Here is a 72,089-nt window from a genome sequence, read left to right as displayed (position 1 = left end):
AAAAAGAAAAAACAGAACAAGCACAGTTTTCAGGGAGGAAGATAATGCATAATGTTCATCACTATAATAATGTAATCGGTGATATTCACTGGCTAAAATGGATATTTATTGTCTTTCATCCAGGCCCACTCGAGGTTGCGTATAAAAAAAAAATACTGCAACAAGTATGAGTTGGAACTTTGCACCAAAATAAAATTGCATTATTTCTCAAAGTATGTAAGGCTTCAAGCTAAGAAGACACATAACATGGTGGCACTGTACTAGCTGTGAAAACTGAAGAACTCATCAGAGAGCATTTTTTTACTGGCCATTAAAACGATGCCTCCAGGGATTCCTCCATCTTGGATTGTTACATCGCATGGTCAAGGTCAATGACATACATTTGATATCAGGATGACGCCATTTTGAAGGGGTGCAGCATGTGATAGCAAGATACGGTACTCATCTGTGTGGATATTGTCTTGAATCTAAGTGTTTTGCTTGTTAGTACATGTCTTGACTTTCTGAGCAATCGCTTTTGCTTGTTGGAACCAGTTGCCAGAAGTAGTTTCAGCATGCTTAGTCAGCGATGGGCGATGCAAATTTTTAGAATTTCCTGTAATTATATACGATATATGGGGCAATTTGCTGTAACATATGGATGTATGGGCACAATTTGTCACAATTTTTGCTATACCAAAACAGTTTGTTACTATTTTATTGTAATATGTCGATGTATGATTCAGTTTGGTATATTTTTGCTGTAACAGTGAGGTCAGTTTGCTACAATTTTGGTGTAACAGAGGTACTTTGTTAAAATTTTGTTGTAACATGGCGAAGTGCATAGCAACTTTTTTGATATTTTACTGTCACATGAAAGACAATTTGTTATATTTTGTTGTAACATGGGGAATTTGTGACAACTTTGTGTAGTATTGGAGAGAATGGTTTTGCTGTGACATGAGTCAGTTTTTTGCAGATTTGCTTAAACATGAAGATGTGACTTGTCAGAATTAGCTGGAACTAATCAACAATATTGACAGCTACAGTAAACTATTTGGAACTATTTGGAAATTGCTAAGTGACATGAGAAAGGCCATGCTAAGATGTGTGTATGCTTGTCCAAATTAATGAATGTGACATCATATATAGGCTATCATTGTCCCACCCTGTAAAAGATCATCATTGATGCTCAACTTTTTATATTTTTGTTCAAGATAATGGCAGTCACTCACTGCACATAGAATTAGTGATGTCACAATACAGTTTTAAGATCAAGTAGTTGACATCCCCCGTAGTCGACATCCCCAGCATCTGACACCCCAGCAGCTGACACCACCAGTATCCGACACAACTCAGTAGCTGACACCAACAGTAGATGAACACCCAGCTGCTGACACTCCCAGTAACTGACACCCCCAGTAGCTGACACTCCCACTATCTGACACCCTAACAGGTGATACCACCCAGTACCTGACATCCCTAGTACCTGACATTCTCAGTAGTTGGCGCCCCTAGTCTCTGACATCCCCAGTGCCTGACACCCCAAGTAGCTGACACCCATCTGTGGCTGACACTCCCAATAGCTGACTACACTAGTAGCTGTGTTGTAATATGTAGCAATTTCCTACTACTTTTGCTGTAACATAGCACATTTTGTTTCAATAATTGCTGTAACATATGGAAACTTTTTACAATTGATGATGATAGTTACATCATTTATATCTACCCCAGAGATAATGGTGGTCGTCTTGTAATCTGAATATCATTGCCACATTGTTTAAAAGTGGCGATCTCATACATTAACCATCATTACCCCAACTTGTAAAATAGTCTTCATTGCCTTCCCAGGTGTAGTAGTAGCCACCTGATACATTAACCATCACTACCTTATCTGACAAACAGACAATCATGACCATCCCTCCACCCCCAGTCATCCTGTAAGCTCTCCTCATTGCCCCCCCCCCTCAAGGGTAATGCTTGTCATCCTATAAATGACCATTATTGCCAAAAGGTTAAGGGTGATCACCGTGTAAACTAACCACCCTCTTGTAATAATGTCAGTAGCCCTGTAAACACCACCTCAGCGATAATGGTGACCACCTTCTCAAATAACCATCATACCACATCTTGTTAAGCGACTGTCATGCCTCCCAGAAGCAACAGTGGTCACCCTGTGAACTTATCATCATTGCCAAAAGTTAATGGTGGTCATCTTGTAAACTGACAACCATTATCACATTGGGGTAATGGTGGTCAGTATTTAGCACTACCACACCTGGTAAAATGATCATCATTACCCTCAAGGAGCAATGGTGGTCACCCTACAAAGCTGAAGCCCATTGCACCAGGGGTAATGAGGAACACCCTGGAAACTGATTGTAACTGTACCCTTGGGGTAATGGTGGTCTGGATTAATGATGGTCATCTGTAAGTTTACCATTAGTGTCCCCCAGGAGTAATGGCGATAACACTGTAAATTGACCATCATTGCCCAACAGAAATGGTTCACTCCTTGTAATTGATTATCACTGCTTCCAGTTGTAATACTGGTCACCGAGTGAACTAACAATCCTTGCTCCCCTCCCCTGGAGTAATGATGCTCGTCCTATAAACTAATATCATTGTCCCAGGTGTATGAGTGGTCATCCTGTACACTGACCATAATTGTTCCAGTGTAAAATGATGTATGGGGTAATTTGTTACAGTTTTGCTGTATAATAGTGTAATTTGTTACATTTTTACTAAAACATAGGTATATTTGTTATATATTTGCTGTAAATTGGTGACATAATACACAATTCATTACAATTTTGCTGTAACATGTTGATCTACAAGACAATTTGTTAGAATTAAGCTGTTGTAAAGCAATGCACAGAGCCCTTCTTTACTTTTTGATGCAACATGACTATGTATGAGGCAATTTCATTCATTTGGCTATAAAATATTGTTCTATGAAGCAATTTGTTACATTTTTGCTGTACCATGGAGTATTTTATTACAATTTTGCTGTGAAAGGGTAATGCATGGGACAATTTTTTAAAATTTTGCCATACCATGGTTATAGTTGTTATCAATAAGTGCAGTTTAAACTGAAATTTAGATCACCAGTATTGTACTTGTTATTTTATAACATTAAGGAACGTATTTTTATTTTTCATTATCTTTTGCATTATATAAATATCGACTTATGCGGCTGTTAACCTATAATTTATTTCAGTAGTTCCAACAAGTGAGACATGTTTATTTCGATAAGTAATACAGGCGATTTAGGTGTGAAAACAGTTGATTTGAGAGTCTATTGCACTTGCAGAGTGTGGTACAGATATCAAACTTTGATCATCAACAAGTGCTGCTTAATCTGTAAGCTTTATCAGTAGTGGCAATATGCAGCCCACATACATTTTTTAATCTTACAGAACAATTAAGTTATGTTGAGAGTGTCATGTGTTTTATGTTAGAAATCTTACATTCTTTAAGAAATAACACTATTTTATTTTGGTGCAAAACTCTCACTTTTTCCTCAGTCAGAGATCTATAATGGTACTTGAGTATTCCGAAAAGCAACCTGTGTGTGCGTGTGCGTGTGTTTATGTGTGTGTGTGTGTGTGTGTGTGTGTGTGTGTGTGTGTGTGTCTGTATGTGTGTTCTCAGAATCTATACTTTTTTCACAAGTAAATATATTTTTGGTGCAGTGATTGAATTTTGAAGATATTAACCGTTCATCTCTATCTTGCCCCATCATTGTCTTTAGCCATGTTTTATCTCTGACATTCTCCGCCATAGTCGTTGACCACGTTCTGGAGTTATATATGCATATTACGAAAATATGCAGTTTAAGTATTAAAACACAACAAAGATCCATAGCGAAATTTTCACTCTGCAGCGGAGCGTGCGCTGATATGAAACATCCTGACAGATTAAAACTGGGTGCCGGACCGACACTCGAACTCGGGACCTTTGCCTTTCGTGGGCAAGCGCTCTGCCAACTGAGCTACCCAAGCACGACCCACGCCCCCTCCCCCTCCCCCCCCCCCCCCCACAGCTTCAATTCTGCCAGTATCTCGTCTCCTACCTTCCAAACTTCACAGAAGCACTTCTGTGAACCTTGCAGAACTAGCACTCGCGCGTGAGTAGTGCCTGGGTAGCTCTGTTGGTAGAGCACTTGCCCGCGAAAGGCACAGGTCTGGGGTTCGAGTCTCGGTCCCGCACACGGTTTTAATATGTCAGGAAGTTTCATATCAGTGCACACTCCGCTGCAGAGTGAAAATTTCATTCTGGAAACATCCCCCAGGCTGTGGTTAAGCCATGTCTCATCAATATCCTTTCCTCCAGAAGTGCTAGCTCTGCAAGGTTCTGCAGAAGAGCTTCTATGAAGTTTGGAGGGTAGGAGACGAGATACTGGAAGAACTGAAGCTGTGAGGGCAGGGGGTGAATCATGCTTGGGTAGCTCAGTTGGTAGAGCACTTGCCCGCGAAAGGCAAAGGTCGCGAGTTCGAGTCTCAGTCCGGCAAACAGTTTTAATCTCGCAGGAAGTTTCACACCAAAGATCTTGTAAGAAGACCTTCCCATCGTAAAACAGTGTTTGTTCAGTTCGTTTGTGTTTGACTGTATTGTGTATTTACATCAGTTTTTTTTTTGTACCACTGTGATTGCATCTTGGTATTATTTAGTAGTTCATTACGGAAATACGGTTGATAACCGTCTTATAAGAGTGATGGCAGCGTAGTTCTGGTCGGTAAATGTTGCAGCTTTTGTCGGAAGTTTGTTCTTGTGCATAACCTCGTGTAGGTTTCAAATGGCTCTGAGCACTATGTGACTTAACTTCTGAGGTCATCAGTTGCCTAGAACGTAGAACTACTTAAACCTAACTAACCTAAGGACATCACAAACATCCATGCCCGAGGCAGAATTCGAACCTGCGACCGTAGCGGTCGCTCGGTTCCAGACTGTAGTGCCTAGAACCGCACGGCCACTCCGGCCGGCTAACTTCGTGTAGGCCTAGATGGTACGTCATACAAAGAAATTTTAGCAAGTGATTATCATCAATTATATTCTTCTAGTGCTGAACATGACGCATTATTTTTTTGGTCATAAAAATGTATTTGTTCAAGTTTGGGTTTGTTCATATCCTCATGTAATTCTAGGATTACAATAATTGATTTCTTCCAGAAGCTGCCAGTAATCGAGACAGGCTGTTTCTTTGTGTGCTTGATGATTCAGCATGGTATTTTAGCCAATACGAGTTTTGTGCAGTTATAGACTTGGGTCAAGTACTTTGTTGTACATCACCTCGTTTAGGCCTAAAATGGAATGTCAGTCACCTGCTTAAAATGCTATTTTTTAGCTACATGTGTCTTTGAAACAATCTGGACAATAGATTTTGAGCTGTTAACGCGGTAGTCCACAGTCGTGTTTCAGTTGAAAGTTTGGACAGGTTTGTGTGCATGTGTGTGGAAATAACAATTTGATGCTTGACATTAACTTGCGTTTTTTTGTGTGGCTGACGTATTTTTGGAGACAAACCTGTTACCAATCGCTTAATGTAATTTGAATCCTCCTTCATACTTCTACCCGTTTATTTTGGTAATGGTCTTGCACACAAAAACAACTCAAGAATCGTGCAGTTGAGTATTTTCATTCATTACAGGAATTAGTCTTCTTAGTATGCTTCCAATGTTTCTCTGTGTGATACATGCCATATGGATGCACAAAGGTACTTGATGGGTGTGACAGGCTAATGATTGTTCGAATAAGCCATTAACAAGTAACATAAAGTCTTTTTACTTATTTATGAACATATCATTACACTTTTTATATTGAGGATCCTCTGTTACTATTTTCAAGGTGTTTGTCCATTTTTAAGTTTTCCTTCATTTCATAGGAAACACGTGACAGTATCTTTTCGTCTTCAGGAGAATACAGTGACTGCTAAAAAGAGAACTGTAGTTGCTGGCCGCTGTGGCCGAGCGGTTCTAGGCGCTTCAGTCCGGAACCGCGCCGCTGCTACGGTCGCAGATTCGAATCCTGCCTCGGGCATAGATGTGTGTGATGTCCTTAGGTCAGTTATGTTTAAGTAGTTCTAAGTCTAGGGGACTGATGACCTGAGATGTTAAGTCCTATAGTGCTTAGAGCCATTTGAGCCATTTGAGTACTGTAGTTACCACAACATCGACAAAATTTTACGCTGCTATTTAAACACATAAAAATTTATTGCTGATGACAACGTTCCGTAAAAAAGAACTTGTTACGAAACGTCAAGAAAAAGCCTCGGAGGAAAATACAAACAAGCAATATAGAAAACGAACAATGACTTACGATTTGGAAAGTGGAACATTAGGACTTCGGCACTACCTGGAGCTCTCAACATTCTGTCAGAAGAACTCGACCGATATGAAATGGATCTTGTGCACTGCAAGAAGTTAGATATCCAGGAACAGGAAAACTGGAAACGGACAGGCCCATTCTATGCTACACTGGATCAGAAGATGGAAAGTTCCAGAAGGGAGTAGGTTGTATGGTCAGCGAAAGTTTAGCAACGGCAGGAATTGATTTCCAACCGATCGACGATAACAATAGCTGTCATGAGAGTAAAAGGTAGACTCACAAATACAACAATAGTTATACTATTTGCTCCGACCGAGGAAGAGTAGGACGGAAAGAAAAACAATTTTTATGAAATTCTCGAAGTGGTAATTATTAAGACACCGGAACGTGATATGAAACACATTGTGGGAGATGCCAATGCTAAAGTTGGAAGGGAGATCATCTGGAAAGGAATAGCTGGGACTGAAAGCCTACATGTTGAAAGTAATGATAATTGAGTAAGGCTACTAAGCTGTGGAAGTGCAGCCAACCTAAGGGTTATGAGTGCACACTTTCCTCGGAAGGACATTCACAAGGTAACTTAGGTACCACCAGATGTAAGAACAAAAAACCTGGCAGGTCAAAGACGTAAAAGCAGTATAATGTATGTGAAAACCATTAGGGGAACCGAGGCAGTCACAGACCATTATCTAGTCGTAGCTGAGGTACGCCAAGGAATAGCCATAGATAACCCAAGTGGGGGGGGGGGGAAGCATAAAAAAACCATAACATTAACATAGATTGAAGGATAATGGCAAAGCACAAGAATGTGTCACTGAGCTGCAAAACAAATTTGATGTTCTAACAATGGAAGACAACCTTAATATTGATGACCACTGGGAAAGAATAAAAGCAAATGTGGAAGCAGCGGCGCTAGAAGTATGCGTAAAAAGAAAAAGAAGGAAGAAAAATCCATGGTTTTCAGAAGAAAGTGCGCGAAAGTGAAAGAAAGAAGAGCAGCGAAAGAAAAACACCTACACGAGGATTCCAAAAAAACAAAGAAGCATATGAAAATGTTAACAGAGAAACTAAAAATCTTCTGGAAAAAGAGAAAATATGTGGATAGTCTAATCAGAAGAGCAGAGGAGGGTAAAAGTGCAGGGAATGCAAGAGACTTTTATAGATCAGTCAGATTTTTCAGAAAAAGATATGTAATGCAGATGTATAGCATTACAGATAAACGTTGCAATACAGTTCTGGAGAGATCCAAAGGTATGGAAATTTGGAGGGCATATTTTGAGGGGCTTCTAAATGTTGAAGACATAAGTGCAGAAATGGAGCAACACATGACTACCAGAGTGAAGATCCCTTCGGGGAACCGCCGACAATGAAAAAGAATAGACTCAATCAAAATACTAAAAAACAACAAAGCTCCAGGGAGAGATGGCTTAACAATTGAATTGTTTAATAAGGGAGGAATAAAAATTGCAAAACAAATACACATACTTGTTACAAACATCTCGAACGAAGCAAGACTGTCGGAGGGGTGGACAGAAGCGATAATAACACCAATTCATAAAAAGGGCGACAAACAGCAACGCAGGAACTGCAGAGGCATCTCATTAATTAGCACCGACTGTAAGGTGTACTCCAACATACTCCAGAAAAATTAGAACCATATTTAAAAGAGATAATAAATGAGAAACAAGAGGGATTTATGAAGAATATTTCAATCTCTGACCAGATATTCATACAGAAAGAAGCCATATCCAAATATTGAGAGTATAACAAAACAATGGCAATACTATTTGCTGATTTTAAGAAAGCCTATGACAGTATATACAGAGATAAGTTGTGGGAGAAAATGCAGAAATTCGGAATACCGTAGAAGATTATAAATCTTATGAAAATGAGACTGAAAGGCTCGAAAGGGCTGTGAAAGTGGATGGAGAATATTCTAATGCGTTTGACATAAAAACAGGAGTTAGGCAAGTAGATGGAATATCACCGCTCTTGTTCAACATTGTAATACAGGAAGTGCTAGACGCAGCAAGTGAAGCAGAAGATGGAATTAATATAGGAACAAAAATAAATATACTGGCCTTTGCAGATGACATAGCACTAATCGCTGAAAATTGGAATGAATTTAAAATACTGGCAAAGAAACTCTTTCAAAAAGCAAAAGAACTTGTATTAGAAGAAAAAGATGGTAAAACAAAATCCGCGAGGGTAGAAATAAATTACAGAACAAAAAGACAGGAAACAACGCAAATCGATAACCACATGTTTGGAGAAGTAGATAAGTTTAAATATCTGGGGTTAGTAGTAAACAACAAAAACAATCGCATTCTTCCATCCTTCCGGCAAATTCTTTGTTCTCCAGATCTGGTGGATTATGGTGGTCATATTGTCTATAGCTTTGTTGCTTCCCCGCTTTATCATCTCGGCTGCTTTACCATCTTCTCCAGTTGCCTTATTATTCTTTAGATCGCTTATGACACGTGCGACTTCATCCCTGATTGGAGAGCGTGGCTCTCTCTCTTCTGTGTCAGTCCCCAGTTCCAGGTCGTCTTCAGGAAGTTCACAGTTCAGCTGGTCGTGAAAGTACTCTGCAAAAATCTGACGGTTCTCCTTCGCACTAACAGCAAGATCCCCTTTCTTATCTCTTATCAACCGTTCTTTACTGTTGTTTTTCCTGAAGTTGGTCTCAATCTCGTCCAGTTCCTGATTCATCTTCTGTCTTCTGGTCTACCTTATTGTTCGGACCGCTTCCTTTCTCGCTGCTAAGAAAACTTCCAATTTTTTCTGGTCCTTCTTGCTGCTCCAGGCTTTCCTGCGAGCCTCTACCAATTCCTCACATTCCTTGTTCAACCACTAGTCCTTCCGTTTCTTTTCTTCCTCTCCCCATAATTCAGCCTGTTTCACCATATTTCCAGGAGGTCAACTCATCACATTTATGCTGTTTTTGTAACCGCGGACAACGCCTCTACGAGGTAAATTATTTTGTTGATTTTGTCGAAAGTAAACATGATTTATTGTCAAGGGGAGTTATTACTGATATCTCTACTTCTTTCAGCTATGGCTAAAACAGTTCTGTGTTCGAAATGCCTACAGTTCTTCTATTTTATTCTGTCTTGCTCTGGACTCTTCGTTTCCAAGGAGAGTTTGGGCACGGAGTACTTTCGTGGGCCAAGTGAGAAAGAAAGCTGGACACCCTTTAGAATGATGGGTGTAGGGTGAGGGGACAAAGCATGTAGCAGTAGTGCTCAATATTAAGTTCAATGAAAAACACAATAACACACAACAGTGCCTGCTCGGCGGAAGACTCGCTGCGACAGGAGACCCGACTTGGCAGTGCGAGCCTCGACTGGCGGCACGTGCTGGGACGAGAAACACACGAGCGGAACGGAGCGGGCTGGGCGAGGGCAGCGGCGAGAGGCTCCTCGAGCCGGCTTTAATCAGCGCCAAATCAGAGAAAAGACACTTTCATTAGGTGCACGTGGCCCCCTCCGATCAAGTAAATGAAGTAGAATATCGCCGGGAGAGGGGTGGGGGGGCGGAGGGAGTGGGCCAGCCGGAAGGGCGGGGCCGCTGCCACATTTCATTAGCAGCCGCGGCGGGCCCGCAATTACAGCCACTGATTCACCTGCCAGCCTCACCGCGGCGCTGCTCACTACGCAGCCCTCCGCCCCGCCGCGCCTGTTTGCTCCTATGTCACCTGGCGGAGTGTTGACAACCGACCAGCGACATTCTTTCCTTTATTAATACTGTGACACATCATTTCATAACCTTACGGTGCAGGAACTAGCTTTACTGACAATCAGTTGTTCCATCTTTATTTCTTTTTAACAAGTGATTTTAGGTACACTGCTAGCATCAACACCTTGCGTGCTAAGACGTAAAGAGTAAAGTTAATCCATTTCAGACTAGTACACTACTGGCCATTAAAGTTGATACACCAAGAAGAAATGCAGATGATAAACTGGTATTCATTGGACAGATATATTATAGTAGAACTGACATGTGATTACATTTTCACGCAATTTGGGTGCATAGATCCTGAGAAATCAGTACCCAGAACAACCACCTCTCGCCGTAATAATGGCCTTGATACGCCTGGGCATTGAGTCAGAGCTTGGATGGTGTGTACAGGTAAAGCTGCCCATGCAGCTTCGACACGATACCACAGTTCATCGAGAGTAGTGACTGGCGTATTGTGACGAGCCAATTGCTCGGCCACCATTGACCAGACGTTTTCAGTTGGTGAGACATCTGGAGAATATGCGGCCAGAGCAGCAGTCGAACATTTTCTGTATCCAAAAAGGCCCGTACAGGACTGCAACATGCGGTCGTGCATTATCCTGCTGAAATGTAGGGTTTCCCAGGGATCGAATGAAGGGTAGAGCCACGGGTCGTAACTCATCTGAAATGTAGCGTCCACTGTTCAAAGTGCGTCAATGCGAAGAAGAGGTGACCGTGACGTGTAACCAATGGCTCCCCATACCCTCACGCCGGGTGATGCGCCAGTACGGCGATGATGAATACACGCTTCCAATGTGCGTTCACCGCGATGTCGCCAAACACGGAGTGACCATCATGATGCTGTAAACAGAACCTGGATTCATCCGAAAAAATGACGTTTTGCCATTCGTGCACCCAGATTCTTCGTTGAGTACACCATCGCAGGCGCTCCTGTCTGTGATGCAGCGCCAAGGGTAACCGCAGCCATGGTCTCCGAGCTGATAGTCCATGCTGCTGCAAACGTCATCGAACTGTTCGTGCAGATGGTTGTTGTCTTGCAAACGTCCCCATCTGTTGACTCAGGGATCGAGACGTGGGTGCAGGATCCGTTACAGCCATGCGGATAAGATGCCTGTCATCTCGACTGCTAGTGATACGAGGCTGTTGGGATCCAGCACGGCGTTCCATATTACTCTCCTGAACCCACCAATTCCATATTCTGCTAACAGTCATTGGATCTCGACGAACGCGAGCACCAATGTAGCGATACGATAAACCGCAGTCGCGATAGGCTACAATCCGACCTTTATCAAAGTCGGAAACGTGATGGTACGCATTTCTCCTCCTTACACGAGGCATCACAACAGTTTACCAGGCAACGCCGGTCAACTGCTGTTTGTGTATGAGAAATCGGTTGGAAACTTTCCACATGTCAGCATGTTGTAGGTGTCGCCACCGGTGCCAATCTTGTGTGAATGCTCTGAAAAGCTAATCATTTGCACATCGCAGCATCTTCTTCCTGTCGGTTAAATTTCGCGTCTGTAGCACGTCATCTTCGTGGTGTAGCAATTTTAATGGCCTTTAGTGTATATAATGGTGTTAAAAGCAAAATTATTGACGATCTACACTCTTATAAGCTTTCAAATGCATTATCAACTGCAAAACTGTCGAAAATCAATCTCATCGTTTCAGATATAGTGTTAACAGCAAAATTATTGAAAATCTGTACTTTCTCGTTTCAAGCAATACGGGGGGCGTTCAGATGCCACACATTTATTCTTCTCAAGGGTCTTTATGGAATCCAAAAATTAACTTTAACATTAGACACACGAATAAAAGCCGCACTACGCTCAAGCGACGTGTAACAAGTTGGATGTGGCAGCTGTAGCAACTGAGTTGGTGCTAAGAGAAGAATTAGCCCTTTACTTAACATCGTTAGTGGTGGTAGCAGTGTAAGAAGCAGTACCAGTCTGCAGTCAATGGCAACAACCTGCAGGAACTCTGACAGACCAGAAATGGGGCAGCAATTGACAAACTGTCGCTCTTATTGAAGACAGTCCTCCTGCAGCAGTTGACAGTGTTGGCGCTCTCTAATCCTTCCTTTCTCGTCGACAGTGGCACTACATTCGGGTGGGTAGCTCAAGCCTCTTGCTTCAACGCCGGTAGGTGTGGCCAAGCGGTTCTAGGCGCTTCAGTCTGGAACCACGGGACCGCTACGGTCGCAGGTTTGAATCCTGCCTCGGGCATGGATGTGTGTGATGTCCTTAGGTTAGTTAGGTTTAAGTAGTTCTAAGTTCTAGGGAACAGATGACCTCAGATGTTAAGTACCATAGTGCTCAGAGCCATTTGAACAATTTTTGATCTTGCTTCAACAGCAGTGGTCCTGGGTGGTCTCATGACGTCAAGGGCCATCCTCTATTACCTGTTGGCTGCAGGCGAGGAACCGTGCTGATGCTTTCAGCCACAGTGCGTGGGACTTCTTTCACCAGCCCCACCAGCCATGTTGCGATATGGATGCCTGCCCTGCACCATGCCACGTCCAGCCACGGTCTGCTTCTTGATGACCGTTTGGAGCGCCATAGTCCTCAGCACATTCCTTAGTACATGCTTTTCTGCTGTGGTTTACAAAAACACTTACACAGAAAATTGTAACAAAAATATGATCTGTTTGTAGTTGATTGGTTGGTTGGTTGGTTTGGGGAAGGAGACCAGACAGCGTGGTCATCGGTCTCATCGGATTAGGGAAGGTTGGGGAAGGAAGTCGGCCGTGCCCTTTCAGAGGAACCATCCCGGCATTTGCCTGGAGTGATTTAGGGAAATCACGGAAAACCTAAATCAGGATGGCCGGACGCGGGATTGAACCGTCGTCCTCCCGAATGCGAGTCCAGTGTCTAACCACTGCGCCACCCCGCTCGGTCTTTGTAGTTGAATCATTATAATATGATTAATGGAAAAATCGGCCCCAGTGCTTTGTTTCAGTGAAACAACGTCACTATTGAGAATTCCTTATAAAAAAGATTGCACTATCATCGCTAATTATTCGTTCACCTGAAAGACATAGACTACTCATTTTCTAGTTGTGAAGCCATGTTGCTGTTGTGTGTGTCAGTGTTTTGTAAGTTTCCCAACACAACTCCTGCACCCCAATGGGATAAGCCAGCACAGCCTGCACAGTCATACTTCAAGCACTCCCAGACCATGCAACACATACTTCTAATTATTCTACCCATTACGAAATCTAGCTTCCTCTAACTCTTTCTACTTTACGCTAATCTGGACTTTGATACTTCCCCTAATGCCAAATTATTGGATGGTAACGCTGATGCGGATGTCTGGCGCAGAATCTGGGTCGGATACCGCTCATCGCCATCTGCCCACTCTTCTTTGTGCTGTCAGGGAAGAACTCAACTTTCCCTCTGAAACTGACCAATAACTTTCAAAAATCGACGTACATGTATCATCAAATAATAGCTGCTGCGAAGACTTGTAATACGAGTTTCCTTATAGTTTGTAGTGCAATAAGCATTTTTGATTATCTTCCCTTTTCGTACCGCGGCTGTTAAGGTCGCAGGTTCGAATCCTGCCTCGGATATGGATGTGTGTCATGTCCTTAGGTTAGTTAGGTTTAAGTAGTTCTAAGTCTAGGGGACTGATGACCTCAGATGTTAAGTCCTATAATGCTTAGAGCCATTTGAACCATCTCTTTTTGTATCTGGTCCCATTCGCCATTTCCTTCTTGCTCATCTAAAAACGTACTACCGTGTTTTGCACTCCACATGTTCACGACACGTAGTACAAAACTTTGCTGATGACGCACCTCTTCGGCTGGCGATCCATGATCGAAATACCACAAGGCAAACATCATCGCACTGCTGGCTATAATTCATAAGCAATAACCACAGACGAAAAAGGACCACGAGCGAAAAATATCGCATCATAGCTGATTATCTGTAATTTTAACCACACTCGAAAACCACCAATGAAAAGACATCGCTGTATAGTTAATAATCTTAATCGAACCACAACGAGAAAAAAATAAAATAAAGAAAAACACACACACACTCGAACGTCAACACGGCTCTGGCGTGGACAAACCATGTCCATATCACAAGATACCCCCATACTCCCGTCGGTATCGGTGGAATGATCCAGATCACGCCAAGATCCACTATCGAACCACATATCAACTTCTGTGGCAACACTATCACCTCTTCTTTCCGAATGGTGCAACAGACCGTGCATGCGCCCCACCGACAAAGCACACAATATCAATGGAAGATACCAAACCACTACTACATTCCAAGTTGAATTCTGAGAAGAATAGTGTCTCCAAGACTATTATTATATTATTCTGAATTACATTATTATTTCTGAACAAAAAATACAATTTTCACGTTGTTCCATTACACACCTTTGCTGCGTCCTGAGAAGCTACTAACACAGCAATGAACCAGTTTTATCATAAACCCAAGAGGTTTCCGCCGAGAAATCGGCACATTCCTATCCACGAAATAAATTTCTGTCTGTGAGAGGATAGCAGTACGTCTCAAATTTGCGGCATGTGGAAATGATGGACAGAGAACTACAAACGCCAGACCCATAAATCAGATGCCACATCCTCTAATTATAAAAATAAATGATCCAAAAACGTGTAAGAGTAAACAAATAAAGAACGATACAGTAAGTGACTACATAAATGAAATGAAAACAAATGATTCTTAACACTAATTTAATGGTAAACGAGACCTCAGCGGCCGGCTGTCAATTCCTAAGCGGACTTCTGCTGCGTTTTCTGTTTGAAGGGTTTGGTGGTCTGATTTCCATTACGTCATTCTCGTTATCACGTTGCGGACTTCGCCTACCAGTCCCTTCATTATTCCTTATTTGACCTGAGTTCCAGATCGGGAAAATGAATTGATTTTGCATTTCCCTCCTGATGCATTTCTGTTTTCGTGGAAGTTACCACCGTTCGTTCCCCATCTGCTTCTATCACTCCACTGAGGCTCGTTGCTAAACCTTTGGCCTCGATGTTGGTGTCTTGTCGCTCTATTTCTGTTTGTGTTTAGCCCGTCATTATTTTTTCCCGATGCACCTTGCGAATTTCGTTCATTATGCCTCATTCGGTCCCTAGCGTTCCGTAGTTTCTTGACAAAATCTAACTCTCGTAGAGCACTTTTGAATAACTCTATTGTGATGATGATGATGATGTTTGGTTTGTGGGGCGCTCAACAGCGTGGTTATCAGCGCCCGTACAATTACCCAATCTTTGCTCAGTCCAATTGCGCCACTTTCCTGGATGATGATGAAATGATGAGGACAACACAAACACCCAGTCATCTCGAGGCAGGTGAAAATCCCTGACCCCGCCGGGAATCGAACCCGGGAACCCGAGCTCGGGAAGCGAGAACGCTACCGCGAGACCACGAGCGGCGGACGAATAACTCTATTGTGTCATTATATTTCCCAATGAACATTTCCTAGTTACCTCAATGGCAGTTTCATGTAGCAGTGTCGCATTCTCCCATTATCGCTATACGGTTGGTCCAGGTAACGCTTCTTGTTGACAAACGTCTCGAAAAACTTTGCTGGACTGAGGCACCCCGACGCATCGTACTCCTTCCTTAACATAATCCCCTGTTTAATACTTTCTTGATTGTCTTCTGTCTTGAGGAAAACCTTTCTGAATTCAATGTAGCTGCGGCAGTTTGCTGCAACGTTACGCATGTGCTCTACTACAGGACCTTCCAGGTATCCACAGACAAATTCCAATTTGAATACTACTGCTCATGACTCGGTTAGTACGCTATCATACTGGGAAATCCATGACTCGTAGTGTAATGAATTTTGGTTCTCTTTGTACACCTGAAAATGTTGTCTTGAGAGAAAATGTTTTAAGTTGAAAATGTTTTAAGTCGAAAGGCCCTTGGCCTTTCTCTAAATTCTAGCGCGCGTGCGCCCAAGATTTCATGGCCGACCAATCCCTGAATGCTTTTGTACCTTCGTCTCGTTTCACCAGAGTCATGAAGTAATATTACCGTACGTCTGAGTCACGCGCAGTTGGGGTCCGGCTCGATGCTTTGTGTACTATGTGCCACTGGCTGCGTGCTGTTGGCCAAGCGTCGTAACCCTTTAAGAGGTCACTCCTGCCGTATTGGCCTGTGCCGGGGATGTGGCTCCAGGCTGGGTTTCACTATTTTGTCTTTGATCTTCCTGGCGACCAACGAACCCTCGGTGACGACTCTTGATTTTGGCTGAATTTCTACACGAGCGACCCGTTCGCAAATTTGTCGCATCTCATCCGCCAGCTCATTCTGCTGGGTAGTGGAGACGTAATTGCTAGTCTTTGATTTCTAGCATTTATTTCTGTATCTTTTCAGCTACTACTTTCTGCCCCTGTTTTTTGTGTGCAGAGATAGTCTTCTAGGTTATGCTTGCTTCGACATATGCCAACGCTATCAGACCTCGCGTAATCTGGACTTTTTTTGCACATCTGATATATTGGTGCAGGATACGCAACTGCCCTCAGACACAAAGTTTCCAATGTCTGCACCACCACTCATCAAACAGTGGTTAAGCAGATTTTGTTCATTGTTGTTCACCACTACTTATCAGTAGACTGCAAGGGGATACGAATGTGTGAATACAGGCATAGCACCAGATACTGAGTTCAAAATAATAACAGAAATCAATGTGGAGCTAAAGTGTTGTTTAATGGGATGAAGTGGGAGCATGTATGTAGCAGGATGGATTACGTCGAGTGTAGATGACAACAGAATATGACCTTCTCATCCTCTTCCAGACCTACATCTTTACCAAGAAGATATCCATCATTAACATGTACAGAGCTACAACACTGAAGCTGAGAGACACTTCACCATTTTGGAACCTGCACCACGCAAGTAACTAGCAGCCCTTAGTGTCTCGCCATCACAGTTTTCTTTATCTTAAGTATCTTTGTGACTAATGCCATTTTGGCATATTTATTATTTTATAAATTACATATAAGTAATGCCAGTATTTTACGATGATTCCGTACTTATAACCTATCATACGATTTTAGTCATAATTCTGTGACATTGTTATAGAATATAGACCATTCTTTGATTTGAATTCTGAGGAAGAAACTCCTAGCAGTGTTGAAACCAAGTTAATTTGTTAAAAATAGTGACCAAGGGCTGTTTTTCTTTCAGTTGTTATATCAGACGTCTCAGAGCTTCGAGAAAGACACATTATTGAATAATTAGAAGTGAGTAGTTCAAGAAAGCCACAAACCTGGACACAAAACATTTCTGCACAGGTGCATTGTGATTTAAGGTCCGGATGATTTATAGCACAAATCTTGTAGATGTCATATAATTTTAAGATAAGTGAAAGTAGCAAAAATATTTCATTGGTATTAATATGTAATCAAAATTTCTGTGGGCTTTACCTGTCTAAACAAAGATGAGGAAGCAAGCTGTAGAGATGTTTGAACAATTGCTGCAGATGTCATGCATATCTTCATACATGCTGATGATTTTTGTAATAAATATTTGAATCTGGGAATGGAGCAAAATTGAATACGCCACAACTCAGAATTCACCCAGATGAAGGGAAGTGTCGTGGAATGATTGTACAGAATCACAAAAACCCATATGTGGATGCATTTCAATCTTCATAGGTCATAAAAACGGATGTATATCCTTCCACAGATAACTATGCAGTACAAGTGAACTGTACATTGGGCAATAAAAGTGAAACCAATTGATGTTCGTGATAATGAGCTACTAATACAGCATACAATCGTATTAAATTGGTGCATCCACACAAGCAGAAATTTAATGTAGGTGATTTTGTATGTCCTCCAAAATAGAACACTGCACTCAAGATATCATACCTACCAAACTGGTCAACAGAGATTTTTACAGTTTACAAAGTGCAACAAACTAGCCCTAGCTCTTAAATCTGAAAGAACAAAGTGCAACAAACTAGCCCTAGCTCTTAAATCTGAAAGAACAAGGATAGTAGTGAACAGCTAGTTGTTTTTACATAAAAGGATTACAGGAAAGCAAAGCACCAGACATGTCTCTCACACAGCATATCATAAGTCAATGGGGGTATAAAGTCTTGACTAAATGACTTGGCTTCTCTTCATTTCACGACAGCTCAGTGAATCTCAAAAACATGGAGTATAATAAGGTATGCAAACCCTCCAATCATGCAGTAATATAATGCACCTGGTAGGGTGCACATTGTATTTGGTAGTGACGGTATTCTTAAAGAATTACACGTTCCCTCATATAACTAATCCAGGCCAGGAAAAAAGCTGGAAAAGCCGTTAGCATGTAGCGATAAAGGAAAACCAAACATGTGCAAGAATGGTCTTGCTTTAGGACAGCATACTGCAGCATTTGCAGCTGATGAAGTAATGTGCACATAATTTGAGTACAGGGATACATTTCTGACAGTAATGAGCACTATTTGTCACCTTAAGAAAAAGAAGAAAACCAAATAATGATTAAAGAAATTGCCTTTTACCATCTGTATCAGCAACTAAAAGTATCCTGAAGCCGAAATAAGTAAGAAGAAAACTCATTAAATGATTTCAAGTTCCACCACTACCTAAGACTTCAGACTGAATTTTCCTGTTCCAAATTCGAGCACTGGTAGGACTTCCAACTACTGGATCATTAGCTGGAGGAACATCAGCCCTAGCCTGAGCAATGAGAAATGTACAGAGCTCTCAAGAACAACTTGATAAGGCGAAAATATACAGTAGGATGATGGAATCTGTTACTGTGAGGAAAGCACAATATTTAAAACCACACAGGAAGGGACTTCGACAGTTCATAAAAAGAAGCTCGTAGCTATACTACCCAACAAACCACGTACAAACATCGATCTGCTTAAATTTGTCATAAAATTCTCATTCTAGAGATTTTATGGAGTGTTTATGTGAAATATGATGCCTACCACAATGTGGAAAGCTAAAGAATTCAGGAGGACATGAAACACATGGGAGTGTACATGTTTAAGAAAGTGAAATTATATCTACTATTTCGATTCATTCAGAGACATGCTCACCGGAAGAATTCTTTACTAACAACCAAGCATTCTACGAGTTTCCTTGTTACCAAGACCCTGATGCATATCTGTGCGCATATTTATGTTTCATATTCCTCTTGATGACTGCATAAGAATAAGCACAATGTGCATCGTTGCACCAGGTGAGGTTTAGATGCAGTGCCATTCACTCTGACTTTAAACTAACAGTTACCAGTTGTATGTGCAAATTATTTCTGTCTATTGACTTAAGGAAAGGGGAATGCAGTATTGCACCTATTGGGGTGGAAACATACAACAGCATTCATTTTTTCACTAAGGTAAACAATAAACTAGATATAGGAAGTTGTAAAATTGTAGAAATACCCCTTGGTTCATGATACTGATGATTTAAATGCATCTATCAAACAGTTTGTAAAAAGACTTGTTTCAAATGGAGATAAAAACAACAGGACAGTCAACTGAAGAAGAGGTTCAAGTAGATGTAAGTGTAGTCAGCCCTCAACACACTTTCACTAGAAAACCAGGTGTTGCAAAAAAAAAAGTAGAAAGTAGGAGGAAAGTTCTGCTGTTAGGTAGTAGCCTTGGAAGAAGTGTGGGCCAGATCTTGCAGGAAAAATTAGGTTACAGATACCAGGTCACAAGTATTTTCAAGATCAGTGCCTGTCTTAGCCAAGTGATAGAGGATGTAGGATCATGTGCAAGGGTTTTACAAAGCAGGATCATGTTGTGGTAGTGGGTGGAGCGGGAAACAGTATTGATAGGGATCACGGGTACTATATTTAGTGTGACCTGGTACAAATATCATCTGCAACGAACCGTACAAATATTGGCTTGGTTCCTGCTTTCATGTGGTATGATCTGCCACTACTGAACAGCTCCGTCAGGAGGGTCAAATGTAGCTAGATCAGCTGCTTTGGTTGCTTGTTTGTCAGGCTTAGGTTTGGTTCCTGTTGATGGTAATGGTAGGTGAGACTTCACAAGACATGGCCTGCATCTCAATAGGAAAGGAAGGGTAAACTGGCAGGGATGATAGCAAAACCTTTAAGAAGGGGGGTACTGAAACTCATGCGAGTACTTTTTTAGGCTAATATCAGTGTCCAGTCATCCTACAATGATTGAAATTAAGCTTAATGAGAAGTTCAGAGAGGCAAGTACTAGAGATGTGAAAATATCACAAGATTCTCATAACAGTACAGTGAAAATAATGTTAGTATGTCACAAGATACACGTTAGAGCACAGTTAAAAATATTGTTAATATATATCATCAGAATATCAGAGGATTAAAAAACAAAGTAGATGAGCTTCTTGTTTGTTTAGAAAATTTAGAAACTGGGGGTGGAGTCGCTGTACTATGCCTGTCTGAACATCATTTAATCACAGGTATGGAAATAGTAGGTGGATATAAGCTTTCAGCACATGTAAGTGGAGACACAATGGAGAGAGGAGGAGTTGCCATATATGTTAAAATCTGTCAGAGTGAAAAGTTTTTTAACTAAAAAATTCTTCATAGAGTGACGTATAGAAGCATGTGTGTGTGAGCTTAATCTGAATAATGACACTTTTATAATTGTAGCGGTGTATAGGTCCCCATTCGGAAATTTTCAATTATTTTTGAAAAACTTGGATTCTTTTTTGTGCTATCTGTCAGACAGAGGAAAGCAAATTATTGTTTGTGGGGATTTCAACAAATATTTTCTGAAGGACTCCGATTGAAAGCTTGACTTTGAAGTATTACTTGGTTCTTTCAATTTGACATCACTTATTGATTTTCCTACTCGGTTGGTACAGGAAAGCAGCACGTTAATAGATAATGTATTCATAGACCAAGATAAATTTAATCAAATAAAAACTTTTCCTGTTAAGAATGGTCTGCCTAACCAGAACACACAGATAGTTACAGTATATGATATAGGTCCACACAGTAATGCAAAACAGTCCTCGAGAATAGTGCATTCAATAAACGATTTAACAATCCAAAATTTTAGGGAAAGCTTGCAACAGTTAGACTGATACTAGGCATACAGGGAACATGATGCTAATTTAAAGTTTAACCTATTTCATGGTACCTTTATGAGTATATTTGAAAACAGCTTCCCTAAGAAAATAATGAAATATAATTGTAAGAAACCACATAAAAAGCCATGGCTTACAAAATGGATAAAAATTCTTGTAAACAAGAAAGGGAAATGTATCTTATAGCTAGGACGAGTAACGATACTGAAACAGTGAAACATTATAACAACTATTGCACTGTATTAAGAAAAGTTATTAAAAAGTCCAGGAGTATGTGCATTATGTCTAAGATTAGCACATCTAATAATAAAATTAAAACAATTTGTAATATTGTTAAAAGGAAAACAGGGCAACCGAGAACACAGGAAGACTGTATTTCTATCAAACAAAACGAAATGTTTGTTAACAAGAAGTCAGAAGCAGAAAACATTTTTAATAATCATTTTTAAGTGTTGTAGAGAAAACAGGACACAGTTATTCATTAGAAAATGCAAGGCAGTACAGGTATATGTAGTGCCAGTACCTACGCAATTTGTCAAAAATAAAACTCAACCCACCTCTCCTGCTGAAATTAGGAAAATAATGAATTCACTCAAAAGTAAGAGCTCACATGGAATTCATGGCATTTCGAGTACTAAAAGCTTGTTCCCAACAAATAAGTAGGATTCTCAGCCACATATGAAGTGGCTCACTGAAACACGGCATTTTTCCACATAGACTGAAAAAAGCTATTGTTAAACCATTGCCTAAAAAAGGAGATAGGTCTGATACTAACAACTACTGCCCAATCTCGTTTCTGACAGCTTTATCCAAAATTCTTGAACAAGTAATGTATTCAAGAGTAGCATCACATGTTTGTAAAAATTAAGTACTAACAAAATGTCAATTTGATTTTCAGAAAGGATTTCAACAGAAAATGCTATATATGCTATCACTAATCAAATATTAGATGTATTGAATATCCAAACATCTCCTATTGGTATATTTTGTGACCTCTCAAAGGCTTTCGATTGTGTGAACCATGAAATTCTTCTAGATAAGCTTTAGTATAGTGGTATGAGTGAGACAGTGCACAAATGGTTTAATTCATACTTAATTTGAAGAATGCAGAAGGTTGTAATTAACAGTACAGACAGTCTGCAAAAACCAGCAGAGTCATCTAAATGGGGAGTATCAAGAATGGTGACCCACAGGGTTCAGTCCTGGGTCCCTTATTGTTCTTAATATATATTAATGACTCACTCCATATTCATGAAAATGCAAAGCTATTTCTTTTTGCTGATGATGCAAGTATAGTAATCACACCCAACAAGCAAGAATTAGCTGAGGACGTGTAAATAATGTCTTTCAGAAAACGCAAACATACTCTCACTGAATTTTAAGAAAACACAGTTTATACAATTCTTTACAGTAAATGGCATAACACAGTTGGTAAATAAAGACTATGAACAGAAGTCTGTTGATAAGACAGAATACTCAAAATATCTGGGTGTGGGCACTGATGAGAAATTGAATTGGAAGAAACACATTGATGATCTACTGAAACAGATAGGTTGAGCTACTTATGGTATTATGGTTATTGCAAATTTTGGTGATAAACACATCAGTAAACTAGCCTACTATCCCTATTTTCATTCACTGCTTACATATGGCATCATATATATGGGCAATTCATCGTTAGGAGAGAAAGTATTCATTGCACAAAAATGTGTTATCAGAATAATAGCTGGAGCCCACCCAAGATCACCTTGCAGACTTTTATTTAAGAAACTCTGAATATTCACTGTGCCTTCGCAATATAGATATTCACTTATGAAATCTGTCATTAATAACCCATCCAAATTCATAAACGACAGGAAATGCATAGCTACAACACTAGAAGAAAGCATGATCTTCACTATTCTGGATTAAATCTCACTTTGGCACAGAAAGGGATGATTTATGCTGCCACAAAAATATTTGGTCATTTGCCAAATAGTATTAAAAGTCTGACAGATAGCCAACCAACATTTAAAAGCAAATTAAAAGAATTTCCGAATGACACATCCTTCTACACAATAGATGAATTCTTAGATGTGGAGTAGTAACTGTAAAAAAAATTAATTATTTTGTGTAAAGAGAACTAATGTTAAAGTAACACTTTCCACATCATTACAAAATGTCGTATTAATGATATATGGAACAAGGATTAATGTATGTATGTATGTATGTGTAGACTTTCAAAATAAGTGTCCAGTAGCACTGCTTTTAGGTTTCTCAAGAAGTCAAGTTTTTCTGAAGAATGAGCTGGCTTAGCCAGTAGATGCACTACCATTTAGGACAATTTGGGATGACTGTAATATTGGATTGAATGTGTATTTTAATGGTAGATTGATTCATTTAGTCTACGGATTCTTTCCTACAGTGGGCTCAGGATATAAAATCGTGGAGATGCCTGCCAAAGCATGTATTTTCCAGTGACTTTACAGATATTTGACCATCTTGAGTTGAATACTGTAGGCCAAAACAGGCATCTAGTCAACTTTTGAACAAACTGTAATATATTTACACTTGAAATAGGAGTAGCTACATAGGTGTACAGTACAAAACTGACATGCTTAGCAATTACTACACCTCATCACAGTTGAAACACATGATAATATAAGAAAATTATAAGCTTCTTAAACTGTTATACCTAAAACCACAGAAAGATGTCAACAGATACACCTATCCCAGTTTAATTTGATGAACTGTATGTCAGGAACAGTTCCACAAACCTTTTCTTTGGTGACGTTTAATAATAATGATGCTTTTAGGATTCTGAGTCAACACCACGATACTTTAACAATTCCAAGCAACATTTTCCTGTATATTGAAGCAAAATTTGGGAAAAAGGATGGATGTCTTGCAGCGGCATCACAACTTACACATAATGCTTTCACATTCCTGTTTCAAGATATAAGATACGAACTGAATAGTGTGGAAATTGAATGTACGAGAAACATTGGACTCACATCAACTCTTACAACATATGCTTCCACATCAACTAATAATGTCTGGACTTGAATGATGATGTTAGTTCATAGATGGATCGATAAGTGACTGCGAGCACTTTAGCTTCTGTATACCACCCAAGATTCTACTGAGATACTTCAAGGATATGAAACGCTTTACCATCAATCCAAAGCAAGAAATAATTAGTAACTCGCATATTGAGGCACAGCAAGATGTCCTCCAAAGAGGCGAAAATTGTGCTTGTGAACTTAGAACGAAAATGGCTCATTTTTCTGTAAGTTACATGAAACATTTAAAATCTTTAGACACTGAATGTTGGTATCCAACTGCCATTAACTTTCAATTCATGGGAACTGTTTGAATATCCCCTACTAGCGAATACACCTAGGCAGACATGAAGTATTAAAACAGCTATTCAATTATAAATGCCTCGATTCATTATATTAGTGCTGCAAACCACCTGATTATTCACAATGTGTTGCATCTGTTGAGGGTCAACTGATAGTCACTGCATATAGTGACGATCGCCTGCAGATCTACCTGCATTTCTGTACAATTTTCCCACGTTGCGACTTACCTGAACACAATAGTATCAACTTGTAAATAATAGATTTCAGCTGTCAGTTGTCCTTTTGAAATTTTATTGGTAGATCTAGATTTCAGCTAGAAACTATCCATTCTCAATGCATTATCATTTTTGATCAATGCATGTAATGCCTGTTGGTCAGGCTTCATCCACAGTTCATTGAATATTCAGTGAGTAACATAGTGGGACGTTCAAGTACCAATGATGATGGTCGATAGTGACCACACACGCTTCTCTCCAACACAGACAACAAAGACCCAATAACATCCAGATCTGGTGAGTGTGGTGGCTAGGGGAGATGTGACAATTCATCCTCCTGCTCACAAAACCAGCCCTGGGCCATATGAGCTGTGTATTGGAACACAGCAGCATCATTTAGGAACACTGTATGATGATGATGAGGTAAGGTTTGTGGGGCACTGAACTGTGCGGTCATCAGCGCCCATACAAAGTCCCAAGTGTTACACAGTCCAATTTTTTAGACAGTCCAATCTAATCACAGTCACGAATGATGATGATGAAATGATGAGGACAACACAAACACCCGGTCTCCAACAGAGAAAACCTCCAACCCGTCTGGGAATCGAACCCGGGACCTGATCTGCCAAAATGTTCACACAGTCATTGGCAATAATGCTACCTTGCAGAGTAACCAAATAGCCCATGTAATATCACAACGACGTGACTGCCAAAACCATCACCAAACACCACCATTATTCTCTCTTGGCACGTTAACTCAGCTATAGACTGGATACAATGTCAAACAAGACTCATTTGACCAAATTAATTTCTTCCATTGTAGCGATTCATTATATTAGTGCTGCAAACCACCTGCTTATTCACTACGTGTGTCGGTAGTTCCTAGTCAAGGAATACGGATCATGCTGGACGCTTGTTTCTGCTGGTTTCTGAGACACATGCACGAAAACAACAAGCGGCATGACTCACGACAGTTTCCTGTAATGGGAATTGCATCACTGACAAGTGGTTTTGGAACTCGCTGTTTATGGAGCTCACTTCGTTTTGTTTTGGTGTTGACAGATTGCGCTAGTTGTAATTCGATTCTGAAGTGACTTTTGCAGCTGTCGTCCTCATATTCTTCACCACAATCCTCTCCAACGAGCATCTGTCACAACCATTCTACACACACTTCCGTCCGCGGTGTGGCTTAGCGGATGAGGATTTTCCGCTTTTCCTGTATGTGATATAGATCTCGATACGGTGCCTCTTCAAATGGTTCAAATGGCTCTGAGCACTATGCGACTTAACTTCTGAGGTCATCAGTCGCCTAGAACTTAGAACTACTTAAACTTAACTAACCTAAGGACATTACACACATCCATGCCCGAGGCAGGATTCGAACCTGCGACCGTAGCGGTCGCTCGGCTCCAGACTGTAGCGCCTAGAACCGCACGGCCACTCTGGCCGGCACGGTGCCTCTTGAAACACCAAACACTTCGGTTACTTTGGTTACGGAAGCACCCACCATGCGCGCACCACCAATTTGCCTACTTTCTAATTCACTTATTTTCGTCATATTGCACTCATAATTACACAGAGCAATGTTCTGACCGCGATTGACACTTTCAGCATGCTGATGACATTGCCCAGGTGCTGTTCGTGGTCAAATACAACAGCGCAACATTCAAGCTTAGCTACTAAATGCCTTTGTTTTCAACCATACATTTTTCGCTCTTTTTACGTATTTTTGTCCAACCCCTGTATATTATGAGCAATTATGGCCCCATAACACTGCCATGTGGCACTTAAGAATTTACATTTATGTCTGAAGATTTCTCTCCTTTAAGAGTGACTTGGTTTCTTTTCCTAGGAGCTCTTCAATCCGTTCACAAAACTGGTCTGATATTCCGTACACTGGTAAAATACGTATATTACTCGACAGTAAGCAGCAGTATCGGATGCCTTCCGGAAGTCAAGGAATACGGATCATGCAGGACGGTTGTTTCTGCTGGTTTCTGAGACGCATGCACGAAAAGAATGAGCGGCATGACACACGAAAGTTTTTGCTGAACCCATATTGATTTTCTCAGACGAGACATTCGGGGTCCAGAGAGTTCATAATACGCAAGCACAAAAATATTACAACAGGGTAACATTTTGTGTGTCTTTTTGTCGATATCTCTTGAAAACGGAAATGACCCACGCATATTTCCAATCCCTAGGATCTAGAGGTGCGCTCTACCAACGCTACGGTTCGGTAGTTCCAGTACAGTACATAAATGACGTAGTAAAAGGTAGGATTACCGGTAATTTTGGTAGCTTTGGTACGGAAAGAAACATAAATAAATGTCCAAGAGAAAAACTGGGAGCCGACGATTTCTCTTTGTTGGTTTGGTTGTCTGTTTTGCATACACTTAGAACCTCACATCATTTAGTGTTACCCCATTGAATATTTTATGTCCTCGTAATATAAATTGCATTTTATAAGTCATAAAAATTAGTTGTTCGCATAATTTCTTGGCTTTTTTGTAACCAAAGCGATTACTTTTGATGTAAGTATAGTTTACATTAAAAAGATGCCGTCCGAAGAGGTTTTCAAGGCCCAAAGGTATCGACGGGCCACTGTGTCATCTTCAGCCCTTGGGCGTCGCTGGATTCGGGTACGGTGGGGCATGTGGTCAGAAAATGCAGCTTTCGTTACCAGTGTCGCTACTTCTCAATCAAGTAGCTCCTCAGTTGCCCTCATAAGGGCTGAATGCACCCCGCTTGCCAACATCACTCGGCGCAACCGGACGGTGACCCATCGAAGTGGTAGCCAATCCCGACAACGCTTAACTTCGCTGATCTGACGGGAACCAGTCTTGCCACTGCGGCAAGGCCGTTAGCAGATTTAGTTTAAACCCACGAACATAAAAAGTCTGCATAATTATTTATGTAATTTGGTATACAATGTAACGTTCTTCATCACGATCAAAGGCAAATGTTTCCTGCTGTTATTGATAAATACACTCCTGGAAATTGAAATAAGAACACCGTGAATTCATTGTCCCAGGAAGGGGAAACTTTATTAACACATTCCTGGGGTCAGATACATCACATGATCACACTGACAGAACCACAGGCACATAGACACAGGCAACAGAGCATGCACAATGTCGGCACTAGTACAGTGTATATCCACCTTTCGCAGCAATGCAGGCTGCTATTCTCCCATGGAGACGATCGTAGAGATGCTGGATGTAGTCCTGTGGAACGGCTTGCCATGCCATTTCCACCTGGCGCCTCAGTTGGACCAGCGTTCGTGCTGGACGTGCAGACCGCGTGAGACGACGCTTCATCCAGTCCCAAACATGCTCAATGGGGGACAGATCCGGAGATCTTGCTGGCCAGGGTAGTTGACTTACACCTTCTAGAGCACGTTGGGTGGCACGGGATACATGCGGACGTGCATTGTCCTGTTGGAACAGCAAGTTCCCTTGCCGGTCTAGGAATGGTAGAACGATGGGTTCGATGACGGTTTGGATGTACCGTGCACTATTCAGTGTCCCCTCGACGATCACCAGTGGTGTACGGCCAGTGTAGGAGATCGCTCCCCACACCATGATGCCGGGTGTTGGCCCTGTGTGCCTCGGTCGTATGCAGTCCTGATTGTGGCGCTCACCTGCACGGCGCCAAACACGCATACGACCATCATTGGCACCAAGGCAGAAGCGACTCTCATCGCTGAAGACGACACGTCTCCATTCGTCCCTCCATTCACGCCTGTCGCGACACCACTGGAGGCGGGCTGCACGATGTTGGGGCGTGAGCGGAAGACGGCCTAGCGGTGTGCGGGACCGTAGCCCAGCTTCATGGAGACGGTTGCGAATGGTCCTCGCCGATACCCCAGGAGCAACAGTGTCCCTAATTTGCTGGGAAGTGGCGGTGCGGTCCCCTACGGCACTGCGTAGGATCCTACGGTCTTGGCGTGCATCCGTGCGTCGCTGCGGTCCGGTCCCAGGTCGACGGGCACGTGCACCTTCCGCCGACCACTGGCGACAACATCGATGTACTGTGGAGACCTCACGCCCCACGTGTTGAGCAATTCGGCGGTACGTCCACCCGGCCTCCCGCATGCCCACTATACGCCCTCGCTCAAAGTCCGTCAACTGCACATACGGTTCACGTCCACGCTGTCGCGGCATGCTACCAGTGTTAAAGACTGCGATGGAGCTAAGTATGCCACGGCAAACTGGCTGACACTGATGGCGGCGGTGCACAAAGGCTGCGCAGCTAGCGCCATTCGACGGCCAACAGCGCGGTTCCTGGTGTGTCCGCTGTGCCGTGCGTGTGATCATTGCTTGTACAGCCCTCTCGCAGTGTCCGGAGCAAGTATGGTGGGTCTGACACACCGGTGTCAATGTGTTCTTTTTTCCATTTCCAGGAGTGTATAAACGTTCTTTATGAATAGCAGAAACATGTTTTGTATAAGCTCAACGAAGTACAGAGGCGATGCTTGATACGTATTTGTTTTGTGTTTTTTTTCGCTATTTTAGTTTTAACGTTTTTAAGGAAATTGCGCTGAATGAGAAATTTGTATTTTTTTATTGTTTTTACTGCAACATCCAGCTGTTTCACGTTACAAAGCAACAATTTTCGAATAAATGCTGAATTAAGCACTTTTTTCGAATAAAAGCTGAATTAACACTGGCAGTTTCAATTTTGCTATAAATGCCGTTTATTTTTAAGTAACATATTGGAGAATAACTATATGTAACGAAAACGTTCCGTATATCCTCTCTCAGTTTTTAGACTGTTCACCATTTCCGATTTGTAGGGGAATCTAGTAAGACGTTGATCGCATACATAAAGAAAGCGACTGATGCGAGGTAGCGTTTGATAGGTACAGAATCTACCTGAGGTACAGGAAAGCCGGTACGATCTTAACTGACTAAGGCTATCATGAGAACTACCGTAGTCTACGCTTACCTTTCATAGTCTATCTATTGTATATCATTTTCTGAAGTTAAAAATGTAAAGGTAACACGAAAGTCGCTACAAGCAATAATACAGGTGTATGGAGGCTACTTTGCAGTTGAGCGGTCAGCGGCTGAAAGCGTAGCGGTTGGCGCGCCGAGGACGACCCCCACCTGGAGCGGCGCCGACGTCCGGGGCTTGAGCGCAAATTGAGTCAAATGGAGAGAAATTGAGCTCTCCAGAGAGCGCGCTCCACAGGCGGGGCTCCTCTGCTCCAGATACCGGCCACAGGAGGCGCCCACCGCCTGCTCAACCGGATAGCCACCTGTACTGGCTGACAGCCGTCCGAACACACTAGCTCACAAAAAATTACAAAGTATGCCTTTCTTAACACGTCTTCACCTTCCCGACTCACTGGTATCACGTCACCTTTGCTCCTGTATATTTCTCTTCCATTCTAACCATTACCGCTATGCCTAGATTGTAGTCCACAACAAGTGAAATAAAGAAATTAGCAAAATTCTCCGAATGAAAACACCTAATGCGCGAATGATTGACGACGGATTGGTATAACAAGCAATAAGGTGCAGACTACTTGGGGTAGAAAGTCGTTGGCAGTTTCAGAAGAGGATCATAGGAATCTGTTCGGAACAAGCTTTTAGTTGAATCCCTGATGTGAGAAATGAATCTGGCTCCGGGGACAAGCAGCAGGATAACAGCCCAACCCAGCAGTTATGGCTGTCACGGAGGATACTATTCATATGGTCACCGTTCACAGAGAAGTTATCAGTATCAAAGTTCTCAAAGTTTTCAGTCCTTATTTGTAAACTACTTTTGTACGGTATGAAGATGAAACTTATTACAGAATCTCCTAGTGTTTTCTCAGTAGCTCAAGTTAAAACAGAACCAGCTGCACCCAAGCCAAGTGATTCCAAAAAATGTTCAAAGGTCTGTTAAATCCTATGGGACTTAAATGCTAAGGTCATCAGTCCCTATGCTTAGACATTACTTAACCTAAATTATCCTAAGGACAAACACACACACCCATGCCCGAGGGAGGACTCGAACCTCCACCGGGACCAGCCGCACAGTCCATGACTGCAGCGCCTGAGCCCGCTCGGCTAATCCCGCGCGGCCAAGTGATTCAGTAACTAGCGTATTGTACTAGACAAATGACAGCATCAGTAGAGGAATTATTGTCTCCAAATGTCACACCTACTGGGCAAAATGCTTCGATGTTTTTTTGATTGAGATGTAAGTAGCTTAAAGTCTGAATTACTACAGTACGATGCCAGTCTTAGTTTCATTTCAAAAACAGTTTGAATGGGTAAATTTCAGTATTGATAAGGTAAATTACAGCGTGGTAACGGAAATTAAAAATGTAGAAACAGATAGAAAAAGAGATTGATAATGTGGGAACTTCTGTCTATCTAAATTTAAAATCGAAATCGTAAATAAAGCAGCAGATGGGAAACCAGTTTTCTCAATATAGAGTACAATTGGAGGAGCATTTAACACGCGTATGCTGCCGTAAACCATTATTTCAAAGATAGACTCGGAACTTGGTACTGTGCGCAGAAGATGTGAAACATGCACAGATTGCAGAAAAGTTGGGAACGAATGAAAACATCTACCAAACTTTCACATAAAGTCAGAGTTAAGGTTGCCTGTAAAGAATGTAAGGGATGCTATCATGTGAGAGCATCATAATAATTTTAGAAATCACCTAACAGAGTCTAATCCCAAGCAGGACTTTGTTTAGAAAGCACACGAATTATTTCAACAGCAGCAACAAGTGTACAATAATTTTGTTGAAGCGAAATTGGTCAAAACTGACTGAGAAATTCTAAACCTGTCTCAAAGTAAAGGGCAGCATTTGGCTGTTACCTAAGCAGGAGTATCCTTCGTAGTGTCGTAAGTAGAATTATTTCGATTCACAAGGTAATGTGTAACCAAAGTTATCCATAGAGGAATTTGTAGATGTATTGACGGTACCTTGGTTGGCACACGAATAAATTTATTTTGTAACGGAATATGTAAAAGGGCATGTATTTCGCTGAGCGAATGAAATTTCAAATGCTTGTGTCAATTTAAGCTTCATGATAAGCTGCCAAAGGAATACCGGTTTTAAGAAATTCAGAGGGACATGTTGCTTGATTTATGGAGTGGAAATAGATACCAGCCAGAGCGTAGACCATTGAAAGGTTTTTGCGAGTTCTGGTGGAAGCAGATTAAGTATATCGATACAGCAATGGCTGTAGAGCTGTTTGCCGCTGGTGGTGAAAATTCTTACCGTTCTGAATTCGTAGGGAGTTGATTACAGCGTCGTGGGACGATTGCGAGAGTTATGTCAGATTCTTGGAAAGAGTTGAGTGATTTTTATGGCCACGTTGATGGAAATAATAACGCACAGTAACGCTTGTAGATGGTCGAGGAGGCATGCAACATTCATGCAGTGTAATGGGAGCCGTTGTGAGAGGGCTGAATATGACAGTCAGCATACGCCACATGGCACATTAAACTGTATAGTGTTTTGACACTGAATCAGACAGAGACACCGAGGTCAGAGTCTCAATATTTAGGGTAAATCTGCCAGGTGAAAACACTGGTTGGCGAGCTAGTACGCTGCAGAATTGTGAAGCCACAACTGATATTGATGGTGCGAGGCAGGAGCGGCTGGAGACAACCCATTTGCCAGCTGGCCAGGTAGCACAGCTGAGGGGGCGTTCTTGTGATCCTGGTCTTAGAGGTGGTATTGTTGACCTTAACAAGTTGAGGCAGGGGACGCAAGCGGAAAAGGATTTGAGTGTCGTGATGCATGACCTCCAGTACAGCAGTTGTAGACACACTGACATTTTTGACGAGGTTCAGGCAGATGAAAAGTATGGCTCTGCAAGGTTTTTTGATGAATGAGAACGTTATGCAGTAAGAAAAGAAGTTAATAACAAATCATTTAGTTGACGAGTATGGAAATTTTGAGCTCGGAAACAGAACTCGGATGAAATTAAGGTTCTACATCTACATCAACATGGATACTCTGCAAATCACCTGTAAGTGCCTGGCAGGGGGTTCATCGAACGACCTTCACAGTTCTGTGTTATTCTAATCTAGTATCGCGAGCGGAAAGAACGAACACCTATATCTTGCCGTATGAACTCGAATTGTCCTCATTTTATCATGGTGATCATTTCTCCCTATGTAATTCAGCGTCAACAAAATATTTTCGCAATCGAAGGAGAAAGTTGGTGATTGGAATTTCGCGAGAAGATTCCTCTGCAACTAAAAACGCCTTTGTTTTAATGATGTCAACCCCCAATCATGTATCATTTCAGTGACACTCTCTTCCGTGTTTCGCGATAATCCAAAACGTGCTGCCCTTCTTTGAACTTCTTCGATGTACTCCATCAATCCTATCTGGTAAGGTTCCCAAACCGCGCAGCAGAATTCTAAAAGAGGTCGGACAAGCTTAGTGTAGGCAGTCTTCTTAGTAGATTTGTTACATTTTCTAAGTGACCTGCCAACATAATGGAGTCTTTGGTTAGCCTTCCTCACAACATTTGCTATGTGTTTCTTCCAATTTTTTTCGTAACTTTAATTTCTAGGTATTTACTTGAATTTACGGCCCTTAGGTTTGACTGATTTATCGTGTAACCGAAATTTAACGGATTCCTTTTAGCACTCATGTGGATGATAACAGACTTTTCAATTTTTAGGGTCTATTGTCAATTTTCGCACCATACATATATCTTTTCTAAATCGCTTTGCAATTTATTTGATCTTCTGATGACTTTACTAGTCGATAAACGACAGTGTCATCTGTAAATAACCGAAGACGGCTGCTCAGACTGTCTCCCAAATCGCTTGTATAGATGAGGAACAGCAAAGGGCTTGTAACACCACCTTGAGGAACGCCAGAAATCACTGCTGTTTTACCCAATTACTTTCCGTCAATTACAACGACCTGTGACCTCTCTGACAGGAAATCACGTATTCAGTCACATAAGTCAGACGATATTCCATAGGCACGCAATTTCACTACGAGTCGCTTGTGTGGTACAGTGTCAAAAGCATCCGGAAATCCATAAATACGGAATCAGTTTGAAATTCTTTGTCGATAGCATTCAACACTTCGTGCGAGTAAAGAGCTAGTTGTGTTTCACAAGAACGATGTTTTCTAAATCCGTGATGACTGTGTGTCAATAGACCGTTCTCTTCGAGGTAATTCGTAGTGTTCGAACACAATATATATTCCAAAATTCTGCTGCATATCGACGTTAATGATATGAGCCTGTAGTTTGGTTCAAATGACTCTAAGCACTATGGGACTGAACATCTGCGGTCATCAGTCCTCTAGAGTTAGAACTACTTAAACCTAACTAACCTAAGGACATCACACACATCCATGCCCGAAGCAGAACTCAAACCTGCGATAGTAGCAGCTGCGCGGTTCCTCACTGACGCGCCTAGAACCGCTCGACCACAGCGGCCGGGCCCTGTAATTTGGTGGACTACACCTATTACCTCTCTTTCCAGTCTTTGGATATGAATATTTCGTCGACTGAACTGTTGTACAGTATATGATTGTTAAGTATGGAGCTATTGCACCAGCATACTCTGAAAGTAACCCACTATTAAGTGATTTAAGTTCCTTCACTACTCCGAGGATATTTACGTCTACGTTACTCATGTTGGCAGCTGCTCTCGATTCGAATTGTGGAATATTTACTTTGTCAGTACCCTTCTTCAGATACACTCCTGGAAATGGAAAAAAGAACACATTGACACCGGTGTGTCAGACCCACCATACTTGCTCCGGACACTGCGAGAGGGCTGTACAAGCAATGATCACACGCACGGCACAGCGGACACACCAGGAACCGCGGTGTTGGCCGTCGAATGGCGCTAGCTGCGCAGCAGTTGTGCACCGCCGCCGTCAGTGTCAGCCAGTTTGCCGTGGCATACGGAGCTCCATCGCAGTCTTTAACACTGGTAGCATGCCGCGACAGCGTGGACGTGAACCGTATGTGCAGTTGACGGACTTTGAGCGAGGGCGTATAGTGGGCATGCGGGAGGCCGGGTGGACGTACCGCCGAATTGCTCAACACGTGGGGCGTGAGGTTTCCACAGTACATCGATGTTGTCGCCAGTGGTCGGCGGAAGGTGCACGTGCCCGTCGACCTGGGACCGGACCGCAGCGACGCACGGATGCACGCCAAGAGCGTAGGATCCTACGCAGTGCCGTAGGGGACCGCACCGCCACTTCCCAGCAAATTAGGGACACTGTTGCTCCTGGGGTATCGGCGAGGACCATTCGCAACCGTCTCCATGAAGCTGGGCTACGGTCCCGCACACCGTTAGGCCGTCTTCCGCTCACGCCCCAACATCGTGCAGCCCGCCTCCAGTGGTGTCGCGACAGGCGTGAATGGAGGGACGAATGGAGACGTGTCGTCTTCAGCGATGAGAGTCGCTTCTGCCTTGGTGCCAATGATGGTCGTATGCGTGTTTGGCGCCGTGCAGGTGAGCGCCACAATCAGGACTGCATACGACCGAGGCACACAGGGCCAACACCCGGCATCATGGTGTGGGGAGCGATCTCCTACGCTGGCCGTACACCACTGTTGATCGTCGAGGGGACACTGAATAGTGCACGGTACATCCAAACCGTCATCGAACCCATCGTTCTACCATTCCTAGACCGGCAAGGGAACTTGCTGTTCCAACAGGACAATGCACGTCCGCATGTATCCCGTGCCACCCAACGTGCTCTAGAAGGTGTAAGTCAACTACCCTGGCCAGCAAGATCTCCGGATCTGACCCCCATTGAGCATGTTTGGGACTGGATGAAGCGTCGTCTCACGCGGTCTGCACGTCCAGCACGAACGCTGGTCCAACTGAGGCGCCAGGTGGAAATGGCATGGCAAGCCGTTCCACAGGACTACATCCAGCATCTCTACGATCGTCTCCATGGGAGAATAGCAGCCTGCATTGCTGCGAAAGGTGGATATACACTGTACTAGTGCCGACATTGTGCATGCTCTGTTGCCTGAGTCTATGTGCCTGTGGTTCTGTCAGTGTGATCATGTGATGTATCTGACCCCAGGAATGTGTCAATAAAGTTTCCCCTTCCTGGGACAATGAATTCACGGTGTTCTTATTTCAATTTCCAGGAGTGTATATTGCCTTGGCTTTATCAGCTTTATCAGCTAAAATTCGATCCGCTGCGTGACATCCTGGGAGATAGTTATATTTTGCGTATGCAATGTTATGTTCCAAACACGTCTCATCAACAGGTTAAGCCCCTTGTCACCACGAGCCAAACATTTTGAAGCTTTGTACCAGGACCACTGTAATTATACCCCAGAATGTGCAATTCGACTGGAATTTTGTCGAAAATACCACTGTTTCCTATAATGTGTCTCCTATTTTGCCTGTTACGCTAATGTGCTGGTTGTGCTCTGTGCACTCCATTATATTGGAAATCGTCAGCATCAATAAAGCTGCTCTATGCTACAGGAAAACGCCATTTAAATAGTGCTGCATTCTCTCTAAGAGAAACATTTGTGGTTTTGAGCTCCTATTCATTTCGTCTGTGTAAAAGTATTCTGACATTTCAATGCCACTGCTGTCCTTTCATGTGTAAGTTTGGGTTTTGTTCTCTGCACTTTCGAAATGCTGCTGTACGTCTCCAGTCCAATAAATGCAATACTCCACACTCCGTTGCTTAAATCATTCGATGCGAAGTGATTTGCAGGTAATGCATAGGATCGTTCTTTTAAAGTCAAAGTATGTGACACTGCATCTGAAGCTCAACTGTTGAGTAGATGCTTAATTCCTTAATGCACTTCCTTTTATATCCTTTCTCATAAACGTTAGGAGGAACATGATGCACACTTCTCAAATGCTGTCTTGTGTTCTGAGTATGTACCAAATCACTCACATTAAATTTCTGTTTACATGGACCCAGCACTTTAATACAGTAGTACACCACATCCATAAGTCCATTATCACGAACATTGATTGGTCTCATTTTTATTGTGTTATGTTTGGTTAGATTATACTGTGCAATTATTTTGAGGAGGATATTTGTCCATTTGTGTGAGCTGTGAAGATTAAAATGCAACCGCATTTGACGTTTTCTCTGTCTGTTGAGACATTTCATTATACTCTCCTTCAAGTGGGTGAATGTTCAGTAGTGGTGTATCACAGTCCTGGTGTACCACAGTCTTGAAATACCTATGGTAAAACTCCTCACTGTGATCAGTTTATAGGTTGTCCAGACATTGATTTGTTCCTGTCTGCTACAAATGCTGAAACACCCATGTGAGAGTCCTTCCTGTTTTTGTTTTAACAGGTAATGCCCAGGCGAGTTTATAGTATGTATCAATGGCCATCAAAATATATTTGAATCCATTATTAGCATGTGCATATTCCTTCATATCTACAAGATCAGCCAGCCGTAGGTCACCCAAAACTTTAATGGCTAAAATGGCTCTAAGCACTATGGGACTTAACATCTGAGGTCATCAGTCCCCTAGACTTAGAACTACGTAAACCTAACTAACCTAAGGACATCACACACATTCATGGCCGAGGCAGGATTCGAACCTGCGACCGTAGCAGCAGCGCGGTTCAGGACTGAAGCGCCTACAACCGCTCAGTCAAAACAGACGGCCAAACCTTTAATCACAACATGTCTGCGGGGGTATGTTTTACATGCTGGTTTGTGCAGTAACGTAGATTACTGTCTCCATTCTGATTCAGTTATACCTCTCTCTCTAAGCTCAGAAATTACTGAAGCAACCTCGTTCGAATAAGCAGTATTACTGGCAGCAGCTGACACCATGAGCAATCGTAGTCGATTCATTAGCACATTGGGATCATTTTAGTATATATACTGCTGGGTCAGTTGCTGACTTTTTATGCTGAATGTCAACATCACCAGTGCTGTATCAAGCATCTAATATATGCCTTAAAATGGTTCTGTATTCTGCACTGCATCGGTTTCCTGCTTTCCTATGTACATCAGTCATTTGTAGTATTTCACCATACATCTCAAGATCTTTGGGAGAATAATTTACTGTTTTTTGCAGAATTTAGTAAAATGAGGTTGATTAGACCACTTGTTCTCTGCAATTCCGTTTCACCTAGCTGTATTATTTTTTATTTTAAACTTATAGGTTAAATGCCTAACAACTGTTGTTTTTCACCACTGACACCAAATATTTTGTCCATCCTATAACCACGAGCTTCATTATCAATGTGTGATTTCGCTGTGAGTTCATCGAAAGATTCTGTAACTGATATAAGAGTTTCTCTCAGTGTGTGTTCTTTATTCAATTTCCCTAGCCTTAGCAGTCATAGCTTCTCTCAAACTGCCTTCCATTCATATGTGCTTAGTCAACAACTTGTTGTATACTTAGCAGATTCCTTCTTTTCAATTCCATCACCCTTTACTGTTATGTCATTTATGCTCTTTCCAAGTTGAGTAACCATAGCATCTAATTTGTTGATCAGCCTCAGAAGGGTCTGGCCATATGTCTCTAGGTATTTAACGTTACGTTCATCTGTGTGTAGATGAATTCTCTCTCTATGTGTACCTGTTGTCTCAGGTGGAGTTCCTGGCATGGACGTAGACTTGTCCATGGTGTGATGTGTACTAAGATACCTACCTCTCTTATATATATATATATATATATATATATATATATATATATATATATATATATATATATATATATATATATATATATGCTCCTGGAAGTTATGGCTATACCTATTGTCATTCAGTTTTCGTGTTTTTTCAATAACAAGAAACGCATACTGTGTTTGTTTCCATCAATCTCCACATATCTTTACAAATTCACTGAAAGAGATATCAGTTCCTACATGCACTTTGTAAATTTGCTTTAAATTTAGATTGTTTTGTGTGCTGTAATGAGGTCTGCACTATCCCTCACAAAATGTTTTGGGATTCTGGAATAAGCTTGACTGAAATAAAATACATGAACACCAATATGACGACTAAGACAGAAATATTGTAGAATTTGATCCTGGTTTTCCACAGTAACATCATCAAATATGAACATGATGTTTGGGTTTACTTCTTCTCATGGAGGTATTTCTCTGCTTTGAGTGAATCTAGTGTATGTTAAACCATAGACATGTTGTTGTATCTTTTGCAGAAACTGGTATTAGGATTTAAACAGTGTTCTTGAACATTGGACTCCACCAGGTGTATTAACAACGACATGAGAACATTTGTCTTGCTGCAAATGGATGGAACTACAGTTATTGCTCGTATATCACCAGAAAGCAAAGTCCCTCTCTTCTTCTTCTTGTCTTCTTCCACACAGGACCAGTCGTTTACAACAAAGTACTGATGGTTAATCCACCTTGCCATGATGTCGACTACATCAGGTTTTGGTGTGCCATGGGTTCTTGTAGAAAAACACTTGTAATAATATATGCAGCTGCTATAGCAGAATCAGCACTTTCCCCAATGAGCTACAAGGGCTACATTATAGCGAGAAAAAACAAAAGGTTTATGGTAATATGTGTAACGTATTTTATTTATGCTTCAACCAATGTACACGGGATGCAGTACATCAAGAAAATCCATTGGTTCTTTCTTCACACCAGTACAGTATTTAGCAAATAACACTTTCTTGTACATGCAGAATTCAGCGAGTATTTCCCTTAATCTGATGGGTATCCCTCAAGCTTCTTCCTTTCACCTCATGTTGAGAGTGCTCTAAAATGTCTACATGCACACTGTACATATGGAGATAGTTCACAATGTCTTTATATGCGCTTTGAACATCTGTTCAGTCTTCCACCACAATGGCTAGCACCATCCATAGTCCAAACAAGTTTGTAATGGTACAGTGCTGCAAATAAATGGACCATCCACCTGATCTCAGCATGAGTATAGTGCTGTGACACAGGGATGTTATGGATAGTGTCAGGCCATCATAGCAAATATCCTGGGGAAAGTGGGATGGATTTACTCTGTGATCATCTGCTGGTCGATACAGGGTTCTACATTATACAGTTCATACCAATCTGACTCTGTGAACCTCACTTTAACACCCCTCAGTTCATTTTCAATCTATAGCACAACATCCCAGGCACTGTCTGCTGATGCTTCTACACCAATATTTCAGCATTTTGAGGCACTGTCCGTTACTTTATAACTTAAACTGAATAGCTTTAAAGCACTGGGAGGAATTTGCAGTTTCTCATCCATCACATCTATACCCTGTCCTTGCAGTAACACCAGAATGTTATGGGATAGTGTATATGCTGGAGACCAGTATTGACCTGCACCATGTGGAGAAGGACCACCAGCTCACTGCTTTAGAGATTCAGGGACTGAACCATCAGAACTTTTTTGTTAGCCACAGGTCCTGGGAGGTAGAAGACAAGAAGAAGAAGATTAAGAAGAAAAAAAGGGATTTTTCTTCCTGGTAATATATGAGCGTTAGCTGTAGGTCCATCTGGTTGCAGCAAGACAAATGTTCTCATGTCACTGTTAATACACCCGGTGGAGTCTGATTTTCAAGAGTGGGATGGATAAGAGCAACTCATGGTCCTGCTCAAACATGCTAACCAGGAGTGCTACATCATCGAATGTTGCTGGAGATCCCAAGAGACCTGATGTCGCTGAAGCCCCAACGAGCTGCTAGCTGCTGTTGTTGCTGCTGGTCTGGACATGACAGAGGTCACTTCAAGTTCTGACAGCCTGGTGGGTGCTGCTGGCTCAAATATGCAGGTCCCCCTGAAGAAAGATGTAGAAGAAAACAATAAGCACCCACAGACAGAGCCATGGAAATGAACTGCTATGCATGGTAATAGTAGCAAAGACTTGTAATAAGTACTTACTTATTCCACTTCTTCTGTCAGATGGAAGCGAATGAGGATCTCAGCTGCTGTCGATGCTTCATGGGTACTACTAGTCCACTGACTGAGACTGGTGGACTCCATATTTGCCTTATATCACCAGTGCCATCATGATCACATGACTAGATACAGCATTCCTGTATTCCTGTCCCCCCCCCCCCCAATTTTCAGGTCAGGAGGGAGGAAAGACCCTATTAGTTCTTTGAGAGGAAGTAGTGGGGAAGTAAATCCCACTTCAAGCACCATCTTTGACAGTTTTGTGAACGAGTACACTCTCTCTGGGACTGAGGGTGAAAAACACACACATATGCATCTCTTAGATATATTGATGGGGCATTTAAAAGAAGATGGACAATTATAGCATAAGCAGCCATCTGCACAACTTGTGAAATGCATCTTCAACTTATCATGTTGCATCATCATTATATGCTGAAAAGTGTTCTTCTTACACTCATCCATAATCTTTCCTTTCCAAACCTTGTGTGGGTAGCTGTGGATGCAGTCTTGAGCTGCATACTTACATGTAGTACATTTATGAACATCCTCCCTTTGCGTCACCATCATCGTCTCAATGGAACACATTCTGAACAAGGTGACTATGCTGCAGCAGATGAGTGTCCCACGTCCTGTGGTTTGGAGGACTGACTGGACTTTTCATTCAAAGTCTATGTTCGCAGTATAAGCATCTATCAGTATGAGTTGTGATATATAACTTCAGTCCATCCTGCTACATCTTCATTATTTGATGAAACGAATTCTTATTCTTATACTCATCTAGAATCATCACTGTCCAGGAATTGTGCAGGGACCTGTGGACACAGTCCTCAGCTGCATGATTACAACTGATATAGCTATTGAACTCTTTCTTATCTGACACCAGCATCTCCACTGAACACATCACACATACAATAAAGACTTATGTACATCCTAGCTTGCAGCGAAGCACAGACTGAACTTTCCTCATCAGTGAAGGAGGAGGGGGTAGTGTGGGAGGGGAGGAGTGGGAAGGTCCAACAGTGGTGTCTGATGGATATAGTGCAAACTAGCTCAGTTGGTCCTTGCACATTGAGGGAAACACACACATCTTTCAGTCTGGTTACTGGAGGTCGCCCAATTAATCTGTAAATGGATAATTAGTTCAAAAATGGTTCAAATGGCTCTGAGCACTATGGGACTTAACATCTGTGGTCATTAGTCCCCTAGAACTTAGAACTACTTAAACTTAACTAACCTAAGGACATCACACACATCCACGCCCGAGGCAGGATTCGAACCTGCGACCGGAGCGGTCACGCGGTTCCAGACTGAAGCGCCTAGACCGCACTGCCACACCGGCTGGCGGATAATTAGTAATTAATTAAATGTCCTGCCTTCCTCTCCAGGTCAGAATTACCATTTCTCACCAAAACTAAATAAAATGACAGCTTAACAAGTGTAACCGACATTCGCATGTTGCCAGTACAGTGGTTCAAAATATAATGCCGTTAACTTGTTTCTCCCTCTATGGGATCGAAGTCAGTAGGAAAAGTATGTACGATTCTATAGATTGGAAGTACCCGATCTGTGTGTCTGTTCTAGTAAATATACACTGCCAGACCAGGGACTACCTTGTATATTGTTTGAGATGCTATGCTACCAATACTTATACTTCATATCTGTGAGTTATGTAACTGATTCTTTCGATACTTTGCATGTGGGGCGTTTCAATGTAATAGATGAAATCAGCAAGATGTGAAACAGATTGGAAGGTGTAAGCTCATAAGGTTCCTTTATTGCCCCATCATCTGGCTCTCGTTTGAGACATAGTCACGACATTTTAATTATCACATCCATAAAAGAAGTTGCCACCATCAGACTCTACTTATTTACCATTTAATGTGACATATTTTTTCTCAGTGATGCATGGTTTGGAGGAGACCGTCCTCTCCTGCAGATGGACAGAGACTGACCATTGCCTGCCATTTTCAGGGGTGACATCATGGAAATGGTGAGGGTATGTGACGTCATAGGAATGGAGGGGGAGGTGAGGAGTTAGATTAGTGGAGGTACTCCAGCTTTCTATTTCCTGCCATTTTCAGGGGTTAGAGGAAGGTTTTATCTCGTAGAGGGATAGGAAAAACTCAGCCACCCTTTTGAATAAATAATTTGTTCTCAAAATGTTCAAATGTGTGTGAAATCTTATGGGACTTAAATGCTAAGGTCATCAGTCCCTAAGCTTACACACTACTTAACTTAAATTACCCTAAGGACAAACACACACACCCATGCCCGAGGGAGGACTCGAACCTCCGCCGGTATCGGACGCACAGTCCAAGACTGCAGCGACCCAGACCGCTCGGCTAATCACGCGGCTATTTGTTTTCATACCTCCATTGCCAAACTCGTTTTGTCACAGGATCGTATTGTCGCTGTGAGAGCGTTACAGAGATGCTCAACGAAATCCAATGGCGAGGTTACGAGAGAGGCATTGTGCATCATGGAGAGGATTACTATTGAAATTTCGAGAGAGAAACTACCTGGGAAAACTTGAACAACATATTGCTTTTCCTCACATAAATCTCGTGAAATGACCAGAACGAGAAAATTCTAGAAATTGGAGCTAATACAGATACTTACCAAAAATTGTTTCCCAGTGCACGATTTTCGGGTGGAACTGAGAAGGAGGGATCATCTAGAAGTACCAGAATCGTCCTCCAACACACACCGCTAGTTGGATTGCGGAAATGATGTAGACGTAGAGGAGATGATTTTCGAGGTGGAACATATTTGAACAGCTAAAATACTGGCTTATACAACTAAGATCTCATCGAAGCCATCCATTGCTGAGAAAAAAATATGCCACATTGCAGGGTAAATATGTAGCGTTTGACGGTGGCATCTTCTTTTTTGTATGTGATAATTAAACACGATGACTATCTCTTAAACGAGAGCCAGACGGAGAGGCAATCCAGGGACCTGACGAACTTCCACCTTTCAATCTGTTTCATGGCTTGCTGATTTCATATATTACATTGAAACGCGCCAAATGCAAAGTAACGAAAGAACTACTTACATGATACACAGATAATGAAGACAGCAATATGAAGTATAGTTAGTGGTAGTGAAGAAGTCTGTGGTCTGTGCAGTGTATGCTTAGTACAACAGAGACGTAGCTCGGGTACTTCTAATCTCTAGAATCGTAAATACGTTTCCCACTGACTTCGATACCATAGAGCAGGGGCGGGCAAACGTTGCACGCGGCTCATGAGCGCACAGCGCTGCACGTGTGCTGCTCGCGTGCAGGCGTCGACCGGGGCTGTGGCGACAGCCGGCAGGTTGCGGCAGTGTAGTGCCAGGCTAAGCTGCGGACGTTGATGCGAAGCGAGCACTATGTAGTGAACTTTGTATTTCAAGAAACGGAGAAGTGGAGTTTTGCTATCTTTTAAAAAGTAATGGGAGAATCATTTTTTCTTTGTGGAAAAACGTGAAAATTCGAAATGTTTAATATGTGGCAGTATTCTTGCTGGTCAACGGAAGTTTAGTATTGAAGGCCATTATAATAAATTTCACAAGGACGAGTACAATTTATTGTCGGATTCTGAGCAGATGGGGAATTGACTGAGCTTAAGAAGCGCGATCTGACGATACCAGATGAGTCTGTCGTAGTTGGCCGTCGGAGTGGCCGAGCGTTCTAGGCACTACAGTCTGGAACCGCGCGACCGCTATGGTCGCAGGTTCGAATCCTGCCTCGGGCATGGATGTGTGTGATGTCCTTAGGTTAGTTAGGTTTAAGTAGTTCTAAGTTCTAGGGGACTGATGACCACAGCAGTTAAGTCCCATAGTGCTCAGAGCCATTTGAATTTGTCGTAGTTGCTGTTGTCACGAGAGATCTGCGACTTTCCCTCGTCATGTCTCTCATCAAACTGATTTAACATTTTATGGAGCACTGTTTTCAAGTTTTCAGGATGACAACAATAATAGCCCAGCGGTATGTGCAAGTTATAAGACTGCGCTTAATATAGCGAGAGCTGGAAAACCATTTGCTGAATTAATAAGTCTCGGTTAAGAGCAAACATCAGTGATGAAAATTTACGTAACTGTTTGTGTTTGTCTGTTGTAGAAATTTTGTTCCAGATATTAAACGTATTGTAAACTCCACCTGTGATAATTAAATAAAACGTATCGTAGGTAATAGGTACTCTTTCAAGCCATGATTTCTTTCGAGCACTCCTACTAACCTTATTCATTTACCCAATAAAGCAAGCTAGGAAACAAAACGCATTACAGAGGAAGGAGCCGACAGAAGGTATGGTGAGGTATGGTGAGGATAAGCGGGTGGCCAGCTTGCCCCTGTGTGCACGCGGAACACCTGTTAACTGCACGCGTGCAAGTGCACCGCACATGTGCAGGATTCCTGCCCGCCCCTGCCATAGAGGAAGACGAAATTTAATGGCATTGAGTTTTGAACCATTGTACTGTCAAGATTCGAATGCCAGTTACACTTGTTAAGCTGTCATTTTGTGTCCAGAGTTTAAAAGCAATAAAAAACGCATTGCCTGAGAAAAGAAGTGATGCTTGCAAAGGAGATGAGGAAACGAAATGAAACTCCCTGGGTTGAGAGTGTGCATGACGATATTTCAATGGCTACAATATCGATTCAGTTATACAAAGAGCTTAGTAGCATGAGCCCACTCATAAGTATGACAATGCAACACTTCTGGCCTGCATGCAAGCACTGATTTGGTTGAGAACGGTGTCATAAAGCCGTTTTATCCTTTCCTGCGGCAAGATGACGCGCAGCTGTTGTAACCCGTCCTTGATACCTCTGGGATGCATCTGACGTCTGAAGGTGGTACCACACATGTTCTGTTGGGGGCATATCTGGGGACCTCTCTGGTACTTCAGTGTAACGCATATAGTTCGAAGATACATTTGTCACGTGTGGACGAGAATTGACCCGTTGAAAAGCCCAGAGTTCCCTCAATCACTATGTCAGTGACAAGAAGTCATATCTGATGGCTCCCAGCTCAATGACGCCAGGAGTAACGCCGCTGTGCCTCTTCAAAACTATTTAAAAATAGGTTCTCGCCGATGATGGTCACCCGGGGTAGTGCAGAACAACGATTCATTGCGACCCCATTCATTAGCAGTGCATACGTCCCGGTCACAGAACCATTCCTAACGCAACCCTTTGTGTTGTAATGTTAATGGTAGCCTAGGTTTACGACGGTAATTCCCACTGCAGTCCAACTGCAGGTAATCTTCGAGAGTAAAAGAGTTGCAAGAAGTCCACTACTTGTCTCGAATGCCAGGCGCAGAACTGAATGGGTTTACAATGTGCTTGGTACACAGTAAGGCGATCTTACATTGAAGTGCTCGATCGGATTATCGACGAGTTGTATGCCTGCCCTCGCGATCTCCTTGTAGTCCAGCATATCGAGCCAGTGTCACGTCTGAATGCCCCACAAATCTCGACATCGCATGATTCGACCATTGGACCAAATGCAGACCTACAATGAGGTCCCTTTCATACTGTCTCAGGTTCTGATAATGCTGTACCCCACGAGTGCGTGGCTTCTCCACGTCCTTCAGAGTGATCTGTCAACATCTGACACTGTTCGCGTCCGTCGTGTACTCTACCAGGCCTAGTAACAACATTAAACCCGACGAAGAGTAATGCACTCTGGTGGCCGTTCTGTCACAGAAAATTGCCACTCCAATTATTTTCCTACCCGTCTGTGGTGTGTACGTGCACAAAGTTGCATGGACATCTTGAAGCTTCACTTTTTTTTCTTTTTTTTTTGTCAGGTAGTGTGTTACAATGGACAGTCGAATTAAAATGAGACAGATGTAAATAAGTAAGTACAGTGGTTGTTACGGTGTTTCAAAAGTGAATTCCATAGCTGTCAATACACTTATCGCACTGTGAGACAATACAGTCGATGCCTTCATGGAAAAATGTTCGCGATTGGCTACGAAACCATTAGTGTACCCAGGCAAGCATCTCTTCGTCCAAAGCAAATCGACGACCACGAACGTCTTTTTTCAGGGCTCCAAAAGTATGGAAATCGGATAGGGAGTGATTGGGACTGTATGAACGATGTGTAAGAGCTTCCCAGTGAAACTTCTGCAGCGCAGTCAAAACAACGTTGTCAACATGTGGGCCCGCTCAAGCTGCAGAACTTTCGCGTAGAAAGCCTAAGGCATACAGTCCCAATCACTCCCCATGCGATTTCCATACATTTTCAGCCCTGAATAAAGACACCCGTGGCCGTCAATGTGCTTCAGACAAAGAGGTTCACGCCTGGGTACAGTCATGGTTCGGTAAGCAACAAAAACATTTTTCCATAAAGGCATTAACTGTGCTGTCTCGCAGCGTGATAAATGTATTGACAGTCCTGATTACTTTCGAAATAATAAACAGTTTATTTACTTTTTTCCGTACGTTACGTTTTAATGTGACTGTCCTTTATAATTTGATCACCATTACTAGAAGCTCTGGTTTTATTATTTCATTAACCGTGACACTTTTACTTCAAATGGTTCAAATGGCTCTGAGCACTATGGGACTTAATTTCTGAGGTCATCAGTCCCCTAGAACTTAGAACTACTTAAACCTAAGTAACCTAAGGACAGCACACACATCCATGCCCGTGGCAGGATTCGAACCTGCGACCGTATCAGTCACGCGGTTCCAGACTGTAGCGCCTAGAACCGCTCGGCCACCCCGGCCGGCCACACTTTTACTAATGGATGTTTATGTTTCACTATAGTATTTTTTAATGAAACTGCAGAGCAGATGCATAAAGAAAGAAACTCGTTATAGTATGCTATTTCTTTTTAAATAAATCGTAACCTTAACTGACAGACTCTCAGTAACTTCCATTTCTGTAAGTGTAGGATTTATTTTGACTTTTATTTTGTCTAAATTGAGATTTCACGATTCTAATTAATTACTTACTCAATAGTATCACAGAGAAAGAATTAGCACTATTATAATGGGATGTCCGCTATCGGAAGTGGGTACTTGGTGGCGTATGCAGGAAGGCTAGAAAACGCTGTTTTGTTGCTGCTGTATGTATTACAGCGCCGCTATGTGATGAACCTCAACTACAACCACTTATCATGCAGACACTTTACGTGTCGTGAAACGCAACTTAATCCCGGGTAGAATTGGTGCGGCTCCAGCTGCTGCGGGAAAATTGTCTCCTCGCTCGCGTGCTCTCATATTTTTTTCTTTCTTTTCTTATTTTTAACGCCCTCGCGAAGCGGTGGTCAAGAAGGCGCAGCAGAACCGCCTAAGGCCTCTACCGGAATGGGAAAAGTTGCTGTCTCCCACTTTCGCCCCACCGCCCCCGCGAGGACGGCAGCCACGCACACACACACACACACACACACACACACACACACACACAGACGCCCCCAGCCTCCACTTCATTACGCGCCCAGGCCCGGCTTAGCCTAATGGAAATGGATAGCCTTAGTGATATCTAAATCATGTGCGCGCAAACCCCGCAGGCCGGCGCCGCCGATTTATGTGGAATCACGGCACAGTGCAGGCGGCGGCGTCGGGTCCCGGGGGCGGCGGGGGCGGTGCGCAGCTTAACCAGAACATGTGTAGTGGCGCCGCAATCTGCGGGCCGCGCCTCGGCGGGCTCCCCCGCGCTCCGTGCATGTGCGAGCCTGCCGCCGCTTCGCGAGGTCACTTGCTTAGTGATTCGATGGCAAACGGCTGTACGCAGGTGCTTTCTAATGGTCTGCTAGGACCCCTTGGCTCTTCCACCTCCGCTATCCGTCACGCGCACAGTATTTTCTGTGACAGATAAGTTAACGCTTTTGACAAGTTGATTTACCAGTTCAGATACTGCCTCTGGTACATCGTATTTCAGTCCTGCATAACGGCACGACGATGCTAGAGATGGAGTATATACCTTCATGACGACCTACATATTGTAGTTGTCCAACCAGACAGGATGAATCCAGACTACCACTGCATCTATGTGGACATACACCCCATCTCTCTCTCATCCTCTACCAGCTAATTAAATCCATTCCCTTTCTAGCAATTCTCGGAAAGCCTCCATAAATTTCATGGTTCCAGTAATGTCAACTTTTTTACCTTGCTTGTAACTTTAGTTATTTACTGTTATTTTATTTTATTATTTAGCGTATGGCAAAACGAGAAACATGTGACACGTGTAAAACAGAAATAGTATATATATGCTGTTCGTTGGTAAGCACTTCAGTTGAGAAGGGCTGGACCGATCTGGATTTTTTTTTTTTTTAGTAAGAATGAAATAATAAGACCAGAGCTTCTCGTAATGCTAATCAGATTATATTGCACAGTCAAATTAGAGCGTGACAGACGGAAAAAAGTAAATAAAGTATTTACTATTTGGAAAGTAATCATTATGACTGTTAATACATTTACCCTGCTGCGAGATAACACGGTTGTTGAATTTATTAAACTGAAGCAAATGAAAATCTGGAGGAAAATCTGAAAAAAAAACGCATTCCAGCATAAAGTAAAGCCAAACTGCATTTGTAATCTTTTGTATTGTATCGCGATCTGCTCAAAAGATGTAGTTACTTTATTTCCATTCCAGTTCCAATTTATTTCGTTACTATGCGAGCAAAATTCGTTTGACAGCTGACTGTCAAATTTCGACGTTTTATCTCAACCACATTTATAAATTTTTCTATGAAATAGTTATATAGTAACAACAAAGCGAATCAATTGCCCATTTTCACTTGAACTGTGATTATTCTAATCACACATTGTGCAGCAATCGACACAACTGACCTGAATTGTAGCAATTTAATCGCACTGCAACGCCACCTATACGATGGATCGATTTAGCTGACACAACTCGTAATGCTACAAACCAAACGAATTTACAGTCTGATGAACTGCAGAGCTTTCTTTGCTTATATGCCAGACAACAAAAGAAATAATGTCGTTTGTCGTAAAGCATTGCAAAGAACGAAATCATGATGTCACAGCAAACTCGGTCGAAACAAAGTATTCCTTTGTTTTTATTGTTTACTTTTGAACATCCTTATTTCAATCCATATCGAAATATAAATAAAACACCTTCAGATTCGTCGTGATTTCAAATTTAATAGTATAAAATAAGTAAAATGGTTGACACGTAAGTCAGGCTTACCTGAGGCTAAAATTTTGGGAAAAAACCGCATGTTTCCAAGACGATCACATTACAGCACATCATATATTTCAAGCTTATCAGCGACGTAATGACGATAGAATTCACCTCACACGTAAAATTTCCCATTGGCGTACTCCTCTTCAAACTGAGTACTCATGATCACAATCGCTAAGAGATACAACGATGACCCAAAATACGTTTTTTTTTTCTTATTTTCACTTCGTGTACGTATTTCCAGTAGCTTCAGATAAAACGATCGTAAACAAATCTATTGAAATTTGGACAGCGCAACATCTGTCGAGTCGTCTAGGAATAAAACACAGCGTACGAAAAGAACAAAAACAGAGTACAAAGCTATAGTAAGAGAAAATTAATTTCAGTTTTCAGGAATCTAATCCATTCAACAGGTTTACGAGAGGCCTTCGTGAAGTATTCCCGTCTCCTTAAAATCTTCTTACCGGGCATTCGCAAATATGTAGTACTACTTGCTCCGTTGTAATAAAATTATATTCAGGGCTGCGTGTGGCCGCCATTTATAAAGTGATGTTTTGTGTCTTACATGCCTGGGTCTGATGCTCTCGAGGAGGTTCCAGATTTCTCTTGGTACCTGCATGCCTGTAAGTGTTGTCGTTGGGTCAGTCTGACTCTCCAGGCCTTGTTCAACATTTTCCAATTATACTTCTAGCGCTCTTCTTAGTAGCAAGGATCAAGTTGGAGAATCATGCTGCGACGCTAAACTGGCTATTTAGATTTAAACCTGGCATTCTTCAGGTGATGATGGTTTTCATTGACTGGGGAGTTCCTAGAAACCGATCCATTCTCAGTTCATGTTTGCTGCGTTTGAGTTCTGGCCGTATACATTACAGAACACGTGAAGCTAGGGGACTAGTGTTAGTTTTAGCGAACCAGGACGTGTCACTGGCCGGCCGGAGTGGCCTAGCGGTTAAAGGCGCTACAGTCTGGAACCGCGCGACTGCTACGGTCGCAGGCTCGAATCCTGCCTCGGGCATGGATGTGTGTGATGTCCTTAGGTTAGTTAGGTTTAAGTAGTTCTAAGTTCTAGGGGACTGATGACCTTAGAAGTTAAGTCCCATAGTGCTCAGAGCCATTTGAACCATTTGAACCAGTGTCATTGTACCGTTAAGTTGGGCATGAACTTTGCTGACACAACTGCTTCTAGTCCAACCTGTATTCGGCAATATAACGCACAATCGATTGAGATGCTGTATGTAAATTGTTTCGTTGTGTTCCCTAACTTTATCAAGTCAGCTTTCTGATAATTTTGTTTTTGCTTTTAACTTTTTCCCGTGCCACTTCAAGATGTCTCCTAAATTTCAGAGAACGATCAAGTGTTAGGCCTAGATATTCCGCAGCTCGTGGTCTAGTGGCGAGCGTTGCTGCCTCTTGATCACGGGGTCCTGGGTTCGATTCCCGGCCGGGTTGGGGATTTTCTCTGCCCAGGGACTGGGTGTTTGTGTTGTCCTCATCATTTCATCATCATCATTCGTGACAGTGGCTAGATTGGAGTAGGTAAAAAGATGGTACTGTGTAAGAATTGGGATTTTGTACGGGCGCTGATGACAGCGCAGTTGAGCGCGTCAGAAAGCAAACATCATCATCATTTCGTCTAGATATTTAGAATGCAGGTTGTGTGCTTCAACTCTGTTCTGCAGAAACTGATATTAAGTTTTATGTTGGTGACCTTGTTACTTGGAAAACGTATACCTCTGTTTACTGGGCTTGGGACTAAGTCTGCACTGTTTACGGTATCCATTTAGTGTATCTGAACTCTCTGAGACGGTTCTTTCCTCAAAAGATTTACTTCATATTGTTCGAGCAATATATAGTAAAACATTTTGTTTTATCCTCTGAGAGGATTTCTTCTCGTTTTTTGGAAAGTTTCTTTTTGTTGCTACGACAATATCACCTGCATAGCAAAAGTTTTATTTTACTTTTTAACTTAACTGATTTCTTTTCATTTCCATAATTTTATTTCTGTAGCTTCACTTGTTAAGAAGAAGAAATAAATATGGGTGTGGTCCCCGCCTTTTATGTTGTTTTAGGATACTAGTTTATCATATCGTTATTGCATACTGACTGTTACACTAATGATTATCCACAACTAATTAGGTCCTGTCTTTTCCTCTTCTGTATTTTTTTTTTACCTGTTCACTGAATATCCTGATGTTCTTTCTTTAATACTGTTCTTAAGGAAGAAAAGAGAAAAATGCGTGCGTGATTGTCTCATGTTTTATTAGCCAAGAAACTGGTACACCTGTCTAATATCGTGTAGGGTCCCCGCGAGCACGCAGAAGTGTCACAACACAACATGTGGCATGACTGACTGATGTCTGAAGTAGTACTGGAGGGAACTGTTGCCATGAATCCTGCAGGGTTGACCATAAATCTGTAAGAGTACAAGGGGGTGGAGATCTCTTCTGAACAGTTCGTTGCTAGGCATTCCAAGATATGCTCAATAATGTTCATGTCTGGGGAATTTGGTACCCAAGTCCGTCGGAACGCACTATGGAGATGAATGGACGCAGGTGACCAGACAGGACGCTTAAGTATGTGTCACCTGTCAGAGTCGTATATAGACGTATCAGCGATCACATATCACTCTAACATCACACGCCCGACACCATTACAGAAACTCCACCAGTTTGAACAGTGCTGACATGCAGTGTCCATGGATTCATGAGGTTGTCTCCATATCTGCACACGTTCATCTGCTCGATACAATTTGAAACGAGACTCGACCGACCAGGCAACATGTTTACAGTCATCAACAGTCCAATGTCGGTACTGACGGGTCCAGGCAAGACATTAAGCTTTGAGTCGTGCAGACATTAAGGGTACACGAGTGGGTCTTGGGCTCCGAAAGCCCATATCGATGATGTGTGGTTGAATGGTTCGCACGCTGACACTTGTTGATGGCCCAGCAATGAAATGTGCAGCAATTTGCCGAAGGGTTGCGCTTCTGTCACGTTGAACGATTCTCTTCAGTTGTAGTTGGTCCCGTTCTTGTAGGATCTTTTTCCGGCCGCACCGATGTCGGAGATTTGATGTTTTGCTTGATTCCTGATATTCACGGTACAGTCGTGAAACGATCATGTAGGAAGATCCCCACTTCATCGGTACCTCGGAGATGCTGTGTGTCATCGCTCGTGCGACGACTATAACTCCACGTTCAAACTCACTTAAATCTTGATAACCTGCTATTGTGGCAGCAGTAACCGATCTGACAACTGCACCAGTCACTTGTTGTCTTATAAAGGTGTTGTCGACCACATGGTCGTATTCTGCCTTTTTACAAGTATCTGTATTTGAATAAGCGTGCCTATACCAGTTTCTTTGGCGCTTTATATTGTTTCAATAAGAGTTGATATTGGTCTTAAAATCTATGATTGCGTACAAATAATATGGTGTCCGATTTTAGAAACGGCAAAACCCAACATTTGTATAGAATTATCTATAGATTCTTTCTTGCCTTCTGTTGTTTGTAAGGGAGAAACACAGGTGAGCCAAAACATGACGACCACTTGCTTAACAGCGTGTTGGTGTATCCTGGCGAAGTAAGACACCGGAGATTCTGCAGGGCATGGATTCAACAAATCATTGGTTCATTTCTGGAAGTACTGTCATCAGATGTCTACGTAGAGGTCAAACAGTTATCAAATATCTGTAATTAATACTGAGTCGATTTCTTACTCGCTGCACGAGAACGGACACAGTTGGGCCTGTCGTCAGCTGCGAATTGCATCCATGATACGACTAACAGAAATAAATGTTGCCATAAACCCTTTCTGGTTAGCATGGTGAGGTACGTGGCACACTGCTCTTGTCTCTACATGGGGAACTGAGCGGGGTCGACTGCAGTGATAAGGCTAGACAAGCATTGCACTACAGGTTCTTTAAAACTGTTCTGAATTGTGGAGTGTTGCCATCAAAACAGAACAACATGCACCAACAGGAGGGGCATTCAATAAGTAATATTGAATACGACGGATAAAATTATGACGATCAGGCCTCTGAAAAAAGAGCAAATAATCGGAAAATAAACTACTTTAAAAGTTACCATATGGAGACTGACGTCATGGAATAATAAAGAACAGGAAATTATTATAAAAACGACAGAGCATAAAGTATGCATATGGGCGGTGGCTGAGGTAAAAAGAAAAGGAAAAGGTTCAGTCGTAAGAGGATATTACACACAGTTCTACTGCGGTGTTGATAAACATTTAAGATCACATGCAGGAGTGGGGATCCTGATTCAAAATAAATTTGGAGATAACATTACTGGCGTTATCTATGTCAAAGAAAGCACACTCAAGATGAGAATCGTGAAAGATGATTCCAATCTTTACATACTTTTTGTATACGCTCCTGATGTGGGAAGACATGAAAGAGAAAGACAAATGTTTTGTAATAATCTTCAAGCTGTAATCGACACTATACCCAAATCAGGTTCGAATCCTGCCTCGGGCATGGATGTGTGTGATGTCCTTAGGTTAGTTAGGTTTAAGTAGTTCTAAGTTCTAGGGGACTGATGACCACAGATGTTAAGTCCCATAGTGCTCAGAGCCATTTGAACCCAAATCAGGTAAAATCTTGCTCATGGGAGATCTCAATTGACGTGTTAGTGATTCTATTATTCCAGACATTAAACGAAGAATTAATGAAACAGGAGTAAATGAAAGTGTAGAAGACCTAATTCATTTCTGCGCAATGTACGAAATCTATATTAGTGACATATACTTCGTTCATAAGCCGCAGCGTAAAAATAGCTAGAGAAGTAAAAGAGGCCAGTGTTCGGTTATTGATTAGGTAATAATCGTTCAAGTCAAATATTGTATGTGAGAAAGTTAACATCAGCGAACGTAAGGTAAGATTTTTGTCTGGAGATGTGTAAACTGAACCTGAAACTTAGACCGAAAAAAGAGAAACTGAGATATTGACTGAAGAAATAATTACAATTGAAGTTATAGAGGATGAGATTATTAAGGTACTGCATTAGAGTAGATTAAAGTAGAAAATCCCTAATAAACCACAGCTAGACGGACAGGATGTAGAAGCTAGATGCACTACTGTCAGATCACATATATAAGAGGCAGCACGAAAGCCTTAGTTATGAAAACGCTGAATGTGATAGGGGGTAGTACTACATACAAAACATCATGGTTCGAACATTTCTTAAAATATGAAGTCAGTCAAAGTAAAGACTGTTATACGGAGTATAAGATCATTTGAAATAGGATGAACTCGAATATTCGGGCAATAAAAGAGGATTATGAGGAGCGATACACAAAAGGTATGGAATGAGACCTTTATGAATCAAAAAGGAAACTATGATGGATAGTCCAAAAGCAAAAGAAGGATAATAATGAACACATTCACATACACAATGTAAGCAAAATTCAGTAGGAACTGATTTTAAATTACAGTGTAAGTACATAGCAAAGGCGGAAATCAAAACCAGCGTCCAAAACACAGAAAATGACAACCAAATAGACTTCTCATTGAAAAAAAATATGCATTGCAATCAATATACATAAAAATAGAAAATCTCCAGTGTCAGATGGCATATATATTGAATTAATGAAATAAGAGGATAGGGATTATATCAGGAGCTTCATTTTTTTAACAGTATCATGAAGAAAGGCAGAATACCAAGAGAATGGAAAGGAAGTATTACAATTCCAGCACATAAAAAAGGAGATAAGCAAGCATTAGATAATTAGCGGGGAATATCATTGTGAAACTGTTAACATCAGTGACTAGAGACAGAATGCAGAATTATACAAACTACAGAAGAAGGGCAAGGGTTCAGGAACAACAGGAGCACAATAGATGCTATTTTCGCTTTAAGGCAGATTGTGGAGTAATCTGCAGTTTAATAACCCAGACTGCCTTTGCTTCGTTGGCTTGTCAAAAGTCTTTGATAGGATTAGAGAAAAGGATATACTTCAAATCTTAATCAACAAAAGAGTACCAATGGGTTTAGTGAAAATCAGAGAAGATAATACACAGGTAATAAAACGAGACTTAAAACACACGAATAATTGACAGATGAATTTATGCTAGTTAAAGGAATTATACAAGGAGACTCATTGAGCCTACCCCTGTTCAACGTTCAATGGACCACATCGTTGACGACGTAAGAAAGAATCCGTGCTGTAAAATGGGAACTTAAATGGTAAATACTATTGTTATGCTGATGATGCTGTACTGGTGGTAATAATGTGGATAATTTACAACGGTTACTTCACCAATCCGATAAAACAGCTAAGCAATATAACATCGAAATTTCATTTAAAAGAAGTAAGAGTATGGCAACATCAAAAGCACGTGTAAGAAGTAAACTTGAACTAGATGGTGTGTCAGTTGAACAAGTGATGATCTTTAATTATCTAGGAACTGTTATCACCAACTGTAAAGACTTAACCATAGAAGTGAAACATCAAATGACAAATACTGTAAGAATAGCCGGATGCTTAAAAGTAGTTTACGGAGAAACAAATTTACGACAACTGAGTGGAAAACAAAAATATATAAAACAATGATGCGTCCTGTTTTGCCATATGCAGCAGAAAAAGAGCAGAAAAAAAAGTTAACGGCAGTGGAGATGAAGGTACTAAGACAGATCCAAGGAGTAGCCATGTGAACAAAAAAACAAATGTGTCGGTAACGGAACAGCGTGGAATACAAAATATAAATAAATGGATGAAGACAGAAAAAAATGGGAGGATTATGTGGAAACGATGTACCCTTAAAGAGGAAATTTGTAAACATGGACGACCGCAGGGTAAACAACCACCTGGACGATTAACCAATAGATGGTCCAGTACAGCCACGGAATGGGGTAGAGGAAAAGGGCAACCCTAACCAGCAGCAGCATCAGAAGAAATTTTTTTCTCGGCTAATTTCCGTTGAAAAAATATGGAATTTGTTGTGGGACATCATGGAATATTTCTGCCTCTACCCTATAGTTTCACGAACTTCCGATCGGCTGCGGCACTATATGTAGGCTTCAAATGGCGTCTGTGAAAGATGTGTGTTACGAGCAGTTAGCTGTCAGTGAGTTTCTTTTGGTGGGAAATCAAAGCATCGCAGATATTCGTAGCCGCTTGTGGAATGTCTACGGAGACCAGGCAGTGAGCAAAAGCACGACGAATCCTTGGTAAGGCGTCGGTCATCATCGCAAGGTCGCGCAGATCTGTCCGATCTCTCGCGTACCGGCCCGACGTACACAGCTGTCACTCCTGCACTGTTGGAACGTGAGGACACTCTCATTAGAGGTGATCGACGGAACACAACTGCACAACTGAACGCCACTGTTTATAGTGCTGACATACTCGTCTGCCAGTTCGGGTACTCAAAGGTGTGTGCCACCTAAATACAAGACCATAAAAGGCAACGGAGGACCATCCGTGCGAAATTGCTTGCGCATTACGAGGCTGATCGTGACAATTTCTTGTCGAGCATCGTCACAGGTGATGAAAAACGGGCTCACCACTTCGAACTGGAAACAAAACGGCACTCCATGTAGTTGCGCCACACCGCCTCTCCTCCGAAGAAAAAGTTCAGTGCCGAAGCCTCAGAAGGTGAAGTCATGGCAACAGTCTTCTGGAACTCCGGAGGGGTTATTCTGTTTGCTGTCCTCCTCATGAACGATCGTCCGCAGCTCGTGATCTTGCGGTAGTGTTGTCGCTTTCCGCGAACGGGGTCCCGGGTTCCATTCCCGGCGGGGTCAGGGATTCTTCCTGCCTCGAGATGACTGGGTGTTGTTGTGTCGTCTTAATCATCATCATTCATCCCCGTTACGGTCGGAGGAAGGCAATGGCAAACCACTTCCACTAGGACCTTGCCTAGTACAGTGGTGCGGGTCTCCCGCATCGTCCCATACATTCCTCGGAGTATGAGACCTCATCATCATCATGAACGATCAACACGGAAATGTATTGTGCTACCCTCAGGAAACTGAAGAAATCACTGCAGCAAACGAACTTCTCCATCTCTATGACAGCGCAAGGCCTCACACAAGAGTACACATCTGAGAGGAGTTCACGAATCTTCATTATCATCCACCCCCGACTTCCACCAGTTTGGCCCAATGAAAGATGCACTCCGCGGGAAGTAGTACGTGGATGATGAGGATATTGATGCAGCAAGACGTTGCCTCCGACAACGACCAGTAGTATGATGCCTTGTCGGAATACAGTCACCCCAGTATGGTGATATAATGCCGTCACATTTAACGGAGATTATTTCGAAAATTAGGATTTTGAGCCAAAATTGCGGGGAATAATATGGTGCATTTGAATACTGAATAAAACCTACCTGGTTTCAGGAAAAAATGTGCTGCATTACTTGTTGAACGTCCCTAGTAATATTGCCATGCTATTCTACCAGTTCCCATTTCCTGAATACATAATCAGTACATACATGAAATTTGATCTTTGGCACACGCCAATGGATCAGATAAATAGCTACATCCACGGAGCTAAGAACTACAAATATTCTGTCAGTAACAGTTACGAGCAGTTTGGAAAAGAATAGTAAATTACAGTGCGATTCTTCGTAGCTCATCTGCAACTCATATACATATATTAATATTAATGATCAGGTAAATTAAGTGAGAAGTCACTAGTTTAAATACTGCTCACCTTACATTGCATTTTTAGTACTAATCTTGTTACGGAAAACGGCGTCTCATACGCTTACAAGAACAGCTTACATCTTTTCGTGCTAATGGTTGAAGGACGAAAGAAATTAATAATTTCTTTCTTTCTTCACGCAGTTAAAATCAACGAGTAAAATTATACCAAACTTGAATGAACCGTACTGTATCCCTGACGTCTTGGATATACGCTACGAGACCAGTGACACAATTTACCGTCTTTCATAAAACATCGTATTTAAAACAAGTATATTATTATGTTATAATAAAGATTTTCATTTGAGGATTCCTCCTCTGTCCTCAAAAGATTTACTTTGTAGTGCTAGAGGCTGGCCGAAGTGGCCGAGCGGTTAAAGGCGCTACAGTCTGAACCGCACGACCGCTACGTTCGCAGGTTCGAATCCTGCCTCGGGCATGGATGTGTGTGATGTCCTTAGGTTAGTTAGGTTTAAGTAGTTCTAAGTTCTAGGGGACTTATGACCACAGCAGTTGAGTCCCATAGTGCTCAGAGCCATTTGAACCATTTTGTAGTGCTAGAGAAATATCATCTACATAGCAAAATTTTGTTTTATCCTTTAAGAGAGCTTCTTCTTTTTTCAAAAGATTCATCGTCGCTAGAGCGATATGACCTGCCTAGCACTTTTCTCTACTTTTTTTTATCCTCATATGTTTCCTTTTTCTTTTTATCAGTTTATTTCTGTGGCTTAATTTATTAATAAGAAGGAAGAAATATGAGTGTGTCCCTACTTGTAATACACTGCCGGAAAAAGAAATCACAACACCAAGAAGGAGTTGTGCGACCTAAACGAAAGTTGGTAAGCGCCTTTCTACTTCTGGAAGACGATGTCTATTCAAATTTCACGCCAGTCGCCTAAGAGTGGCGCAAGTAGCTCCACTATGAGGATGCAAATCAAGTTTGCTTTAAACGCACTTTGTAACGTTCGTGAGCCTTTGAGACTGGACATGGTGAGTTGATGCTAGTCAAGGATGCCTTTAAACCTACAAAGGCACCATTATCAACACCCCACCGACTTGAATGGAGTCATGTGATAGGACTTTGAGAAGCTGGATGTTCCTCCTGCGATACTGCAAAAAGACTTGGCAGAAATGTGACCACTGTACATGATTGCTGGCAGTGGTTGTCACGATAATGTATGGCCGGGCTCCGGACGGCCAAGTGACACTATCGATAGGGAAGACCATCGTGTTCGGCGTATGGCTCTGGCTCATCGTATTGCATCTGCAGCAGCAATTTCGTATGGCAGCAGGAGCATTCTCATCCCACGCACCGTGACTGCAAATTTGTATGTCAATCTGGTAATTGGACTTGTTGTAATGCCATTCATTAACAACATTCCAGAGGATGTTTTCCAACAGGATAACGCTCGCTCACATGCCGCTACTGTAGCCCAACACGCTCTAAAAGTGTCGACTTGTTGCTTGGCCTGCGTGATCAGCAGATCTCTCTCCAGTCGAGCATATATGGGACATCATTGGGCGAAAACTCCAGTGTCATCCACAAAAAGTTAACCGTCCTTGTACTGATCAACCAAGCGCAACAGGCATGGAACTCCAAGTCACAGCACCAGTACAACACAGTGCATGCACGTTTGCATGCTTGCATTCAACATTCAGGCGGTTACACCTGTTATTAATGTACCAGTATTTCACATTTGCAATGGCCTACCTCATGCTTACACTAACCTGCGGTCTTGCAATGTTAATCTCTTAAATATGTTAACTAGATAAACGTATTCCGGTAATTTCATTACTTTACATTCATTAGTTTTTGCTGTTGTAAGTTTTTGTTTGTCAGTGTATGTTGTTTTAGGATACTGGTTTAGCACAATTTTATTTCATCCTGACTGATACGTCAATGATTATGGACAACTAATCAGGTGCCTGAGTCGTGGTAACGAACAGATCCTGTCTTGTTAGTTTCTTTTCATAGGGTCTCGGTATCATGTCTTAGAAGGAGTCGGTGCCGTGGGTGATGCAGTGAACGGTGGAGAGTAAGCAGTAACCAGGAAGCAGTAGCACAGCTGAACTGTCGAGAGCAGTTGGTGCAAAGTGACACTTTGATGCTGATGCAGCCGGCCTGTGTGGCCGTGCGGTTCTAGGTGCTTCAGTTTGAAACCGCGTGACCGCTACGGTCGCAGGTTAGAATCCTGCCTCGGGCATGGATGTGTGTGATATCCTTAGGTTAGTTAGGTTTAAGTAGTTCTAAGTTCTAGGGGACTGATGACCACAGATGTTAAGTCCCATAGTGCTCAGAGCCATTTGAACCATTTATGATGCTGATGCAAATAGATTAGATTAGATTACATTGGTACTTGTTCCATAGATCATGAATACGACACTTCGTAATGAAGTGGAACGTTTCAGGTTAATAAAAGGTGTCTAAACAAGATATTACATTACACAAAATATTACATGACAATATTTTTAATTTTTTTGTGGGGTTGGGGAAATTACCCACTTACTAATAACTACAAGAAGTCCGTACACATTTGAGGGAGGACACCTGAGTTTCCGGTAAGTATCTAACAACGTTATTATCATCAGTTTTCTGCTCATTAGAAAAGAACAATTCCTGTAAAGTTTGTCTCTAATAATATCAATAAGTAATAGCTGATATTCTCTGTGTGTCATAATATAAAGAGGAACAAATGCTGTCTCGCACTTGTCTCCCATTGGTATTAAAGTACTGGGTTTGTATTGCCAGTACGAGTTGTAAGCAGAGCACTCGTCAGCGAACTCAGGATCCAGGAGTCGCTGGTTAAGATTAACGTATAAAGTGGTAGGACGTACTCATTGATTTGTAAAGATATAAATACACTGTAAGACACCTCTCCGCATGAGGCTGAATCGTCGGGAAATAAATTGTTCTCAAATTGGATCCTTGACTATTTGCACCCTTATTCACTGCCTATGAAGTCGACAACTTCTCCCTTCGTTCCAAACGCACCTGTGGCAAGCATCCTAGACTTTCTCCCTCTAACTTCGTAAAGGTAACCTAGTAGACTTCAGCCCACAGTGTCATCAACATCCTGACTGCGCCATGCAGGCCACACCTTCGTCCAGTGCTGGTGATGGGACGTGACAACACAAGCGATTCCACATTTGAGAGCTAACATCTTTCTGAATTTACCACCATGAATCTTGGTCAATATGTACAAGAGAGTTCCTTCATTGAGGAACCACAGTCATACTTACCTCTATTGAGGAAGAAGAACGTATGGCTACTTCTGTTGCATAGTTGACAAAGTGTTAATTCTCATATTTTCAGAAAAATTATGGCAAAGTTATGAATGAATTAAAAATGTATGGGACGTAGGACAAAATGTATTATGACTTCTGGAGTTTCTAAAACATCCAGTACCTCTATCACACAATTTTTATTAAAATTTCTTGTAAAATCATTACTAACCCATGTCCTTAGTCGTGTGCAAAACAATTATAGTTTCGATATACATGAATAGACACACATTCGTTAGTCTTTCATGTATGAGACACAGATAATGAAGGAACAGAAGGAGATAATGTAACAACATAGTACAGCTCATAATGATTTTGAAGACAGCTTCAAAACACCGAATCATTTATTTTCTGGCCAGCATAAGTGCAATGATATCAATAACGTCGCAAAAAAAGAGAATGATTACTACTAACACTAATTTGTAACATGATCACGATAGTTGACACACACCAACCTATCATTCATATTTTGTAATTCCATCGACTGTCAGATCTATGACCTGAATTTAATTTTCTGGGTTTATAACATCTTCTTTCTTTGTATGGGTTGGAAGTAATCCTCGTCTTGGCCTCGCCATCTTGAGTACCAATCGCTATCAGAAAGTCTGTGACGTACACGGTGATTCGTCCGTTGTATGGGGAAGTTAAACTTGGCGGTCGCCTTGGTGGTTTTTGAGAGGAGTACGTTACGTACCAGCTTCAGGTTTTACTTTGTCCTTTCCATACATCCATAACAACACAAAAACAACATTACACCGTACAAGATCTCATGGTACTTATTCATGAAACAAAGATACACACCTGACGCTCCATGTCAGGCCGCAGGAACACAAACGCAAACCGCCTCCATTAGGACTTCGCCAAGGAAATGCGGAATTTCAGCATCTGACCTTGACGCTCGTATCCTGAGTGTGCGACATATTCTGACTTTCTTCTGAAGCAGAGGTTGGCGATCAGTCCATACATGTCTCAAAGAGAGTGGGAAACTGCGTAAAAACCATACTTGAGCTGGCCAGTGCACGAATTGTTAATCTGTTGCCTGGCTGAGCTCCGTACCTCCTTATGCTATACAAGTTGATGCCTTTCCGTCTAACATAATTTGTAACAAAATAACATCTTTATTCTTCAAAACCTTGTACTATGGCGCAAGCCTTCACATTCGTCACATTTAACTGTACGGATTGGTCATGTCTTCTTCAGCTTAGTGTGTTCGATGATAGGTAACCCACGCACATTCCTACAGCGTATTTCTAGAGCGTGTTCTTGCGTCAAAATATCTGTCATTCATCGAACTTTCTAGTACAACGTGCAGAACAAATCCAGGGAATTTTTAGTACCATCTCAGCGAGAACAATACATAATTAATGTTGGAGTACACATATTATCATGCGTCTGTCTATTTATACGTCAACTATCTTAAACTTCATGGATTGAGCTTCATGTCAAGGGATTTTTTTTTTTTTTTTTTTTTTTTTTGCTGTTGGCCTGGTTAGTCGTCCAACAAGCTCCCTGACAGTAATTAAAAAACAAAACTTTACCAGCTACATTCATTTAAAAGTTCTCTTTTTTTATTAGTATATCATTTTCTTGATGGACTGCTTTATTAGTATTAGATCCACTTGCAAAATATCAGTTCATAAAAACTATGGTTTTAGTTTCCACATAACTTCCACTTCACATAAATATAGGTAATACGCAGGAAATTTCATAAATAATGCACAGGTTTGTATTACTGTGGACTGTTTGATACAACAACAATGAAATTTACGTCAGATGTACCTGAGAGTTTGAGGGAGACCTGCTTGATTTTGTTTTTTCGCTGTGTACTCTAACATAAAACTGGCGAGAGATAGAAATGGACCACGCAGGGGCCTCGGGTACTGTGACTGTTGAAGACCAGAGGTCGCACATCAAGATCGAAACTTTACGCGGGAAAACCAAACAGAAATCCACAGTGCGTTAAGTGTAGTTTGTGGTGAAGTTACAGTGGACCGAAATACAGTGTCACATTGGGTTAATCGTTTTCGTGGTGGTCATATGAGCATAGACGATAATCCAAGACCCGGAAGGCCAAAAACGTCAACAGATCAACGAAATGTGAAACTTGTGGCAGATGCTCTTGAAAAAGATCACAATGCGTCCTGTGAGGAACTTCCTGAAGCCACGGGAATTCCCCCAACATGAATGATTTTGAAGAAAACCAAAATTTCTGCGAGATGCATCTCACACTGTTTGACTGCTCAAGAGAAGCAGAAACGCTTGCACATTGCAACCTTGCTCAAACAACCTTTCGATCGTGAAGATCAAGGAGTCTTGTGCCGAACTGTCGCTATTGACAAAACGTGGATTAGAGACTTTGAATCGAAGCCACATTCCAATGAGTGGAGAGCTTCAAATTCCCCACGCCCAAAAAAAATTTCGACGCGCTAAATCAAAACTCAAGCAAATGATAATTTTTGCTTGTGATAACCACGGAAGCAGCACGACAGGTAGAGTACCCCATGTGGAACAAGTATCACAGCAGTGTATTATCGCAACTTCACGCAAAACCTGCGCAGAAAATTGTAAATAACACGACCTCAGTTGTTCGAGGCTGGGCCGCTCATTCTCCACGACACTCCTCGCCCGCATATCGGCAATGTTGTAGCCCAAAAACTGAACGAATACGGATGGGAAGTGTTGCTGCATTCTCCTGCAGCCTTGATATGAATCCACCAGACTTCGACTTACTCCAGAAGTTGAAAAATCTTATGCGTGGACATCGTTATCTTCCTCTGGGGTTCAGCCATAGAGAAGTAGGGAGACTATATTGAAGAACTGTAGAGATATATTGAAAAAAAAGGTGTAAGAAAAAAATTAGTGAGCAGAATTTATGAAATGTCCCTAGTATTCCCCATTTTTACGTCATTTCATTCACAAAAAACATTATTCGTTCTTATTTTCAGTGTAAAGTACCGTAGAATTTCATGCGGATTGTGTAACCCGTTACTGTTTTATAATCTCCAACAATGAGCAATCTTGACCACAGTGGATCGTTAATCTCCATTTGTCATAAGCATTTCAATTTACTGCTTTTGACACCTGATATTCATATTCCCGTTGTCCTATTACTCTTCCACATAGTGCAATCTTTGGATGTGATAGGGACGGCTGTGTCCAGCGAGTGTCTTACTTCGCTAAAGAAATAAAATATTCAATTATTTTTAAAGCCAGCGTGTCCTTCATCGTGTACAAGTTAGGCATGTTCTCGACATCTTTGTTTCGATGGTGCTGTTGGAAATTCCATTTGGAACAAGTAGTTTTACCGCATATCACGAACCAAAATTCTGTAACCTGTCATTATCACATTTGTTTAGATGTATGATTTGAGCCGGCCGGTGTGGCCGTGCGGTTCTAGGCGCTTCAGTCTGGAACCGCGTGACCGCTACGGTCGCAGGTTCGAATCCTGCCTCGGGCATGGATGTGTGTGCTGTCCTTAGGTTAGTTAGGTTTAAGTAGTTCTAATTTCTAGGGGACTGATGACCACAGATGTTAAGTCCCATAGTGCTCAGAGCCATTTTTGTATGATTTGGGATGTACTGCAATCGGCGTAGGTTCAACTTCTTCAATAGTGAGGAATTCTGTTACTACTGTCCTCTGTTTACGTGCATCAACAGTCCAACAGTATTTTATAAACGGCAGTTACTCCACCCAGCTGTCAACAGAATATGAAGAACACTACAATATGAGTTGTACAATAGGGGAATAAGGATATCAACGACGAATAATGGGGTAATATACCTGGTAAACAACTGAATCAATATCAAAGAGGTATGGAGCGTACGAGTACCAGAAGAACAGCAGCAGGAGAACCACATCGATAAGGAATTCATCAAGGGAACAAGGAAGAGGAAACCTCAGCAGACTCTGAGTTCGGACAGAGATGATGATGATGATAACGTATCGGAATGGTATACTGATTGAGTACGATAATTATTGATGAAATGTGTTCATTTCGAGTAAATAACAAATAAATTGCATATTAAAAATTTTAGTAATTGGAATTGAAATAGTAATGGGAAGGTCCAGCTGTTGCCGAGCAACGCAGGGTCATTTGGCAGTAATTTAGTATACGAACAAAAATAGACGCAGTCTCGAGCAGTTGGCAAGATTGCTGATTATCGTTGCATCAGAATAGGGACAGATGGTCGGGTGGTGGAGCTTTTTTTCACTTCTGCTTAATTTTTATTGCTTTTTTCGTTTATATCTTTTTCTGTTAATGTGGCGGTTTAATTTATTAAAAGTCATAATAAAGAAATGTACAGAATGTACAGAATATAATGATCCGCCTTGGAATCACAAGAGACGGAGTCTGTTTAACAATAATAAACAAATTTATTAAATAACAACATTTACAAGCCACAAAGTTATTAACGTGTTTATTAACGATCGTATTTATGGTTATGTGATGCTTTCAAGTAACCTCTCTAACAACAGAAACTGCTGAAAGACCAGGTCAGTTTGGGAGTAACAGTCTGTTCTCAAAAAATTTTTATTAATAGTATGTCACTTTCTACTTCACTATAAACTGTTCCAATGTATATTCATTCTTCTTTAGAGGAAATCTTTCTTGTTTCAGTCATATTTACACTTTTCATATGGTAAGGAATCCTGCTCTGCTATGCACGTTGAATGTGTAAACATTACTGACATGAGAACTGTGGTGTTCATGACCAAAGGGAACAACACACATGGACTGATGTGCTGAAGTAGCCAAGAACCCGGAATTTTACTGAGTCTAACAACCAAAAACACACTCACAGTTGCTTGGAACAAGAGTTAGCATTACTCAGTTCAATCTGATGATTAATCACTGAAGCACCGGATGTCCTAGCAGATAATCGCTGACATTGCAGAGGGATTTTCCTGTGTGGACGAAGTCCTTGGTAATAGTGTCCTGCTAGGCAATGTGCTCGTAAAGTGAATCAGAGATGCAACTTGCGAAGCAGGGAGCTGCAGTAAACTCTGGTGGATAAACCACTAGGTGCAGCTTGCCTGGAGCACATAGTGTAGAGTGTAATCGGTGAAAAAACTGTGATTGGGGAACTACTAGCAATGGCTGGCATAGATCCCGATCTATTGAGTTTCTCAGTGAAAGAACACTGTTTGAGGAACCACTTGGAAAGGTCGGCGTAAAGCCCAGAGTGCGAACTGCCTGCAGGGTGGTCAGGTGTTGACCTAAATCCTTATACAACAAAAGGAGACTGACAGATGCACGTGAGTCGCGGAAGCGAGACAGAGCCATGATGGCGGCTCTGTGTGTGGCGATCCTCGTGCCTCTGGCAGCGAGGCTGACGCCACACAATGTTTTTACTCCACAGAGCAAAAATGGGAGGAAATTATATTTTTCTTCAGCTCACGCTAACACAGCCACAGGCAACGCCAAGCACAGGAGGTGACATAGACAACATAAAGAAATCAGCACTATAAAACAGTCCCACATACATGAGCTCTTGTTACTGTATTGGCATCAATCGCCAAACCGAGTTACAAATTCAGCAAAATGTTAACTGACAGAGAAAGAGATGGAGATATATCTCTTAGCTGTTGTTATGTGAAGCATCAACACATATCACAGACATGACAGTGCAGCTAAGAACCAGTACAAATTTTTAATCAAACAGCAGAATGAGGCCTCTTGAACACCAGTAAAGAAGCAGTCCACATCCAGCCATAACAAACAAGGCTTAATGTCACTACGTTCCATACATGTTCATAAATATTATGGTTGTCTGTCTCTGAATTCAGTAAGTCATTAGAACTGAATATGCCTGTACCGAAGCACTCAACTAAATGATTATTACAGTGTAGTAACATCTGAAAGAGGACGATCTACTCTCTTACATATTTTTCACATACAGAAAATAATTAAAGATTTCATTACAACGTCACGCAGCTTGAGCGAGACTCTAGAATGTGAACAGCCTGAGCAAACGTTGATGGAGCCTAGTATGGCGCTAAAAGCGTGAGGTATAGTTATGATTCTCATGTCGCAGAAATGGCATGTTGGGAGTTGAAAGCAATTGGCGGTGAGCCTATCCCTTAGCAAATCTTGCCGGACAGGCCCACAGCCATACATGGCAGACAGGGCAGCCCTTCGTCAAGACAGGACTCCAGCAGTACAATGCCATACTACTCTGTCACAGCGCCAGCCAGTATTAGAAAAATCCAGCGTCTGAGAAACGTTTGAAGATAGAATCTTTATTACGTCTCATAGCTAGGACTGACAAGCTCCAAGGCACAGGCGATTTAGATAAACATCTTTGAGATTGTATCTGTTAACTTGCCATGGGAAGAGAAATGACACTGAAAAAAACTCATCCCTTCCTCCTCTGCGAAAACTTAAAAAAAGCCAGTAATTGGCAGTTTCTTTTTTCTTCAGAGACGCAGGTTTCTTAATTCTTGCCCTGGTTCGACATGAGTTTGTGCTATCGTGTGGGTGGGGAGATTAGCGCCTCTAGAGCCCTGTAATTGGCTCAAGACAGGGTGAAGGTGGTGTCGTTCGTACACTTTCCGGGTAAACGGTATTTTTTTCTTGAATAGTGTGAAGCATTCAGATACGGGACTTTGGTCTGGTAAGCACTTCTGGTCGAAGCTCTGGCAAGTGTCGTTGGCACTTGGTACTTGTCCTGTGGCTGACTTCACTTGCGAGTAGTTTTAGACCGTGAGATTTCTGTATTTCTTTTGGGGCAACGATCGATTCACAGAATCCGCCTCCACGTCTCACCTCCACCGCACACATCTCACTAGCTGCAAGTCACGTCGCCGCGCGAAGTACACAGGGTAACGTACTGCCGTTCTGGCATTGTCAGGACGTACAGATCTCATTCGCCACTTGCTCTCAGCTGCACCTATGTAGAGAAACTTCAGTAGATTTGATCAATCAAAGTCTGCTCAGCGTCAGCTCGATTCAGCTTGCGTTATCCTACCTGTCTTTGCCCCCCAGAATCCACCCAGTGTAGGATTAAAGCACCAGTTAGTTGTTTAGGGTATTCAACATATAACTTGTTTAGCATAATTTATGTCTGGTCTGCCCACCAGAGGGGTTGGGTTGGTTGGGGAAAGTGACCAAACAGCGAGGACATCGGTCTCATCGGATTAGGGAAGGATGGGGAAGGAAGTCGGCCGTGCCCTTTCAAAGGAATCGTCCCGGCATTTGCCTGGAGCGATTTAGGGAAATCACAGAAAACATAAATCAGGATGGCCGGACGCGGGATTGAACCGTCGTTCAGTGCTAAGCACTGCGCTACCTCGCTCGGTAGTCCCGCCAGAGTTACCTATCACATCCATGTGTTAGATGTTCCAGCACTTCCCCTGAACGTGGTGCTTGTCATTCCTGAGATGACAACATCCAAGCAACCGTGACCTGCTACTCATAGGACTTCGCATTGGCTGGCACTTACCACACTACTAATGAGGAGACTGAGGGTCTTCCAACACTAGTACATCTCGCAACGCTTATCACACTACCATCATTGTCATTGCTAGATGAAAGGACCAACCAGTGCCTCTATTCATAATCGTTGCTGCAGGTACTTCCAGCTACCAGGACTTACCTGCCTGGTGGGGCCAACATCAGTCAACTACGCGACTTCCGACAGCTCAGTCATCCTGATAGGTCATCACAGGTCACCGTCACCTCCCATAGCAAGATTGAAAACGCTCTAACAGCATGGGGGAACACTCTCACACCATGACTTCGTCTACAGACTGCCAGAGGCAGCGTGAAGCAAATCAGCCAAATTGCCGGTGTCACAGCCTTGGCGACCAGACATTCTGAGCTGCCAACAGGAGTTAGTTGAATTACACCATGCCACTAGCATGATGCATCAGCCAATACCAAACTTTATGTCTGAATCGATAAATGTTACCTTGCTAATCACGTTTTATTAGCGCCAAAGACGCTCTATGAATCAACAACACCATCGTTACAATGTAGAGGTGTCTCCGCGTGGCATCCCTATACTGCAGTGAATTTGTGTGCTGCTGGGGATTGGTTTCGTCTGAGCGCGAGAGGACGTATCAAAAATGGCTCTGAGCACTATGGGACTCAACTTCTGACGTCATCAGTCCCCCAGAACTTAGAACTACTGAAACTTAACTAACCTTAGGACATCACACACACCCATGCCCGAGGCAGGATTCGAACCTGCGACCGTAACAGTCGCGCGGTTCCAGACTGTAGCGCCTAGAACCGCTCGGCCACCCCGGCGAGGATGTATCGTTTGTAGGTTTTTGAGAACAGAAATTTCGCCAAAACTTATTTGTTATTCCATAAATTTACGTACAATTATACAGCTGTTAAGTAGCACAACAGTCAATATCGCGATCGTAAATACATTTAATAAGAATCCATACCGAAAACGTTGTCATTTATTTTACGACAGTCTGGTTCTGGACGTCTGTGCGCTATAAACATTAAGAAGAAACGCGGAAAGTTTATGGCCTCGTGCACAAGACGCACCCTGAAGTTCAGATTGGGGTGTCCGTATATGTACAGGGGAATGAATTTGCACGAAGGAAAAGGAACAACAAGGGGAAGAGAGTGTGGACAAGGCGGCGTTGTTTACAGCAGGGGCTGTTAGCTCGCTGTCACGCGGGGGCGCGCAGTCAACTTCCCCCGGCAAATTGCAGCCAGCCGGGCGGCTCGGCCCGCCCAGTGAACGAATAGGGCGGTAACGGCGCGAAACGGCCCATTTGTATGATCCGGCCAGCGCCGCTAACGCCGCGCCCTGCTGGGGGCTCAGTGCGGGGGCAATTTTATAACGCACTCCGGCCGCAGCGTATACACGCGGCAAGTCGGAGAGCGGCAGCGAACGCGCCACTTCTGTCTCACGGCTCCGAGTCCAAACAGTCCTCACTGGATGGAGTAGCCTTAGCTACGCGGTCGTATGCGCAACTTTTATAGTTTATAAAGTTACGTTTTGAAGATCTTAGAAATCGACGATAGTCGTTCTGGAATTTCATTTGTAGGTTCGAGAACACATTACTCATTTTTCGCACCGCCGTAAGAACAGTGACACAAAGCGAAAATGCAGTAATTGAGAAAAATCGACTTAAGGGGGGGGGGGGGGGGGCGGTAGGACGTAAAACGGGCCGACTTGGAGCCGGAGAGGCACCACAGGACATTCATTTTATTTTCTACTGTCTATACTTTTACAAATAAATTCATAAAACTTTGTCATCATGACCAGGAAGGATTCAGGATTCACACTCATAGCAGTGGAAGTGCAAAAACATAACAAAATAAATTTTTGTTAGATATGAAATTTCATCATTTTTTCACTTACATTTGGCTGCATTTGTTGCTATAGGTACATTTTTTTTCACAAGTAAGAGAGATTCTTTGATTAATTTTGCACAGCATACAAACCATACTTACAGGTGTATGAAACTCTAGAATTTTCCAAATCAATTAAAAACTGTGGTAAAAATTGAGATAATTAACTACAAAATTTGATTTCTTTAAACAAAAAGTTTAAAACGTAACAGCTCATTCATTTTTTCATAAATTAAATAGATTCTGGAGTTTCAGACACCTGTAAGTATGGTTTGTATGCTGTGCAAAATTCATCGAACAGTCTCTCTCACTTATGAAGAAAATGGTACCTATAGCAACAAATGCAGCCAATAGTAAGTGAAAAAATGATGAAATTTCACATGTAAAAAAATTATTTTGTTATGTTTTTGAACTTCCGCTGCTACGAGTGTGAATCCTGAATCCTTCCTGGTCACGCTGACAAATTTTTATGAATTTACTTGTAAAAGTATAGACAATGGAAATTAAAATGTCCTGTGGTGCCTCTCCTGCTCCAAGTCGGCCCGTTTTACTTCCTACCCCCCTTAAGAAATTCTATAAAACTTGTATTGAAACAGTACAAGCGTCCTTTAAATTTGGAGTATGTGATTTTGGCAGTAAGTTCTGTTATAGTGTACACAACATTAGTATGACCATCGAATACGAGATGTTATCAGGCAATTATTAATTTATTCTTCAAGTTGTGTCACCTTCCTTGTTGTTCTAAAATTTTTGTTATTATTATTATTATTATTATTTATTACTTAAATGGTCTTATATAATATATGAATACTCTTTGCCGAAAAAAAAGATTCAATATGAACTTTCTGTACAGCAGAAATTTGTATTCTTTTTCTTTGTACGTTGCAGGGCACGCAATTTCGTAATATTTATACAACACCTGTAATCGTAAAAACTGTGTCTGTTCTTTCAGACATGCTTGTACGTCTGAAGGGCATTGTGGTGTAAGTTACTCTGTATAAACAAGGACCTTGTAATAATCAATGATGTCAAAAACTACCTTCAGATGACCTTATACATAAAAAATTTCACAACTCAGAATTTGCCGCTCTCCTTGAATGGCCCACGCACAGCCACGAGTAGCACCGCTGGAGTGAGACTGTTCCTGCCGTGACGAATCGTGAAGTAGCCCACAACAAATCTGACACAACTGGCACGAATTGGAT

This window comes from Schistocerca cancellata, chromosome 6 (assembly GCF_023864275.1).
Source record: "Schistocerca cancellata isolate TAMUIC-IGC-003103 chromosome 6, iqSchCanc2.1, whole genome shotgun sequence".
NCBI classification, from domain to species: Eukaryota; Metazoa; Arthropoda; class Insecta; order Orthoptera; family Acrididae; genus Schistocerca; species Schistocerca cancellata.
This window is presented reverse-complemented; position numbering follows the sequence as displayed.